This window comes from Natator depressus, chromosome 4 (genome assembly GCF_965152275.1).
Source record: "Natator depressus isolate rNatDep1 chromosome 4, rNatDep2.hap1, whole genome shotgun sequence".
NCBI classification, from domain to species: Eukaryota; Metazoa; Chordata; order Testudines; family Cheloniidae; genus Natator; species Natator depressus.
The window spans coordinates 126,708,778-126,780,696 of record NC_134237.1 but is presented as its reverse complement, the minus strand read 5'-3'; the positions used below and the strand labels follow the sequence as shown (position 1 = coordinate 126,780,696).

The following is a 71,919-nucleotide window of genomic DNA, read 5'->3' as shown; positions in this document are numbered from 1 at the left end:
GCCACTTCTATGATGAGCTACATGCCATTTTAGGGGGTTCAGCCACCACTACCCCAGCCATGTTGTTTGACTCCTTCAGTGGAGATGGAGGCAACATGGAAGCAGGTTTTGGGGATGAGGATGATAGGATATAGATATTCAGGCCTGTCTGTAAAGGCCAAACTCTAAGAATTTAGGTGTATTCTTATCACTTGACTAGTTATAGAGGTATAAAAGAAAGAATCAAAATCACTGTCTGCCAGTGTAAGGTCCTTCTTTTACTGTGACAGTCTGAGGCCCTGTTCTTAGACTAAGGCCTTTGGCTAAGCAACAGAGGCAGCCATAAGCTGGGAAGCGACCGGTCACCTCCTCACATTCCAAACTAGTCACATTGAAATAAGGTGCTATTGGGCTGTTAGGCATTATCAGGACAGGATTCTATTCCTATCGCCTCCAGAGAAAGGGAAGTGCCTAGAAAATGTAAAAGGAGACTTAGTTTGATAGCATCCTGTCTGGCAAGAACTCACTTATCAATAGCTGGGATGTGAAATCCTCACTTCTGTATTGTTTTGTCATTATAGTTCCTACTTCGCTATTGTTTGTCTGTATAATCTCTGTCTGGTTCTGTGATTGTTCCTGACTGCTGTATAATTAATTTTGCTGGGTGTAAACTAATTAAGGTGGTGGGATATAATTGGTTACATAAACATGTTAAAATATGTTAGGATTGGTTAGTTAAATTTCAGGAAAATGATTGGTTAAGATATAGCTAAGCAGAACTCAAGTTTTACTATATAGTCTGCAGTCAATCAGGGTGTGAGTGGGTGGGGGAAATGGGAACAGGGAATGGGGGTGGGGAAATTGGAATCATGTTTGGCTAAGGGCAGGAATGGAAACAGGGACACAAGTGTAAGGCTCTGTGGTGTCAGAGCTGGGAAGGGGGACACTAAGGAAGGAAACTGGAATGATGCTTGCTGGAAGTTCACCCCAATAAACATCAAATTGTTTGCACCTTTGGACTTCGGGTATTGTTGCTCTCTGTTCATGCGAGAAGGACCAGGGACGTCAGTGGGTGAAGGAATAAGCCCCCTAACAGAGGAAGATGATGATGATGAGGTTGTAGATAGCTCACAGCAAGCAAGCGGAGAAACCGGTTTTCCCGACAGCCAGGAACTGTTTCTCACCCTGGACCTGGAGCCAGTACCCCCCGAACCCACCCAAGGCTGCCTCCTGGACCCGCCAGGCAGAGAAGGGACCTCTGGTGAGTGTACCTTTTAAAATACTATACATGGTTTAAAAGCAAGCATGTTTAATGATTAATTTGCCCTGGCATTTGCGCCTATCCTGGATGTACTCCCAAAGCCTTTGCAAAAGGTTTCTGGGGAGGGCAGCCTTATTCCGTCCACCATGGTAAGACACTTTACCACGTCAGGTCAGTAGCATGTAGTCGGGAATCATTGCAGAACAAAGCACTGCAGCATATGTTTGCTGGCGTTCGAACAACATCCCTTCTTTATCTCTCTGTGTTATCCTCAGGAGAATGATATCATTCATGGTCACCTGGTTGAAATAGGGTGCTTTTCTTAAGGGGACATACAGAGGTGCCCGTTCCTGCTAGGCTGTTTGCCTGTACTTGAACAGAAATGTTCCCTGCTGTTAGCCATGGGGAGGGATGAGGGGCTAGCCACGTGGTGGGGGGAGCCAAAATGCGACCTTGGAACGAAAGCACATGTGCTATGTATGTAATGTTAACAGCAAGGTTTACCGTGAAAGAGTGTACCCATTGTTTTATAAAATGTGTCTTTTAAATACCACTGTCCCTTTTTTTTTTCTCCACCAGCTGCATGTATTTCAAGGAGCACAGGATCTTCTCCTTCCCAGAGGCTAGTGAAGATCAGAAGGTGAAAAAAACGCACTCACGATAAAATGTTCTCTGAGCTTATGCTGTCCTCCCACACTGACAGAGCACAGACGAATGAGTGGAGGCAGACAATGTCAGAGTGCAGGAAAGCACAAAATGAGCGGGAGGAGAGGTGGCGGGCTGAAGCGAGGGCTGAAGCTGAAAGGTGGCGGCAGCGTGATGAGAGGAGGTAGGATTCAATGCTGAGGCTGCTGGAGGATCAAACTAATATGCTCCAGCATATGGTTGAGCTGCAGGAAAGGCAGCAGGAGCACAGACAGTCATTACAGCCCCTGTGTAACCAACTTCCCTCCTCCTGAAGTTCCATAGCCTCCTCACCCAGACGCCCAAGAACGTGGGAGGGGGGGGCCTCCGGCCACCCAGCCACTCCACCCCAGAGGATTGCCCAAGTAACAGAAGGCTGGCATTCAATAAGTTTTAAAGTTTTAAACTTTTAAAGTGCTGTGTGGCCTTGTCCTTCCCTCCACCACCACCCCTCCTGGTGCTTCTCTCCTCCATCACCCCTCCTGGGCTACCTTGGTAGTTATCCCCCTGTTTGTGTGATGAATTAATAAAGAATGCATGAATGTGAAGCAACAATGACTTTACTGCCTCTGCAAGTGGTGATCGAAGGGAGGAGGGGAAGGTAGTTAGCTTACAGGGAAGTAGAGTGAACCAAGGGTCGGGAGGTTTCATCAAGGAAAAACAAAGAGAACTTTCACACCGTAGCCTGGCCAGTCATGAAACTGGTTGTCAAAGCTTCTCTGATGCGCACCGCGCCCTCCTGTGCTCTTCTAACCGCCCTGGTGTCTGGCTGCACGTAACCAGCGGCCAGGCAATTTGCGTCAACCTCCCACCCTGCCATAAATGTCTCCCCCTTACTCTCACAGATATTGTGGAGTGCACAGCAAGCAGTAATAACAGTGGGAATATTGGTTTCGCTGAGGTCTAACCGAGTCAGTAAACTGCGCCAGCGCACTTTTAAATGTCCAAATGCACATTCTACTACCATTTTGCACTTGCTCAGCCTGTAGTTGAACAGCTCCTGACTACTGTCCAGGGCGCCTGTGTATGGCTTCATGAGCCATGGCATTAAGGGGTAGGCTGGGTCCCCAAGGATAACTATAGGCATTTCAACATCCCCAACGGTTATTTTCTGGTCTGGGAATAAAGTCCCTTCCTGCAGCTTTTGAAACAGACCAGAGTTCCTGAAGATGCGAGCGTCATGTACCTTTTCCGGCCATCCCATGTTGATGTTGGTGAAACGTCCCTTGTGATCCACCAGTGCTTGCAGCACTATTGAAAAGTACCCTTTGCAGTTTACGTACTCGCCGGCTTGGTGCTCCGGTGCCAAGATAAGGATATGGGTTCCGTCTATGGCCCCACCACATTTAGGGAATCCCATTGCAGCAAAGCCATCCACTATGACCTGCACATTTCCCAGGGTCACTACCCTTGATATCAGCAGATCTTTGATTGCATTGGCTACTTGCATCACAGCAACCCCCACAGTAGATTTTCCCACTCCAAATTGATTCCCGACTGACCGGTAGCTGTCTGGCGTTGCAAGCTTCCAGAGGGCTATTGCCACTCGCTTGTGAACTGTGGGGGCTGCTCTCATCTTGGTATTCTTGTGCCTCAGGGCAGGGGAAAGCAAGTCACAAAGTTCCATGAAAGTGCCCTTACGAATGCGAAAGTTTCGCAGCCACTGGAAATCATCCCAGACCTGCAACACTATGCGGTTCCACCAGTCTGTGCTTGTTTCCCGAGCCCAGAATCGGCGTTCCACCACATGAACCTGCCCCATTAGCACCATGATGCCCACATTGCCAGGGTCCGTGCTTTGAGAGAAGTCTGTGTCCATGTCCTCATCACTCTCGTCACCGTGCTGACATCGCCTACTCGCCCGGTTTCGCTTTGCCAGGTTCTGGTGCTGCATATACTGCTGGATAACGCGTGTGGTGTTTAATGTGCTCCTAATTGCCAAAGTGATCTGAGCGGACTCCATGCTTGCTGTGGTATGGCGTCTGCACAGAAAAAAGGCGTGGAAGATTGTCTACCGTTGCTCTGACGGAGGGAGGGGCGACTGATGACATGGCTTACAGGGAATTAAAATCAACAAAGGGGGTGGCTTTGCTAGAAACAGACTGGCCCCCTGAAGAATAGAACTCAAAACCTCAAGGATAGAACTCAAAACTGTGTTTAGCAGGCCGTTGATTTCATGGAGGGAGGGAGGAGAAAATGAATACAAAACAAATCTGGTCTATTTCTTGTTTTGATCCACTTCATCTATCTTTATAAATCTTGCTGGCAGCAGACTGTGCAGTACAACCGCTAGCCATTGTCATCTCCTGGGTGCTCAGCAGAAGATGGTGTTAGGATATAGATATTCAGGCCTGTCTGTAAAGGCCTATACTCTAAGAATTTAGGTGTATTCTTATCACTTGGCTAGTTATAGAGGTACAAAAGAGAATCAAAATCACTGTCTGCCGGTGTAAGGGCCTTCTCTTACTGTGACAGTCTGAGGCCCTGTTCTTAGGGTAGAGCCTTTGGCTAAGCAACAGGGGCAGCCATAAGCTGGGAAGCAAACGGTCACATCCTCACATTCCAAACTAGTCACATTGAAAGAAGGTGCTATTGGGCTGTTAGGAATACAATCCTGTCCTGATAGTGTCTATCACCTCCAGAGAAAGGGAAGTGCCTAGAAAATGTAAAAGGAAACTTAGTTTGATAGCATCCTGTCTGGCAAGAACTCACTTATCAATAGCTGGGATGTGAAATCCTCACTTCTGTATTGTTTTGTCATTATAGTTCCCACTTTGCTATTGTTTGTCTGTATAATCTCTGTCTGGTTCTGTGATTGTTTCTGTCTGCTGTATAATTAATTTTGCTGGGTGTAATCTAATTAAGGTGGTGGGATATAACTGGGTACATAATCATGTTACAATATGTTAGGATTGGTTAGTTAAATTTCAGGAAAATGATTGGTTAAGGTATAGCTAAGCAGAACTCAAGTTTTACTATATAGTCTGCCGTCAATCAGGAAGTAAGGGTGTGGGGGTGGGCATGCGGGTGGGGGAAATGGGAACAGGGAATGGGGGTAAGGAAATTGGAATCATGTTTTGCTAAAAGGGGAAATGGGAACAGGGAATGGGGCTGGGGAAATTGGAATCATGTTTGGCTAAGGGCAGGAATGGGAACAGGGACCCAGGTGTAAGGCTCTGTGGTGTCAGAGCTGGGAAGGAGGATACTAAGGAAGGAAACTGGAATCATGCTTGCTGGAAGTTCACCCCAATAAACATCGAATTGTTTGCACCTTTGGACTTCGGGTATTGTTGCTCTCTGTTCATGCGAGAAGGACCAGGGAAGTGAGTGGGTGAAGGAATAAGCCCCCTAACAGACGGTGCAGTATGACTGCTGGCCATCGTCTTCTGCTGGCTGCAGACTAAAAGACAGTGCACTGCCGGTAGGACTGAATTGCCACAAAATGAAACTTAAAAGGGAAATGACTTGGCTGAATCACTCCTATGTTTGCCCAAGAGCCCCAACCTCATCGAGGTCGGTTAAAAGAGCACCCTGGACTACATCGACGACGGCTACCAGTCATACTGCACTGTCTGCTGCTAAAAGGCAATAAACTGCTGCTGTGTAGTAATGCAGTACCACGTCTGCCAGCACCCAGGAGACATACGGTGACGGTTAGCTGAGCGGGCTCCATGCTTACCGTGGTATGGCGTCTACACAGGTAACTCAAGAAAAAAGGCGCAAAACAATTGTCTGCCCTTGCTTTCACGGAGGGAGAGGGGGGAAGAGGGGCCTGACGATATGTACCCAGAACGACCCGCGACAATGTTTTAGCCCCATCAGGCACTGGGATTTCTATCCAGAATTCAAATGGGCGGCGGAGACTGTGGGAACAGTGGGATAGCTACTCATTGTGCAATGCTCTGGAAGTCGATGGTTGCCTCGGCACTGTGGACACAGTCCGCCGACTACATGCACTTAGAGCATTTGTGTGGGTACACACAATATCGACTGTAAAAAAACACTTTCTACAAAACTGACTTCTATAAATTCGACCTAATTTCATAGTGTAGACATACCTTAAGGTGCCACAAGTACTCCTGTTCTTTTTGTGGATACAGACTAACATGGCTTGTACTCTGAAACTAATCTAGTCCAGGGGTTCTCAAACTGTGGGTCAGGACCACAAAGTGGGTCACAACCCTATTTTAATGGGGTCACTAGGGCTGGTGTTAGACTTGCTGGGGCCCGGGGCTGAAGCCCGAGCCCTATCACCTGGGGCTGAAGCCAAGCTAAGGGCTTCAGCCCTGGGCTGCAGGGCTCAGGTTCTGGCTTCAACCCCCTGACTGGGGCGGAAGCCCTGGGATTCAGCTTTGTCTCCCCCAGCCTCTGCATGGGGTGGTGAGGCTTGAGCTTGAGGCTCCCCACCCAGGGTGGCGGTGCTCAGGCGTGCTGAGGCTTTGGTCCCGCCTCCTGGGGGTCATGTCGTAATTTTTGTTGTCAGAAGGAGGTCGCAGTGCAATGAAGTTTGAGAACCACTGATCTAGTCTGACCTCCTGCACATTGCAGACCACAGAACCTCACCCACCCACTCCTGTAATAGACCCCTAACCTCTGGCTGAGTTACTGAAGTCATCAAATCATGATTTAAAGACTTCAAGTTACAGAGAATCCACCATTTACACTGGTTTAAACCTGCAAGTGACCCAGGCCCCATGCTGCAGAAGAAGGCGAAACCCCCCACAGGGTCTCTGTCAGTCTGACCTGGGAGAAAATTCCTTACCAAGCCCATGTATTATCTGGTGGTCCGAATTTGGCCCACGGGCCTCCTATTGACTATCCCTGAGTTAGATCCACAGCATGTTGCCAAGACCCACCCAGCCAGACACCTAGGAAAGAATTTTCTGTAGTAACTCAGAGCCCTACCTATCTAGTGCCTCATCGTTAGCCATTGGAGATATTAGCTGCTAGAAGTCATAGATCGGCTACATGCCATTGTAGGCAGTCTCATCATGCCATCCCATCCATAAACTTATTAAGGTCAGTCTTGAAGCCAGTTACGTTTTTTTGCCCCCACTGCTCCCCTTGGAAAGCTGTTTCAGAACTTCACTCCTCTGATGGTTAGAAACCTTTGTCTAATTTCAAGCCTAAACTTGTTGATGGCCAGTTTATATTCATTTGTTCTTGTGTCCACTTTGGCACTCAACATAAATAATTCCTCTCCCTCTCTGGTATTTCTCCCTCTGATGTATTTAGAGACAGCAATCTTATCTCCCCTCAGCCTTCTTTTGGTTAGGCTAAACAAGCCAAGCTCTTTGAGAATCTTCTCTGAAGGTAGGTTTTCCATTTCTTGGGTCATCCTAGTAGCCCTTCTCTGCACCTGTTCCAGTTTGAATTCATCTTTCTTAACCATGAGAGACCAGAATTGCACACAGTATTCCAGAGGTGGTTTCACCAGTGCCTTGTATAATGGTGCTAACAGTTCCCTGTCTCTTGGAAACATGAACCAAATATAAACTAAAGACTCAAAAGCTGGAAAGGAAAAGAACAAAAAATGTATTATTTCTAAAAAATCTTATGATTTTTAAGCCAAGCTCATGTTCCCCTCCCCCGACCTGCCACGATTTTTGAACACTTGAAGCTGACAATACTGTGTGCGCAGACATAAATGACTGCTCAAGGTTCAAAGGCTACGGAGAATCAAGCTCTGCCTGTGCATCACAGTCCTCAGCTGGGAGAAGACAAGTAGTGTATTACCACCACTGAATGCTGAAGACCGGTCTACCCTTAAAAACGGACACGGGCATAGTTATATCAGCCAGGGAGTGTTGAAAAAATGGCACCCACCCAGTGATGAACTGCCAAAATCTTAACAATGGGTTCCCTCCTCACCCCACGACGGGGTCGTTGCCCGCCCCCCGGGACTCCTGCCACATCCAACCACCCCCGCGTTCCTTGATGCCCCTCCCCCAGGACCACTGCCCCATCCACCCCCCTCCCCTGTCCCCTGACTGCCCCCAGAACTGGGCAGGAGGGTCTTGCGGGCCACCGTAGTGGGTGCCCACCCCACCCCTAAGAGCCAGAGGCACCTGTGGGGCGGGGGGGGAGAAGAGGTGGGGAGTCCTGTTAGGGGGCTTATTTCTTCACCCACTTACTTCTCTGGTCCTTCTCGCATGAACAGAGAGCAACAATACCCAAAGTCCAAAGGTGCAAACAATTTGATGTTTATTGGGGTGAACTTCCAGCAAGCATGATTCCAGTTTCCTTCCTTAATATCCTCCTTCCCAGCTCTGACACCACAGAGCCTTACACCTGTGTCCTTGTTCCCATTCCTGCCCTTAGCCAAACATGATTCCAATTTCCTTACCCACATTTCCTGTTCCCTTCTCCCCCACCCATACACCCACCCCCACACCCACTCACTTCCTCGACTGCAGACTATATAGTAAAACTTGAGTTCCGCTTTGCTATACCTTAACCAATCATTTTCCTGAAATTTAACTAACCAATCCTAACATATTGTAACATGATTATGTACCCAATTATATCCCACCACCTTAATTAGTTTACACCCAGCAAAATTAATTATACAGCAGACAGGAACAATCACAGAACCAGACAGATTATACAGACAAACAATAGCAAAGTGGGAACTATAATGACAAAACAATACAGAAGTGAGGATTTCACATCCCAGTTATTGATAAGTGAGTTCTTGCCAGACAGGATGCTATCAAACTAAGTTTCCTTTTACATTTTCTAGGCACTTCCCTTTCTCCGGAGGTGATAGGACAGGATTGTATTCCTAACAGCCCATAGCACCTTATTTCAATGTGACTAGGTTGGAATGTGAGGATGTGACCCATTCGCTTCCCAGCTTATGACTGCCTCTGCTGCTTAGCCAAAGGCCTTAGCCTAAGCATGGGACCTCAAACGGTCACATTAAAAGAAGGCCCTTACACCGGCAGACAGTGATTTTGATTCTCTTTTGTACCTCTATAACTAGCCAAGTGATAAGAATACACCTAAATTCTTAGAGTATACGCCTTTACAGACAGGCCTGAATATCTATATCCTAACACTCCACCCCTTTTTTTCTTTTGGGATCCTCCTGCCCAGGTATCCCTGGAAAAGCATAGGACATATGGCGACACATTTCCTGACAGGGCCAGGCATCAAGGTGGAAGGGTCGATATTCCATTTGTCCCACTGCCCCTTGTGTAGTATAGTGCCCTGCACCTTCTCTCGTATGGGCATACCACACCTATTCCAATTAGTGTTCCAGACTTCCCATTATAGTGGGACCGAGAAGGTTGGGTCCGGGTTGTCTAGTACACTGCAGGGTTTGGAGGGCTTGTTACATTACTTATAGGTTATCTCCCTATGCAACGTAACACAAGTATAGTTAACAATACAAAATCCACAGCAACACCGAGTCCTGAACACTGCAGTATGGTCCAACATCCGAGACACCCCCAAAACAGTGCCTCTCCTCCTTCGACGGGGTCACGATCTTACGTGTCCAGTTGCTGGCAGTTGCAACAAGCTGCCCCTGCAGGTTTTGCTTGCTTTTGTCCATATCATAAGTCCACTGAATGTTCATAGAGAAATGGGATATTGTCCAAACCAGCTTGACCACTTGGTATGGAATCAGGCAGTAGGCCCTGGCTTATTTACAGCAATAAGATTCACAGATCCATTTGTGCACCAAAGTCCATATAGCAGCATGTAGATGTGTGTAGTTTGGTTATGGCCTGGTGTAGTTGTGCCCCCAGTAATATGTACATTCCCAGCAAAACACCTTATACACAGTACACCCAATTGTCCACCCCTTGCATAGGCCATTGATCCTGCTCCTTTATAGTTATAGGAGAGGGGCACATCCAAACCTCTTCTGCTGATTTACACTATTTTACACACCCCTCCATTGATTCCCAGTGAGCTCCTCCCCTTCTCATTATTTCCACAGGGCTTGTGGGGGCCACCTTAGCTGCCATTCCATTTCCAGGTACCACGGTAGCTATTACACAGGTGCTGGCCTCCTAGTGGAGCACTTTGCATTCCCATACACATCTTCCCCCCCCCAAGGTCAGCCTTTTGAAGCCATCCCCCACCCACATCATGAGGTTTTCTGTTCATTGAAACACAACAATGCTAGCAAGAGGACAAACACCACAGACAAACACAAAACGCAGATCCATGGTATTCTGGGTTATTTTTCCCGCTGGCGCCAGCTTGCTTGTAGAGTGTCTGAAAAACAAAAGAAACAATTTCCACCCCCATGGTGGGGACAGACTATTGCTTAATAATAATACCACTTTCTTTTACAAATTTCCTTGCTAATTGCAGGAAAAACAGAATTACCTCCAGGCTTTCCTTATTTTGTTCTATAGTCAAAAGTGAATTACCCCACTCACTGGTCATTTATGAAATTCATGAAGTGGTGTACCCCAGTTTCCCCTCTTGTTCAACAGACCAAAGTTTGCAATAGTTTCTCTGCTGTACCAAGCTCTAAGTTTATTCTCAGGTAATAGCAGAGACACAGCTTCAGATTTTAGCACTGTACACACACACCCCCCTTAAGGTTAACCTGTCTCTCTTATTTTCAGGCTTGACTTTTTTCACCTCCCTTTCCTGGAGGGCCATAATCTGAGTCTTCTAGTAGCTTGTTTGCTGATCAGATGTATTCATTATTTGCAGCTCCTTTGTGCCCATTGCATTTACACAGAGGCTTACTAGCTTGCGTCTGGATCCAAAGCTGTTAGCAGCTCAGACAGACACTGTCTTAAAAGGGAAACATTTTACTTCCACCAGAGTTCTGATTACTTTCCACTTTCATCTCCTGCTCCAAAACACACACAGATCTGAAAAAGAAAGCACAACCTATTGTGGCCCCTTTTGGAGCCCTAATAGGATTTTAATTAAGTACCATGTTTTATTTGCATTTCTTTTACCCCTTCTCCAATATACACTGCACACGTCCTGGGAAAATGCACATTCCTTCCGTATAGTTTAACCTCCATAACATTATATTAGCCATATTAATTTTACACAAGGTGTAACTGCCTCCCCCATGCCCACAGAGTTTTCATGCACACCCACCAAAGCAACAATCTGATCCCCCAGAGCCACCCCAAGGCTCAGTGTTCCCATCATTCCTCCCCTTTTCCTTTTACCACACAAAATTCTCTTTTGCCTAATATTTCTTGTACTGTGATTACTCTTTTTTACACAACTATACCCCAATTACACTTCCATCTTGTACAACTAGACACAACCAGGGGCAGCCAAGTTAAGTTCCAATAGAAACCCCTTCCATCCTTTAGTGATTTTGATTTCCCAAAAGTCAAATAATTTTGATCAGATTCTCTCTCTGCCTGCAGCAGTCCCTTATAGACCATTTCTGTGGGAAAAGGGCCCATTTTCCCTCAGAATAGCTGTAAAGGCTTCTGGGGACAGAAGCATAGTGGTGGTAGTAGCCACTTGACCTGACCCCCTTGGATAATTTAATTACCAAGCTTCCATCCAATGTGACTGCACAGACAGTTACATTTATAGAACTGGGTTTTATCATTAAACAAAAACTTCCTTCTTGACATCTCACATAAGTATCCAAAGTACCCTCCATTAAAACTTCAGAAAAACAAAAGAGTGTGGAAAGGCAGGTTGCACTTTGAAACCTTCTTCCACTACCCATATACCAAGGAGGGTGGGCTCCTCAGCCACCCCTCATACCTTTGGGTCCCCTAACACTTCCTCCATTTCCTTTTTAATCTCATCCCAGGTTGACCCCTACACCTGGTATGGGCCCTGGTTCTTCCTTATCCATTTATCCAAAAAATCCTTTACCCTGGCTTGCCAGAACCCGCAACTACCACCATGAGAGTTCAACGATACCCCCTCCAAGCAGCTGCGCGGACTGTTGGGGAGAAGGACTTACAGGCTGCCACTCACCTATCCAATGTGATGCACCCGAGTCACCAGCACCAAGAGGTTAGGGAGCTTATTCCTTCACCCACTTACTTCCCTGATCCTTCTCACATGAACAGAAAGCAACAATACCCGAAGTCCAAAGGTGCAATTTGATGTTTATTGGGGTGAACTTCCAGCAAGCATGATTCCAGTTTCCTTCCTTAGTATCCTCCTTCCCAGCTCTGACACCACAGAGCCTTACACCTGTGTCCTTCTTCCCATTCCAACCCTTAGCCAAACATGATTCCAATTTCCCCTTTTAGCAAAACATGATTCCAATTTCCTTACCCACATTCCCTGTTCCCATCTCCCCCACACCCACTCACTTCCTCATTGACTGCAGACTATATAGTAAAACTTGAGTTCTGCATAGCTATACCTTAACCAATCATTTTCCTGAAAATTAACTAACCAATCCTAACATATTGTAACATGATTATGTAACCAATTATATCCCACCACCTTAATTAGTTTACACCCAGCAAAATTAATTATACAGCAGACAGGAACAATCACAGAACCAGACAGAGATTATACAGACAAACAAGAGCAAAGTGAAGGAGTACTTGTGGCACCTTAGAGACTAACCAATTTATTTGAGCATGAGCTTTCGAGAGCTACAGCTCACTTCATCGGATGCATACTGTGGAAATTGCAGAATACATTATATACACACAGAGACCATGAAACAATACCTCCTCCCACCCCACTCTCCTGCTGGTAATAGCTTATCTAAAGTGATCATCAAGGTGGGCCATTTCCTGCACAAATCCAGGTTCTCTCACCCCCTCACCCCCCTCCAAAAACCACACACACAAACTCACTCTCCTGCTGGTAATAGCCTATCCAAAGTGACCACTCTCCTTACAACGTGCATGAAAATCAAGGTGGGACATTTCCTGCACAAATACAAATACAAAATGTCCCACCTTGATTTTCATGCACGTTGTAAGGAGAGTGGTCACTTTGGATAGGCTATTACCAGCAGGAGAGTGAGTTTGTGTGTGTGGTTTTTGGAGGGGGGTGAGGGGGTGAGAGAACCTGGATTTGTGCAGGAAATGGCCCACCTTGATTATCATACACATTGTGAAGAGAGCAGTCACTTTGGATGGGCTATTACCAGCAGGAGAGTGAGTTTGTGGCGGGGGGGCGGAGGGTGAGAAAACCTGGATTTGTGCTGGAAATGGCCCAACTTGATGATCACTTTAGATAAGCTATTACCAGCAGGAGAGTGGGGTGGGAGGAGGTATTGTTTCATGGTCTCTGTGTGTATATAATGTCTTCTGCAGTTTCCACAGTATGCATCCGATGAAGTGAGCTGTAGCTCACGAAAGCTCATGCTCAAATAAATTGGTTAGTCTCTAAGGTGCCACAAGTACTCCTTTTCTTTTTGCGAATACAGACTAACACGGCTGTTACTCTGAAAAGAGCAAAGTGGGAACTATAATGACAAAACAATACAGAAGTGAGGATTTCACATCCCAGCTATTAATAAGTGAGTTCTTGCCAGACAGGATGCTACCAAACTAAGTTTTCTTTTATATTTTCTAGGCACTTCCCTTTCTCTGAAGGTGACAGGCATTATTAGGACAGGATTGTATTCCTAACCGCCCAATAGCACCTTATTTCAATGTGACTAGGTTGGAATGTGAGGATGTGACCTGTTCGCTTCCCAGCTTATGGCTGCCTCTGCTGCTTAGCCAAAGGCAGCCTAAGCACAGGGCCTCAAACTGTCACAGTAAGAGAAGGCCCTTACACCGGCAGACAGTGATTTTGATTCTTTCTTTTGTACCTCTATAACTAGCCAAGTGATAAGAATACACCTAAATTCTTAGAGTATAGGCCTTTACAGACAGACCTGAATATCTATATCCTAACAAGTCCCGGCGGTGCTTACCTAGGGCAGCTCCCAGGAAGCATCTGGCAGGTCCCTCTGGCTCCAAGGGGCGGGGGAGTGTAGCTGGGGGGGAGCAGGGGGAGTGGCCGCTCCCCCCACTGATCACATCAAAAGTGGCGCCTTAGGCGCCGACTCCCTGGGTGCTCCGGGGCTGGAGCACCCACGGGGAAAATTGGTGGGTGCAGAGCCCCCACCGGGAGCTCCCCGCCCCACGCCCGGCCCCAGCTCACCTCCGTTCTGCCTCCTCCCCTGAAAGCACCGCCCCGCTCTGCTTCTCTGCCCCCCCCCCCCGAGAAGGGCGGAGAAGCGGAGCTCGGCCGCTTGTTCAGGGGAGGAGGCGGAGCGGAGGTGAGCTGGGGCTGGGGCGGGAAGCTGCCAGCACCCACCAAATTTTCCCCTTGGGTGCTCCAGGGCTGGAGCACCCGTGGAGTCGGCGCCTAAGGCAGAACCGGGCAGGAGGGTCTCGCGGGCCACCGTAGTGGGTGCCCACCCCACCCCTAAGAGCCAGAGGCACCTGCAGGGGGGCGAGGTGGGGAGTCCCGGAGGTGCTTACCTGGGGCAGCTCCCAGGAAGCATCTGGCAGGTCCCTCTGGCTCCTCGGGGCAGGGGAGCGTAGCTGGGGGGGAGCAGGGGGAGCAGCCGCTCCCCCCACTGATCACATCAAAAGTGGCACCTTAGGCGCTGACTCCGTGGGTGCTCCGGGGCTGGAGCACCCACGGGGAAAATTGGTGGGTGCAGAGCCCCCACCGGCAGCTCCCCGCCCCACGCCCGGCCCCAGCTCACCTTCGCTCTGCCCCCTCCCCTGAACGCACCGCCCCGCTCTGCTTCTCTGCGCCCCCACCCCCGAGAAGGGCGGAGAAGCGGAGCTCGGCCGCTTGTTCAGGGGAGGAGGCGGAGCGGAGGTGAGCTGGGGCCGGGGCGGGAAGCTGCCAGCACCCACCAAATTTTCCCCTTGGGTGTTCCAGGGCTGGAGCACCCGTGGAGTCGGCGCCTAAGGCAGAACTGGGCAGGAGGGTCTCGTGGGCCACCGTAGTGGGTGCCCACCCCACCCCTAAGAGCCAGAGGCACCTGCGGGGCGGGGCGAGGTGGGGAGTCCTGGCGGTGCTTACCTGGGGCAGCTCCCAGGAAGCATCTGGCAGGTCCCTCTGGCTCCTCGGGGCAGGGGAGCGTAGCTGGGGGGGAGCAGGGGGAGCAGCCGCTCCCCCCACTGATCACATCAAAAGCGGCGCCTTAGGCGCCGACTCCCTGGGTGCTCCGGGGCTGGAGCACCCACGGGGAAAATTGGTGGGTACAGAGCCCCCACTGGCAACTCCCCGCCCCGTGCCCGGCCCCAGCTCACCTCTGCTCCGCCTCCTCCCCTGAACTCACCACCCCGCTCTGCTTCTCTCCACCCCTCCCCTCCACCCCGCAGAAGGGTGGAGAAGCAGAGCTGGGCGGAGCGTTCAGGGGCGGAGGCGGAGGTGAGCTGGGGCCGGGCGCGGGGCAGGGAGCTGCCAGTGGGTGCTCTGCACCCACTAAATTTTCCCCTTGGGTGCTCCAGGGCTGGAGCACCCGTGGAGTCGGCGCCTAAGGCAGAACCGGGCAGGAGGGTCTCGCGGGCCACCGTAGTGGGTGCCCACCCCACCCCTAAGAGCCAGAGGCACCTGCGGGGGGGGGGCGAGGTGGGGAGTCCTGGCGGTGCTTACCTGGGGCAGCTCCCAGGAAGCATCTGGCAGGTCCCTCTGGCTCCTCGGGGCAGGGGAGCATAGCTGGGGGGGAGCAGGGGGAGCAGCCGCTCCCCCCACTGATCACATCAAAAGTGGCACCTTAGGCGCTGACTCCGTGGGTGCTCCGGGGCTGGAGCACCCACGGGGAAAATTGGTGGGTGCAGAGCCCCCACCGGCAGCTCCCCGTCCCACGCCCGGCCCCAGCTCACCTTCGCTCTGCCCCCTCCCCTGAACGCACCGCCCCGCTCTGCTTCTCTGCGCCCCCACCCCCGAGAAGGGCGGAGAAGCGGAGCTCGGCCGCGCGTTCGGGGGAGGAGGCGGAGGCGGAGCGGAGGTGAGCTGGGGCCGGGGGAGCTGCCGGTGGGTGCTCTGCAACCACCAAATTTTCCTTTTGGGTGCTCCAGGGCTGGAGCACCCGTGGAGTCGGCGCCTAGGCCGCGGAGCCTAGCGCAACGGCGGGCGGGGGCTGCCTGGCGCTTCGCTCCCATTCCCCCCCAGCCCCCCATGTGGAGGAGACGCCACGGGGTCGGCGCGGAGCCCAGCGCAGGTAGGGGCTGGGAAGGGGGCCCCGGGGGCGCAGCGGCGGGGCCTGCAGGGGCGGGATGAGCTGGAGGGGTGGGGGGTCGGGGGGTATATTGGTTGCCGGGGGGGGGCTATGGGGAGAGGTTTTTGTAGGGAATGCTGGCGGGGGGGATGTAAGGTGCTGGGGGGTTTGGTGGTGCGGGGGCTGTGGGGCATGGGTGGTGCGTCTGTGTTGTGGGGCTGTTGGGGGGTTGTATTGGTTGCCAGCGGGGGGCTATGGGGAGAGGTTTTTGTAGGGAATGCTATGGGGGGGTGTAAGGGGCTGGGGAGGTTTGGTGGTGCGGTGGCTGTGGGGCATGGGTGGTGGGGCTGTGTTGTGAGGCTGTTGGGGGGCTGGGAGGGTGTATTGGTTGCCGGGGGGGGCTATGGGGAGAGGTTTTTGTAGGGAATGCTGTGGGGGTGTGTGTGTAAGGAGCTGGGGGGGGGTTGGTGGTGCGGGGCTGTGGGGCATGGGTGGTGGGTCTGTGTTGTGGGGCTGTTGGGGGGTTGTATTGGTTGCCAGCGGGGGGCTATGGGGAGAGGTTTTTGTAGGGAATGCTATGGGGGGGGTGTAAGGTGCTGGGGGTGTAAGGGGCTGGGGGAGTTTGGTGGTGTGATGGCTGGGGGGCATGGGTGGTGGGTCTGTGTTGTGAGGCTGTTGGGGGGCTGGGAGGGTGTATTGGTTGCCGGGGGGGGGCTATGGGGAGAGGTTTTTGTAGGGAATGCTGGGGGGGGATGTAAGGTGCTGGGGGGTGTAAGGAGCTGGGGGGGTTTGGTGGTGCAGGGGCTGTGGGGCATGGGTGGTGGGTCTGTGTTGTGGGGCTGTTGGGGGGGTTGTATTGGTTGCCAGCGGGGGGCTATGGGGAGAGGTTTTTGTAGGGAATGCTATGGGGGGGGTGTAAGGTGCTGGGGGTGTAAGGGGCTGGGGGAGTTTGGTGGTGTGATGGCTGTGGGGCATGGGTGGTGGGGCTGTGTTGTGAGGCTGTTGGGGGGCTGGGAGGGTATATTGGTTGCCGGGGGGGGCTATGGGGAGAGGTTTTTGTAGGGAATGCTGTGGGGGGGGGTGTAAGGGGCTGGGGGGGTTTGGTGGTGCGAGGGCTGGGGGGCATGGGTGGTGGGTCTGTGTTGTGAGGCTGTTGGGGGGCTGGGAGGGTTTATTGGTTGCCAGCGGGGGGGCTATGGGGAGAGGTTTTTGTAGGGAATGCTATTGGGGGGGGTGTAAGGGGCTGGGGGGGTTGGTGGTGGGATGGTGTTTTGAGAGTATGTTGGGGGGCCTGTAGGTGGTTATGTGGGGGTTGGGTATTGGTTGTCTTAGGGTTATGGGGTGGTCTTGTAGGGGATATTTTGGGGTCTGAAGGGAGTTATGGGGGGTTGGTGGTGGTATTTTGAGGGTTCTGTAAGAGGTTACAGGAGAGCTGGGGAGGGAGTATTAGTTGTCTGTAGGAGGCTGTGGGCATGTTAGTTCTGGGGTGCTGGTAGGTTTGTACGGGCTGTTATGGGGGCTGGAGGGGGTTATTGGGCAGGTTTGGGTGCGAGGGCAGTGTTCAGAAACTTTGTAAGGGAATGTTATGGGCAGAGCTTGCCTAGTGATGGATTTTTCAGTTCTCTGGCAATTCTGAAAAAATTGTAAATCTTGTTTTGGGTTGAACTGAAAACAAATTGTTTAGAATTTTTTTAGCATATAAAAAACAGGAAACATTTCTAGTTGGGTCGAATGAAACATTTTTTTCAAGCCAACTCATTTTTTTGTTTTGATTTTAGGCATTTTGTTAAAAGGATGACTATTCACAAGACAGGAGAGGGGGAGATTGAGGTGGTGGTGGCTGGTGGTGCTCTCCTTATAAATTACTTGGGATGTGGGAGACCCAAGTTCTATTCTGCCTTCTCTCTGATGTGGAGAAGTGATTTGAATTTGGGTTGGCTACATTGTAGAGAGTGCCCTAACCACTGGGCTGGATGTTCTGGTGTGGCTCTCTCTCCTGTTAAAGCTGTTTCACTCAGTTTAAATAAACAGTCCTTAAATTAGGGATTGAACTAGGATCTCCCATATCCTGTGTGAGTGCCCTAGACCCCGGGCTATAGAGGCATTCTCATTCTCTTTCCCTGGTCCAATTGTTCACTGTCATTCATAATGACAGTGGGCCAGGGAAGTGGAATGACACTCTGGCTCCAGGGGAGTTAGGGCATTCACCCAGGATGTGGGAGACCCAAATTCAATCACTGCTCCAATGATTGATTATCTAGATTGAGACCCCCCCCCCGCCCCCCGCCCCCCGAATATCCAGCACAGTAGGTAGGGCACTCTGCTACAGTCCCAGGTGAGTACACTAACCATTGGACTAAACTTTATAAAAGAGGCAGCCCCCACCCCTTTCTTCAACTGTTTTGTGACTCCAACCTGCAGAAAATGACGTTTTGGTATGTCAAAACAGTTTTGACCAAACCAAAAAAAAAAAAGAAAATATTTGGTGAATTTGACACAAATTCACTAATCGTTTTGGGTCAGCTGAAATTTTTTCCCCCAGCTGCTCTAGTTACAGTTTTTGGGAAGGTTTTGGTGCTGTGAGGTGGTGGGAGAGTTTGTAGGGGATGTTACCGGATTTATATGGGGTTATGGAAGTGTTGTATGGGGTCTGTTGGGTTAGGGAAGGACTGTAGAGGGTTACTGAAGAAGTTTTGATGTTGGTGGCTAATAATGAAGGTTTGGAGATTTTGGAAATGGGGTAGTGTTGGGGTACTTGGTAAGGCGGGGAGAAGAGGAGCGTTCTTAGAAGGGATGGGTTGCGGGGGATTTGGTTTTTGAGAGGGCAGTTTGTGAGAAGTGGTTTATTTGGTTCAGAGGAAGGGAAAATCCTGTTTATGGGGTAAATTTACCTCTTTAAATGGATCAAGTTCTCGGCTGTATCGTCCCTGGTACCTGCTATATTCAATCACACAAGCTGGAACTAGCTGTGGGGTCTTCTAACCCCCATGTTTGCTATTATAAGTGACCAAGGTGCATAGCTGGAACATGTGCAGTTGAATGGGTGATGGCGCAGTAGGGGGCTGCCTTAGGTGGCCACAAAACCCCAAAGTACCAGTACTGTGGGCATATCATACTGAATAAGAGCTTCTCATTTAAATTGTGGAAGCTGCAGCAAGCTTGATTTGGGGTTCTATTGCCAGCCAGGAGTGAGTGGGTGGAACAAGTAGACTATATAATTGCCTCTGCTGCATGCTTGCCCATTAAAATAAATAAAATCCTATTCTGTTGCATCATTTCTCTCTCTGTCATGTGGTCTGATGCTCTAAATTGGGTTGAGGATCTACTAGATTCACAGCTGTCAAACTGAAAGAGATTAAATGGATTTCAAAATGAAAGAGAAATTTGCAAAACCTTTTTCCGTAAAAGATAGCAAAACTTTAAAAACTGCCTTTAATCTAGAGTGAGGAAGGCTTTCTCCAAATGATAGACATGCTAAGATTGTGGAGGTGAGTCTGTAACGGATGTGAGTCTTTCTCAGTACTATTTTTGAGATGAGAAATTTTTTTTAGCTTATGTTGTTTTGGGTTTCACAGTGAGCTGTAGCTCACGAAAGCTCATGCTCAAATAAACTGGTTAGTCTCTAAGGTGCCACAAGTACTCCTTTTCTTTTTTCTTTTTACGAATACAGACTAACACGGCTGTTACTCTGAAACATGTATATTTGCATTTGAGTGTATGGTTGGTGTGTATTTTTGCTGCTGTAATTTGAAGCAGTAAAGAGGCAAAGTGGAAAGAAATAGCTTCTTCTGCTATTAAAACACATTTCCCTGACTCTGCCCCTCTTTAATAGTCAGGGCCAGCCTTACAAAGCCTTGTGATGTGGGGAGCCACCCAGGGTGCTGTAGTCAGGGGAGTGCTGTCTGAGTGCTGCAAGCTGGTGGGCCTAGGCTGCTGGAGCAGGGTGAGTGTGGGTGAACCCGGGGCTGGAGCCCCTGGGCAGGCGGTGGGCAACGCTGCCCTGAGCTGCCAGCCTGGTGGGGAGGCACAGGCAGCAGGGCTCACCCCTGCAGAGCCAGTGGGCTAGCCCCTGGGTCCCCCCTTCCTGTGGGCATGGATGGTGTTCATGCACCCGCTCTCCTGCTAGGTGTTCAAGGGGTGCATAGCCAGGGGAGCCCCGGACTCCTTCCTGTTCAGCCGGCCGGGCTCTGCGGCCAGGAGCTGGCCCTTTTGCTTGGAGCCCCACGCTGCTGTTCTCAAACTCAAAGAAAGGGCGCCAAAATACAAGTTTGCCCCGGGGCCCCATTTTCCCTAAGGCTGGCCCTGTTAAAAGTACTCCAGAAAGATAGTAATTCTGCTTATCTTCTGCATTTTGCCATTCTAACTTATAATTGTAAAATGCTACTTTAGACCTCTAAATATGTGAGGGGAAAAATGTTTAAGAATTTCTTTTGGGAAAACAACCTTTTCCTTCCTGGATGATTATTTCTGTTGTTTGAACTCAGAAGTTGTAAGGGTGATCAAAATGTGTGTGTGCTTCTTTATTTTGCCACATTTAAAGAGATATTGTAAAGATTAGAAATCTATTTGTGTGTTGCAAATGGAAATTTAGGTTAATAAAAATGAACATTTAAAACATCTAATTTGCTTAACTATTCATTTGGGTTTTTAATTTATATTTCTCTCTGGACAGTGAACATAGACTATGACTTCAATTTCAGGCTCTTACATGCTGAGACTTAGTGTTTGGGTTGTAGATACTACAAGGGAATATTTTTGTTTAAAATGCTTTCTGTTGGACTTAAAAAAGAGAGATAATGGAAATGTTTCTCTTGGTCTTAGCTTTTGTAAAAACTTATTTTATGTACTGTGAGCTAAATTCTGATGATGACACTCTAAACTTAGACTAGCCCTGGACTTACGTCTCCAATTATACGTGGTGTCTTTGACATTGTTGAATAAATTTGGTTCACAAATAAACTATCCACAACAACATCCCCAATGTTAACTCAAGCACAGCATTCACACCAACCTAAGATGCTGTAAGACTCTTTAAGTAAAGTCTGTTGGTAAAATATTTATCTTAAGGAAGGTTGTGTCTCCCATGGGAGTTAGAAGAATTGAGTGTGGGTTTTGGTAGTGGTTGTAGGTTGGAAGTGAAAGCAGGTTTGTCTTGGCTTTTACGCTAGGAAATAACAGATGTCCGGAGAATATTGTTTAGATGAAAGTTGAGTTGAGGACACATGTTCAGTACTGTTTCAGCAATCAGAAATGGTACCGAACCTCTTCTACAATTTTGTGAAGCCCTTATTTCGTGTAATGTGATAGAAACGATTTTAAAAAAGCATTCCTTTTCTTAGGTGTCATCTATGCATGTTTTATTAAACAGATAAGGTGAGCGTCCCAACATGTGGTTCATGTGCACGGGTATCTGTAACCAGGCGTCCTAGGGTCTTGACTACACAGAAATAGTTTTTTGGTATAACCCAAGGTATGGTGGTGGTAATTAAAAAATACACTCATAATTTTACAAAATAGAACACATTATTTTTCTTCTTTTTTAACTTTATGCGAAAAGCCCTGCAGATTCAACACCTCCTGTTGCTTAAACTTCTACACCAGAATTTCATCATCCCTAATCATGAGCAAAGGTGGCGTTTCCATTTTCTAGAAAATTTTGACATCTTTTCTGCAAATTATTTTTTTTTATTGATTTGATTTTTTCCAAATACAACAAATACACCAACATACTATTTTCTTTTATAAAATGATTGTTTCTTGCCTCTGAAAAAGGAAGTGGACCAGTGCATTTGGAAAAGGGAGGACTTTACACTGAGTGTTCTCTTTCCTGTATTATTGACTTAGGCTCTGTGGTGTTATATTCATATGTTTCTTTTAATAAAGTCTGATAGTGGCATATAGAAAACTTTCTGGGAAATGGAGATGCTCATACACCAAAAAGAATGGGTAGTAAGTGAGAAATGGAGGAGGAAAAAAGAATCGTGCCTTCACCTCTCTGAGTAACTTCCAGGGTTGGGATTCCAACCAAGCTGCTGCCCTTGAACTGCATTGCTTCCCCTCCAACTTTCGTTCTGACTACTTGGCGTCTTGGAACTTTTCAAGACTTGTAGCCGCATATAATGAAAATAGGCTTGGCACAGTTTGATTTTTTGTTTTGTAATTTTAATTGATATTATCAATGTTTATTTTTAAGCATTTTTTATTTTTATCCGTTTAAATGTTCACAATTGTGCAAAATTATGGGTTTTAAGCATTTTCTTCAATTTTTATCAAATTAAATTTTCACAGTTGCGGAGAATTATGTGGGGTGTCAGACAATAGTTATTTAATGACTAGATGTTGAGATTCAGAAAGTTAGAGCTTTATAACTGTTAAATCAAAAATTGTCAACATCACATGTCAAAATATACAAAGTAACTATCTTTAAATCAAACTCTAGTTCTTCAGCAGCATTTTTCTTTCTTTGCCTATCTGTAAATCTGGATGATCATCTATGGAAATATTTTTAATTGGTTTGTGTGCGTACAGTGAAACCAACATTTACCAACTATTGGAAATAATTTCTTTAATAAGTTTATTAAGGTTTACCATGACTCAGTTTCCACACAAGCATTCATTTATTTGTCCAGAGGCCAGTTGGTGTTGGTTACATCCAAAATACAAATACAAGCATATATTCACTTCTATACCACTTTCTAGCAACAATACAGTTATAAACATTGGCCAGCTACTCATAACAGGATCAGGCCCAGGAGATGCCTTTCCATCATGGCATGACTCCAGAGGGGTAAGGAAAAGCTCTGTCAAAGAGACCCCTAGAAAACTTTGCTCCTTATACACTATAATAAACAAATGATGTCACTGCTTGTTATTGGACCTTTGCGGAAGCCAGATGAGGGAGTTTTAAGACTGAACACTGTACCTGATATCCAGTTAACCATGTTTTCTGTGTTTCCATTACCTCAGCTCAACCTTAAATAAGATAATGCTGGTATTTCAAAGATCACTACAAGTTTAACACAAACAACTCTTCTTTCTCATGATTTCATTATATGTGGTCACATGCTTTTGGTTTTATCGCCTATGCTAATATTCAAACTCAATTTAAAACCATAGTTTACGCAGTTCTAATGTGGGCCTATATTCCTACACTAACAGTTTCCAGTAAAAATCTAATTCTTCCAACCCTAATGTTAAAGAACAAAGAGATACCTACACTTAAAACAAAAATAGATCTGCAACTAGGATCCTTGATTTCAAAAGGCCAAACTTTAAAAAATTAAGGGAATTAGTTAGGGAAGTAGACTGGACCACAACTATCTGAAGCCTGCATCCCAAGCAAGGGGAAAAAAGTCATAGGGAAGAGTTGCAGGCCAAACTGGATGAGCGAGCATCTCAAAAGAGGTTATTAAGAGAAAGCAGAAAGCCTATAAGGAATGGAAGATGGGAAGGAAGGAAAGCTAGCTCTTGGAAATCAGAAAGAGTAGAGAAAAGTGAGAACTGCCAAAAGCCAAGCAGAGTTGGACCTTGCAAAGAAAATTAAAACAAATAGTTAAAGGTTCTATAGCCATTTAAATAAAAAGAAAACAAGGAAAGAAGAAGTGGGACCGCTAAGCACTGAGGATAGGGTGAGATTAAGGATAATCTAGGCATGACCGAACACCTAAATGAATACCTTGCCTCAATTTTTAATAAGGCTAGTGTAGAACTTAGGGGTAGCGACAGGGTGGCTATTGGAATGAAGATATGGAAGTAGAAATTACCACATCAGAGGTGGAAGTCAAACTCAAAATCTTAATGGGACTAAATTGGGGGCCCCAGATAATCTCCATCCAAGAATATTAGAGGAACTGGCACATGAAACTGCAAGCCCAATAGCAAGAATTTTTAAAGAATCTGTAAACTTGGCGGACATACCCTATGACAAGAGAATTGCTAATACAGTTCCTATTTTCAAGAAAGGGGAAAAAAGTGATCCAGGAAACTTCAGGCCTGCAAGTAATTTGTTCCAAGACCTCAGCTGTATGGAAGGTCTTGAAGCAAATTTTGAAAGAGAAAGTAGTTAAGGATATAGAGGTAAATGGGAATTTGGATGAAATACAACATAGTTTTACAATAGGTAGTGTGCACCAGATGAACATGATCTGCTTCTTTGAGAAGATAACTGATTTTTTTAGACAAAGGAAATGCAGTAGATCTCATGGACCTGGATTTCAGTAAGGCATTTGATACAGTTCCACATGGGAAATTTAGTTAAATTGGAGAAGATGGGGATTAATATGAGAATTGAAAGGTGGGTAAGGGACTGGATAAAGGGGAGACTACAGTGCGTCATGCTGAAAAGAGTTTAAGAAAGATTAAGTCAAACTGGATCAGGTGCAGAGAAGGGCTATTAGGATGATCTGATAAATGGAAAACCTACCTTATGAAAGGAGACGCCAAGAGCTTGGCTTGTTTAGCCTAACCAAAAGAAGGCTGAAGGGAGATATGATTGCTCTCTATAAATACATCAGAGGGATAAATACCAGAGAGGGAGAGGAGTTATTTAAGTTGGGTGCCAAAGTGGACAGAAGAACAAATGGATATAAACTGGCTATCGACAAGTTTAGGCTTGAAATAGACAAAGGTTTCTAACCATCAGAGGAGTGAAGTTCTGAAACAGACTTCCAAGGGGAGCAGTGGGGCAAAAAAACCTAACCGGCTTCAAGACCTATAGTTAAAGTTACCTACTTTTTCCAGTATAGACCTTGTTTTCAGTTGCTTATATGTTTGCCAAACTTAAACCATTGAGGATGAATTTTTTCATGCTGGATGTTTGCCTCAGGTGGATTTTTTTAAAAATAGTCAGTAAAAAAGGCTTTGCCATTGCTCAGAATGAGGTTAGGGGAAAATATGTTGTTTTTCCCTGTCAAGGCTCTTTCCCCACTCTGAACTCTAGGGTATAGATGTGGGGACCTGCATGAAAGACCCCCCTAAGCTTATTCTTACCAGCTTAGATTAAAAACTTTCCCAAGGTACAAACTTTGCCTTGTCCTTGAACCGTATGCTGCCACCACCAAGCATTTTAAACAAAGAACAGGGAAAGAGACCACTTGGAGACGTCTTCCCTCAAAATATCCCCCCAAGCCCTATACCCGCTTTCCTGGGGAAAGCTTGATAAGAATCCTCACCAATTGGTACAGGTGAACACAGACCCAAACCCCTGGATCTTAAGAACAGTGAAAAATCAATCAGGTTCTTAAAAGAAGAATTTAATTAAAGAAAAGGTAAAAGAATCACCTCTGTAAAATCAGGATGGTAAATGCCTTACAGGATAATCAGATTCACAACATAGAGAATCCCTCTAGGCAAAACCTTAAGTTACAAAAAGACACAAAAACAGGAGTATACATTCCAGTCAGCACAGCTATTTTACCAGCCATTAAACAAAAGGAAATCTAACGCATTTCTAGCTAGATTGCTTACTAACTTAAGGAGTTATGAAGAGCATTCCTGATCTGTTCCCGGCAAAAGCATCCCACAGAAAGACAGACCCTTTGTTCCCCCCACCCCCACCCCTCCAGCTTTGAAAGTATCTTGTCTCCTCATTGGTCATTTTGGGTCAGGTGCCAGCGAGGTTTTCTGAGCTTCTTAACCCTTTACAGGTGAAAGGGTTTTGCCTCTGGCCAGGAGGGATTTTATAGTTCTGTATACAGAAAGGTGGTTATCCTTCCCTTTATATTTACGACAGCATAAAGAAGAGTGCTCAAACTGGCTGGTATGCTTACAAAGCACATGAGGAAAGAGCTCTGAATCTGTTTACCTCCTCCCACAGCCATTTCAAACTGCATAAGTAAATTACACTTGTACAGTCAGTATAGTCAGCAGATATTTGAGGAGCAAAGTAAAAACATTTCTAGCTGAGGATGCTTCAATTTGCTGAGTACTCTTGTCTTCCCACTGAGTTATGTGAGAATATTTTTTGTTTAAATGTGAAATAGTTCCAAGAGCCATGTGTGAAGATATTTTGTGAGGAAGGATGGTCCAGTGGTTAGGACACTAGTCTATAATCTGGGAGGCATAGGTTCAATTTTCTGCTCTGCCACAGATTTTCTGTGTGACCTTGGGCAAGTCATTTACCTTCTCTGTGCCTCAGTTCTCCATCAGTAAAATGGGGATAATAGCACTCCCCCCAGCTCACTGTGGTAGTGTGAAGATTAATATATTAAATAATGTGAAGTGCTCTGGAGTCTGTTGATGAAAAATGCTGTATAAGACCATGGCATAATTATTATCATCATTTGTTATCATGGGCGGCAGGTATAATAGACCAGAGAAGGCTCTGCCTTTCCTGGCTGCAGCCGCTGCTGTGGGATGCTGGGCTGGGGCGTCTGTGGCAGAGCAGACTGGGGCTGCTTGGGTTGGTCGGCCGGCTTGAGCTGCCCCGGGGCTCCTGCGTTGGGGGTAGGTGGCTCGGGGTTCTGGCAGCCAGAGGCTTCTCTCTTCTTTTTAAGAGACTGATGATAGTAAGTACATTTCTTAAAATAAAACATCAATACCAGAATCAGAAACTGCACAAGATTCTGTAATAGAATTTTCATCCATGGAAAATCAGTTTGTAAAAACCCACAAATTAAGAAAGATTTATCTTGAAGACAGTTTTTAAATATTTTCAGTCTCTTAATACTCAAATTGGCTAAACAGGGGAGACTGAGCACTTCACCAGCATACAGATGTGTTGCAAAATGATACCTGCAGTGTGTAAATGCAGTTAAACAGCACAGCGTTTTTCACATCCAAGCGAAATAGCAGCAGAATCTTTCAGAAATAACGTAGAATAGGGAAAATTACACTTGTGTAGGAGACACAATTTATCTTTAAGAAACAGAAAATACTAAGCCACTCCAGAGGATGAGGTCAATTTTTATTAATAGTTTTTGAGGTCAGAAAGTACCATTATGACTATCTAGGCTGACTTTCTGCATCAATCCTGTAATTTTCTGGTTGAGCTAGAGTGTTCCTTAAAAAGGCATCCATTCTTGATTTTAAAGAGTTCAAGTGACTGAGTTGCTCCAGTGGTCTGTTATCCTCATTGTTAAAAATTTGCGCCTTGTTTCTAGTCTGAATTTGTCTGGCCTCAGCCTCCGGTTTTTGGATCTTATTATGCCCTTTTCTACTAGATTTAAGGAGCCCTTAACTATCACAAATATTCTCCCCATATAGGTTCCTATAGACTGTGATCAAGTTACCTGTTAAGCTGCTCTTGGATAAACTAAAATATTTATCTGTATTTTAGATAACACTGCTTTCTTATAAATCCATTGAAACCTACTCTTCGGTTTACCCTCCGTTTAGACGTTCTTTTCAAAACTTGGTCATTTAATACATCACACCTGCCCTGTCTCTACAGGGGCTCCCTACTTTAAATATTTTATTACTTTCTTGTATGTTGTCATAGATGTATGTAATGCTGAATAGAATTTAGAGATACAATAATTGCCTTGGATAGGAGATCGGGCTTGTATGTGTGTGTGTAATATATAAAGTGTACATGTAGACTATAGTCAGTTATTCTGTTCTGTGATAGCTTTATACAACTTCTGTGTAATGTAATTCATATAGTTCAAAATGTTGCATTTCCTATTATTTAAACTTGCATGAAATCTATGCTTTGTAAATAGTAACACTTGTATATTTTTAGAATTGCTTCCTAGCAATACAGTTGAGAGTTGATTGGGATGAATTCATACGTTCATTGCAACCCACTGGGATGAAGTGATTCTCAACAATACAGAAATTTAAAACTGCGATTCACCATTGACAACAGGGTAAACAAAACCACGATCTATTCCAGGAAACTTTCCACTTTAATTGCTCATAGTAATTGAATGCCTTCAGAAGCTTTTTGAATGCATAGCAACAGGATTCTTATTTAAAGTGGTGTGTTTTTCTTTACAGCAATGCTGAGTGATGAAGATAATTGTGTGAAGTTGAAAAGTGATCAACCAAAGCTGGTCACACATGAAGATGAAAAGACCAAGCTGGTTTTTAAAAGGTACTCTCAAGTAAGTGTGTCTCTGTCATGATAAATTAGATTTAAATTGCTGTTTAATCAAACATGCTGCAGGGTGTAAGCACTGAAGATACCTCAGTGATGTGTGGTATAAAAGCCTAGGGAATGGGATCATCACATCTGCCAAAGGGAGTTAAGCACCCAATCACATTGAGATCCAATGGAAGTTGGGTGCCTGTGTCATTTTTTTTCAAGATGCCATCCTCTGTCTCTCTTTGTATATATAATATACACAGCCCATTTCCCCACCTCCCAATAAGAATTTAGCAGCAAGCCCTGGAATATCAGTTTTATTTTGTGTCCAATAAATCATCTTGCCAAGACGCTTCCATAGTGTGGTACTTGATGAAAATAGAGTATAGTGGAAATGCATTGTAGATCACTGAATTTTCCCATTGTTCATTTACTTGCTAAACACAGTTGTTTTAAAAAATATTGCACCAAAAATGTTTGTCCCTTGTAGTTAGTTCTAATTTGATAATACTTCATAGCTAGTAGTATATTAGTATAAATGCTAAATTATATAAAAAAATAAAGATATATATTTGTATTAAGGCACATCATTACAGTGTGGGCCATTAAATCTTTGTGAAGTGTGGAGAATCTGCCAGTGTTGTTATGGTTTACTAGCGTGTGGATTAGCAAACTTCGCTTTTCACGTAGAACTTATTAAAATAGCTGTCTGGCTGGCATACACTGAACAGGTTTATGTCAAAGACAGTCAAATGGGAGCTGCTGGGTGCTCAGCATTCTAACAATCTAGGTATTTATTTAGGATGCCTAATATAGACTTCAGAGCTTAACTTTAGTCACTCATTTGTGAAAATCTTGGCTTTACTGTATATTTACTTCTGACATGCAGAAACCAAATATACAGTCATTAATTTATTAAAAATTATCTACGCTACTCTAAGTGACTGACAACTAATATTTATTTATTGTGTATAAAAATCCATAAATTGTAATGGTTGGCTTTTGTTCTATAGGAATAAATGAACAACTAAACCTCAAAAATCAATAACCAGATTTCCTAATAACAAGAAATTATTCAAATTAACTAACAAGAACGATATGCATTTGTAATGGTCAATTTAAAAATATTTTTATTCTTTATCGTATAAGTGTTTCTAAGATATCAATGACCAAATAGCATTTTTTGGTTTTGTGTTTTAACATGACAAATCAGGCTATTGACATTGCAACATTACTGTTATACAATAGTCTTTGTCAGAAAGTACTTAATTAACATTATTTATTCTGTTCTGGGTAAAAATATATTAAAAAATCATGAGTTCTTAGGAAAATGCACTTTTTATAGCTGAGTATTGGCAATGACTCCATCAGTCTAAAACACGTTGGCTGTGCCTTCTCAGAAGCAATAGCAGGTGAATTGAAACTTTTTAGCAGCAATGATGATATAAAATCAATTTTTTGTCTCCGTAGAACTTCTGTGGTGGGTTGTAAAATGCTGTGCAATTTTTGATTGACCTACATATGTCTAATTATAAAAAAACCCAAAAACCTCACGCAACACACTGCGTGTGCGTATAAGCAAAACTGACTAAATGTGTGACCTTGTTACTGTAGCCTTTGTTTTTCTCATCCCTTCTTCTCTATTGTGTATTACTCTGTCTTGGCAGAATCTTGATTGTAAGCACTTTAATGAAGGGACATTGCTTGCTGCTTTGTATTTTTGTGTATTTTTTTTTTAATTGTAAAGCATCTAGCACACTCCAGGATTCTGTAGCTTTAAAATAAAAGACAAATGCAACACATACACTTATGGTACATTTGAATAAGCTGAATTTCCAAAAAAAGGATGCTGTTAAGTAGCGTAAAAGTGCTGGATGGTGCATCCACCTTGGAGGCTTAGTTCTCCATTAGCTCCATTTCATGTGAACTAACGCTTAAGTCAAGGTTGTTCTTTGAGTAATGGTCCCTATCTGGATTCCAGATGCAGGTGCACATGCGTGCCATGTGCTGGTGCCGGAACTGATCAGAGTAGTGTCCATTGACCCACACGTGCTTTGTGTGTCAACTGTGTGGTATGTCTGAGGCGGTAAGAGGCTGTGTGGGTCGACGCCACTACAGTTCCCTCTTACTGCCGGATGGCCAGAGTTGGAACCCCTGCCAAGAGAACTGCTCTTTGTTTCTGCTGTATATGGTGGTTGTCCGTGAGTTTTTAGTAGTTAGTTAATTTTCCTTGGACTTCTCCCCTTCAGGGGTTTCTTTCTCCCTGGCCTGGGGACTATGCCCCAACAAACCGGCTTCAAGAACTGTGACTTGTGCCCTCGCTACTTTTTCAGTGAGAGGCGAGCACATTCGTTGCCTTTACTGCCTTGTACTGTTTCTCGTTGCCCGGACTCGAGCAGCTTGTGAACCTTACCTCCGCAAATATCTGATGGAGGAGCAATGCGCCCACGTGCATAACTGGACACGGCTCCACCAGATCTGCTGGAACAGTGCCCGACACCGGTGGTGAGCGCTTCACTGGGCCCCTCCCGTGCAGCACTGCCGCACCCGCCGAAACCCCACTGCATTTACAAGAAGCATGAGCATAAGAGCGGTTACCCGACGGGGACAGCTTCTAAATGCAGTGTTACCTCCCCGAGCCGTGCTAGGTCGGGCAAGAAGTCGTGTGCAGCTGTGGATGCTCTTGCTCCTAAGAAGGCTTGTATGGAGCACTGCTCCAAAAGCTGTCGTACGCCACTGGCACTGTCTTCTGCTTCGGCATCTGGGCCACCTCCTTCGCCCTCGGTGCGGTGGACACCGCCAGGACCTTCTGGCCTGTCCCACCCAGTCCTGCGCACTCTGGCATGCTTCTCACCCCTGATGCCGTCAGATGAGCTCATGCTGCCTTTCGTTGGCTCTGCGCCGCGCTCTGGACCCCTGCCTGTTCCGAGACTCCTCTCTCCAGCGGACGAGCCCCTCCTGCTCCAACCTGAGCCCTCTCCACCTCACGGCCTGGTATTTGGATGGGACTCGCATGTAGACCAGGCTTGTTCTGACCCCATCCAAGACATCCTCACTCATAGCAGATGCCAATCCACTTGAAATGGCTAAGTGACACCGCTTCAGCTCATGGGCACACTGCCATCACATCTCTCCAGGCTCTGTCTCCATTCCTGTTCTTCTGGACTACCTCTGTCATCTCTGCCAGTCAGGCTTTGCTCACTTCTCTGTCTGCATCCACCTGGAGGCACTCAGTGCCTTTCTTCCTCCTGTGGATGGCTTCTCCGTTTTCACCAATCCGATAACCTCCCGCTTCCTCTGCAGCCTTCTCAATGCTTTTCCCCTAGTACGAAGGCCTATCCGCTCTTGGGTTCAGAATCTGGTTCTCTCTGAGCTCACCAAGCCACCCTTTGAACCCCTTGTCACTTGCTCTTTCTCCCATCTTTCCATGAAGGTGATCTTCTTAGTGGCTATCACCTCTGCATGATGCGTCAGCAAACTGGCCGCCATGATGGCGGATCTGCCATTTACCATCTTCCACAAAGACAGGGTCTCCTTACGTTTTTACCCTGAGTTCCTGCCCACGGTGACTTCCTCCTTCCACCTCAACCAGAGTACACATCTTCTGGTCTTCTACCCTAAGCCATGCGCCTCCCCCATGGAGTGCATATTCCACTCCCTTGATGTCTGCCAAGCATTAGCCTTTTATCTCCACCACACCCGTGACTTCCGAGTGGCCCACTGGCTCCTCATCGCCATCACAGAGTGCTGTCGGAGTTGCACCCTTTCTTCCCAATGCCTCTCCAAATGGATCTCCCGTTGCATCATAACCACTCCACATGGGCGTGTGCAACCCTGTTGGCTTTCCTTGCGGATGTTCCGTGGCAATAGATATGTCAGGCAGCTCCTTGGTCCTCTGTCCACACCTTTTCCTCTCACTATGCCATTGCCCCCTCAACGATGACGGATGCAGCAGCTGGTCATGCTGTCCTGCAGACTTGGTCTTCTCAAGAGCCCTCATGCCTGCTTCCCTACTGACCGCTGCTCGCTACTCTCCTGCGTTTGGAATCCTGACATAGGGACCATCACTCGAAGAAGAAAAGGTTATTTACTGTAACTGGAGGTTCTTCAAGATGTGTGGTCCCTATCTGGATTCCAATCCCGCCCTTCTTCTCCTATGCTCCGGGCTCCATTTGCTTCCTGGTCCGAGGGAACTGGAGGGGTGTCAGCCTCTTAAACCCTTGGAGGCACCACATGGTTGAGGCATGTGCAGGTCAACAGAGACTACTATGAACAGTTCTGGCTCCAGCGCATGGCGTGCATGCGCACCTGTGTTTGGAATCCAGGTAGGGACCACACATCTCGAAGAACCTCTTAAGTAACCTTCTCTCATTCTTTAATCCCATGCTTTGTGAGGGTAGAGGCCGGACAATCACATGCCATCATATGTTCGCAGCACAAAAGACATCTGTTCTTTATAGTTTATTTTAATCCCTTTCGGAACAAGGGAATAAATATTAATAAACATTGTCTATTAACATTCTTAGGGAGTAGTTCCCATTAGGGGAACTAACACTGGGGACAGGGGGGAGCATAAAGTCATAACTGTTTAATAGTAACAATTTATAATTACTCTCTCCGACGTCCCAAATTAAAGGTACAGTTTTGGCTTGTGTCTGTGGGGAAGGGATGGTAGTGGAACAAGAGGACAGAAACTATTGTTTAAAATACTTTCAAATAAATATTTAAAGTGTACTATAGCTAGGGCCCTACCAAATTCATGGCCATGAAAAATGCGTCCGAGACCGTGAAATCTGGTCTCCCACGTGAAATCTAGTCTTTAGTGTGCTTTTACCTTGTACTATATGGATTTCACAGGGAAGATCAGCATTTCTCAAATTGAGGGGCCTGACCCACAAGGGAGTTGCAGGGAGTGTCAAGATTATTTTAGGGGGGTCATCAAAAATATTGCCACCCTTACTTCTGCACTGTCTTCAGATCTGGGCAGCAGGAGAGCGGTGGCTGTTAGCCAGGCAGCCAGCTCTGAAGGTGGCACCCTGCCAGCAGCAGCACAGAAGTAAGGGTAGCAGTACCGCAACCCCCCTACAATAATCTTGCAAGCCCCCCACAACTCCTTTATGGGTCAGGACCCCTAAAGTTACAACCCTGTGAAATTTCAGATTTTAATAGCTGAAATCATGAAATTGACGATTTTTTTAAATCTTATGACTGTGAATTTGGCAGGGCCCTAACTATAACGCTCCATCTAAGGTAACAGCGCTCAGCTGACTGGTAGTTCTTATTCCTTATATTGTTCAGATAGTAGTTCCCAGTAATAATACTCAGCATCCACATAGCCCATTACCATGCTCAAACCACTGAGGAAAATCTGGATTAAAATGATTCTAGGAATGCTGGCTTTTTAACATAGGGCGGAAAGTTGGGTGTCTGGGTGTCTTTTTAAATTTATAAATCCTGCATTCTGGCCTTCCAAATAACCTAAAATAGATCTGGTGGCACCTAGGTGGTGGTTTGAACACCCAGGTGTGGGATTTTAGCCTCTGAAGTTTTCAGATTGGGTTTTCAGCACCAAAAAGATTTTAAGTATTTTTGACACTGAAAACCCAGTTTGCAACTGCACTCTTCACATGAGTAGTGTTTGTTTTGGCCATTTTTAAGAATGAAGCAAAACTATTCTTTTTAAAGAAAACAAAAAGTACTTTAGTGTTGTCCCAAAATTTACAGAGAGCAGCCTGTTGATATAGTCCAATTTGATGCAGGACACATCAGGTCATTTAGTTTAAAGTAACCGCTACCAGTGCAGAACCACGCTACAAAGCCAAAGCATCCTTGAGCACCAGTCTCCATATTACAGTATTTATCCAAGTTAGTGCAAAAAGCTTTGAAGGGGCGAGGAAGAATGTGGCTTACAGCATTAGGACTGTGCAGTGTCTCAGTATGGGTTGCACTTAAGCATGCTTTTTTACAGTTTTTTTTATTTTTTTGAACTTGCTCACATTTTATCAGCTTCACAAAGGAGTAGTTCAGAAATAACTCCACTGTTGGCAGTGGCCTACTGCTCTAAAAGTAATCACTGGCTCTTGTTCGTTTTAGACCTGTTATACTGCTTGCAGTCGTGGTGTACTTCCTTTATATCCTCAAGTTACGTTTTGGCCCTGAAGAATGTGACATGAAGAAAATGCACTATGTGGACCCTGAACGTGTAAAGGTTCGCTAGTCTTTATCTGTATCTAGCAAATGTTACTGATGTATTGTGTAGAGTTGGAAAATTCACTGCAGGACCTGAAGTGATGGAGTTGCAGGCTGAAGTCCTGCAATGAAGGCAGATGAATTTACCTTTCTATATGCTCCATTACCTGCATTGAGAGGCTGTTTTCAATTCTTATGCTTATGTAGGCAGTGAGACTTACACAGAGAAAATTATAGAGTTTTAGGAATAAAATTAACGAGGAAGAAAACAATGGTTTATGAAAGAGTAACGTTTGTCATCACAGATATGATACATAGTTTGAAAAAGTATGTGGAAGGTTGCAAGAAAAGAAGAGGACTTAGATATGTATATAGAATTCTGTGGCCTGATTATCTTGCCAGTTGCATTCACAGAATGCCTTTGACCTTGCTGCAAGTTGCAGAATGGATGGGATGATTAGTCAGACTTAAAAACCAGCTTCTGTAGTGCCACACTGGAGAGTGTGAAGACTTGGGAGTTGTTCTAAAAACTGAAACATTGTGCTTGCTATTACACTGTAACACAAAGGTGCTGACTCTCACCCTGCATTGGGAAGAAGGAAGAATTTGGTATTCTGAACATCTGATTAGAAGTCTAAAACACCCTGCGCCTGTTTAAAATTTTTTGGTACCTGTAGGGTCTGTTCTGCACATCTGTGGAGTTCTTCTAATTGCAATTTTAAAAAACCTCCCCTTTTTCCATTCTCCTTTGTTCCCCTTTTTCTGTAATCTTAACATCAGGCTTGCATTTTTGACTCTCCCACATATATCACACAAACATCTCTTTGTTTTCTACTTGCCTCTGTTCCTCCCCCTTTCCATTTTGTTCTTGTTTTTATGATAAATCTTCTCATTTGTTGAGCAATGATAAAATGGCATCTTTGCCTTTGAACGGTATTAAAGCTTCCTCCTTGTACCAGACCCCAATTTGCAGGTTCTACTCTCTAAAAATGTGCAGGAGGATCTTGTTTCAAAGAGACAGATTATCATTTATTTGGCAGGGGAAGATTCAGCTGAAAGCTGGTACTGTAGGTTTTTATATAGGTACTTCATCTTCATTTTAAGGAGAACTTTAGACCCTCCACTTCCAGGTGAACATTTTAAGCGTGGTTATAGTGGGATTTTTTAAATGACCATAAACATCTAGATTAAAATCAGTTCACAAGTCAAAATGCTGCAAGTCCTGTCTTGGATGTGACGGAGTTTTTCTTTCCAGCTTACGTGTCTCTGGTAGTACAGTTTCTGCAATCAAAATTTAGCTGACAAATTTGTTACTGATGGATAAGGCAGAGCAAAAACCATCTTCCTTTCCCATAGCTCTATTGGCCATGAACAAAAATAACCAGTCATTGCTTGAAAATGTTTAGGAAGCAGACAAGCTTTGTAAAAAGGTACCATTTTACATAGTAATTTTTCTGACTGCACCTGCACTCTAACTTACTGCTAAAGAAATCTTCCACCTGAAAGAGGTAAGTTATACTCTGAAACCTGCACTCTTGATAACCCCACAACCAGGAAGCTCCTTGTTTTAACTGACTAGTTTTAAATTTCCCACAGTTGGCGGTTCAGTTTGGTTTGTCTTTCTAAAACCTACATCTGCTAATTTACGGATGTCTATTGACCTCGTGGGAGGTTGCTTCAGACAGGATATGCTATATTTATAATACTGAAATGTACTAGCTTGTATGACTTAAATTTTATATACCGTCTTGTTTCAGAGAGCACAAAAATATGCCAAACTCATACAGCAAGGAGAATGTCGACCTTCTTTTGTGAAGAAGGAGATGGACAGATTATTTGCTGAGAAATACAGCGTGAACATATTTCCCTTTGTAAGAGAAGATATAAACAGACATGAAGCTGTGTTTAAATACAAACCCCCGTTTGGATTTCACAAGAACTCTGATAAACTTCAGAACCTCTTAAAACTCTTACCTGAGTATGACTTGCCCGAGAACTTGAAGTCAAAACACTGTAAGCGTTGTGTTGTTGTTGGAAGTGGTGGAATACTTCGTGGATTGGAGCTAGGCCATGTGCTGAATGAGTTTGATATTGTTATAAGGTGCATATTTCTCTTCTGTCTAAAGTTACAAAGTAATTTAACATTTGTGTTGTTTTCAAACAGCCTCTCTTTTTGAGAGGGGAAAGGGGAGTCTCAGACTCCATTTATTACTTAGTTTATGAAACTGAAAGTATTTTAGTAATATTACTTGTCTTTACAATATTCAAAATATGGTGAATCAGATAAACTTACTCAAATTCAGACTGCAGGGACCAGGAATATATCATTATTTCAGTGTGCTCTAGACCAGTGGTTTTCAACCTTTTTTGGACCAGGACCCATTTGTAAACATTGATGGCCAGTCTCAATCCAGTAAATAGAAAGTAGAAAATGCACGTATTTTGGCCCCAAAATACTTATTACCCACTATATGTAACAACAACACCAATAATAACAATAATAGTAATAAAAAGTTAAAGCAGCTCAATATCCAGAAAGTTAAACGCAGAAATCAACATTAACAGGAACACATTAACAGTATAATAAATTCTAGGTTCCACTTAATGAGAAACCTGAGCTTGCTTCTCTTTGACAAGTTTATCAAAGTTTGGTGTAATTTTAGTCAGCACAATCTGAAGGTTGTGTTCAACATCCAGTCTATTCCTGCTTTTATTCTTCAGTTGAGTCAAGGCAGAGAATCCAGCTTTGCACAAGTATGCTGTACTGAAAGGCAAAAGGACTGGCAAGCAGGACATTCTCCAACAGCAGCACTGCACCAAAACTGGGGAATGCTCATTTCAGTATATTTTCTCTATAGATTGCGAATGCAAGATAACTTGACCAGCTGAGATTCTTCCTCCTTAGGTAGATTCATGTTTTCCAACACAACTCCAAACGGATCCTGTATCCATTCTTTGCCCTTAGGTTGTTTGTCTGGAAAGTAATTGCAGAATCTTGTGTGCAATTTAGTTAAATGACTGCTGATCGTTTTCTTCAGTACTTCCTGGCTAGTGGAATCTTTCAAATTTTTTGTTTCTGAATATGCGTTACGAAACATGTCCATCCTATCATTTGAAACATGTTTGTTCACAGAGAGGGTTTTTTTTAAGCTCAGCAATTTTGTCAGTTAGCTGCAAGCGATTGTGCCCTCTGCCCTGTAAAGACAGATTCATATAATTCAGATGATTAAATATATGTGCCAGATATGCAGCACAAACAAACCATGTGTTGCTACTGAAGCGTTCTGCCAGGTGAGACTTTTTTTCTTCAAGAAAAACTGCCAACTCATTTTTAAATTTGAGACACTTTGCCATGGGACAGCCAGCAAACTTCAGCATGGTAAAGCAGATGTACATGAGTACTGCCCATTTTCTGACAGAAAACTTGAAAGCATCATGACTTCTTGGTATTTTGTTTGATGTAATTGACTATTTTGACAGCATTTTTAAGAGTTTCTTGAAGCTCAGGTGCCTTGTCTTTAGCTGCTAATGCCTCCCTGTGCAGGAAACAATAGTTCCATGTTGCATTGGGTGCTTTCAAAGGGATTCTTTGAGCAACTACTGAATGTTTCTCTCTCATCATATGTGACACCAACACTTCGACCAGCTTAATCCCACCAACTCCAAGTAATTATCCAGTGCAAGAAATATATCAGCAGTAGTAATAGAAATAGGCAAATCCACACTAAACAAGTACTGTTCTTGCAAATCACTTTTCTGTGCATGCCTCACATAAACCAGCAATATAGTGTGGTTTGATACATCAGTTGATTCATCTAGTCGTAAAGCAAAACAGTTGCTTACTGAAAGATGATCAGTTGTTTGCAGTTTGGTGTGTTCTGAGCTATATCACAGATTCTTCTCCATATTGTATTGTTGGAGAAAGAGATTGCTTTTAATTTTTTTGCCACTGACTCGCCCAACAATTTAGTGCATGTGTCAATAGCAGAAGGTAAACTTAACTCCTCAGCGACAGTGTGAGCTTTTTTGCAATGCGGTGTGCAACAAGGGTAAGAGGCATGCAGTGTTTGCTCACGGACAGTAAATACATGTTCAGATGCTTTTTTTGACATTTCCAAATCTGCTTTTTCGTTTAAAAAAATGAAGAGGCTTGTCTTTATAGCTAGCGTGCTTTGTCTCCAAATGTCTATATAAATTTGATGGTTTTAGGCTTTAATTTGCTAACAGTTCACTGCAGATGACACACAGTGGCCTGTGTTCACCATTTCGGTCCTCGGTAAATGAAAACCCAAACTTTAAGTAAGCAGGGTTATACCTATGATTACTTTTTTTCCCAGGTTGTGATGAATTCCTACTATCATTGGTACCTGCAGTTGCAACAGGACAGTTTAAAAATTTATCCATTTCACTAACTAAAGACCCATTTTGTGATTAAAACACACTCTTCACTTGAAACTCTACACAGCACTCTTTTCCCATAACTCTTCCCGCCTTGCATTCGATTGGCTAATCGGTAAGGCTAGGTCACGGAGGTCACTGATTCCGTGATTTTATGTGACTTCCATGACTTCAGCCCTTGGTGGCGGGGCTCAGGGCTGGGGTGGCTGTGAACCTTCTGTACATTCATGTGACCCACTTTTAGGTAGTGACCTGTGGGTTGAGAAACTGCTCTAGACACCAGATACCACACAACATGGATAATAAAAGTAGTGAGTTGGAAATTGTGCTTTGTCCGTGACTGCAGTAATGTTCACATGAAGTTGGTACCATATAAATTCCTAAAGTAAATAGATGTCTGATCATTCTAATGTAGGCTCTTGAAATAACCTGTTCCACCTTCCGGTTACCAGGGGGAGTTGATCAGTTATCTTGCATTTCTAGTATTAAGTGTTTCATGTGAAAGGGTAAGTGGATCTGCTAGTGTTAGAAAGCATTCTGTTTCAGAGTTGTGATACATAGCTTTATTTTCAATGCACCTGCCTTGTTGACACACTCTGGAAGACACATAACAGAAGCATAATAAACAGTCAATAAAAATGAAATAAACCACTGTCTTCTTTAAATGAAAACCAATTCTGAGGTTCCTATTAAAAAAAAAGAAAAAGAAAAAGGGTTTGGGAGTGATGACATGAGCAAAGAATAATATGGGCTCGCTAGAGGTCATATTAAATACTCATTGAAATTAAAAGATGACAAGTGCAATGTAAAATATAGACTGCTTGCTCATTTTAGTGACAAAAGTAAGTCTTGACTGCTTTTTACCCTTGTTAGCCCTGCAGAGATACTACTTTTCTTGTCACCAATAGAATTGTGAGACACTAAAAATTATGGACTGAATAGAGACACTGGATTTATGGCTTATTACAGCCATCTATAACCCACTAAAAGCCCCTCTTCTCAGCTGCTTTCCCTGCCTTTCCCTCTCTCTGACTGGAAAGATGTTAACGGGCCACTTTGCCTTGAATAGTCCCTTGAAATATGTGTTAACTTCTTTTGCTAAACAATCCGTTCCATCATGCATTTAGCAGTAACACTTTGAGGTTAAGGTTTTATCTAACACTGCACTTTCGTTCAGAGGTGTGAAAAACACCCCCCCCCCCCCCCGAATGACAAAAGTGTTACTGACGAAAAGTGCTCTCTCCTTCCTCTTGTTGGGAGTGGATTTATTTTGTCAGCGGGAGAGCTCTCTCCTGCCGACATAGAGTGGCTACACTTCGCACCTTTTAGTGGTCTGGCTGTAGCTGCACAGCTGTGTCACTAGAAGGCACGTGGTATAGACATAGCCTTAGGCTATGCTATAGAGTTAGGTCAACATACGGCAGCTTAAGTTAAAGTAACTATAGAAATGTCTACACTTCAGTTTCGCTCCTGTCACTGTAACTGCCCTGCTACGCTGACTTAACTCCACCTCCAGAGTGGCATAGAGTCAGGGTGAATGTAGTTAGGTCGAAGCAGTGTCAGTGTAGACACTTTGCATATGTTGACTGTTCCTGGCTTTCAGGAGCCATCCCACAATGTCCCACACTGACAGTACAATCGATACAAGCAGTCCTCGTGAGGAGGCACACTGCTGACACAAGGAGCAAAGTATAGATATGCACAAGCAGTGTAATTATTATGGCAGCTGTATGCCAACGTAAGCTAGGTCAATTTAATTTTGTAGTGTACACCTGGCCTGAGTTAATTTCCCAGACCTGAAGAAGAGCTCTGTTTAAGCTTGAAAACTTCTCTCTCACCAACAGAAGCTGGTCCAATAAACAATAATACCTCATCCACCTTGTCTCCTAAATTCCAGTCAGTTAGAATTGTGCAAACCCATTGAGGACATTGGGATTCCTGAGATGTCATTGAAGGGGTAATTTTGACTTGAAGAGCCTTTTATTACAGGTGGTGATATGCAGTAAGCTTGCTGTTTGCCCCTCAGAGCCCTAGTTGAGCTATAGGGCAACAAGAAACACGAACACTGCAATAGTATTTGTACAGTTGCTTTTCAGAGCGAGGCCACCCATTGAGGTTTGTTCTTGTTACCAGGGGAGTAATTTATTGATATATTATGCTCAAATAAAATTTGGTGAGCCAACTAAAACTTGTTACTTAGGTATTTAAAGTCACTTGTGTGGTATTTTAATGACATCAGATACCATGTTTACTTAATGTGTTTTATTTCACTTTTTTAGATTAAATGATGCACCAATTCAGGGCTACACAGATCATGTTGGTAACAAAACTACCATAAGGATGACCTATCCAGAGGGAGCCCCACTTTCTGAAAATGAATATAACCCACAGAGCTTGTTTGTTGTTGTCTTATTTAAAAGTGTCGATTTCAGTTGGCTTCAAGCAATGGTAAAAAATGAAGCATTGGTAGGTATAAACAGTTGACTTATCACATGCATATCTTGGTTTTCTGATGCACAGAAAACTGACTTTCCAGTCCAGTCACTATTTTACTGTATTGAATCCTTCACAAGCAGTCAGGGTGGATTGTTTTAAATCAGCAAGCAGGAAACTTTGATTTAAATATTCAGTTTTAATCCTGTTTTGCATTTGTACTTCTGAATGATTTTTCAAAAGAAAGGTTGATTCTCATTGGTTGGTACAACGTGGTACTACTTTTTGCTAACCAGGAGGGTACACAATATTTAATGGCACAGAGAGTACACTTATAAAGTTTGCGGATGATACCAAACTGGGAGGGTTGCGAGTGCTTTGGAGGATAGGATTAAAATTCAAAATGATCTGGACAAACTGGAGAAATGGTCAGAGGTAAATAGGATGAAATTCAATAAGGACAAATGCAAAGTACTCCACTTAAGAAGGAACAATCAGTTGCACATATACAAAATGGAAAATGATGGCCTAGGAAGGAGTATTGCAGAAAGGGATTGGGGGATCATAATAGATCACAAGCTAAATATGAGTCCACAGTGGAACACTGTTGCAAAAAAAGCAATAATTCTGGGATGTATTAGCAGGCGTGTTGTAAGCAAGATACGAGAAATAATTCTTCCCCTCTACTCCACGCTGAGCTGAGTAGGTCTTAGCTGGAGTATTGTGTCCAGTTCTGGGCATCACATTTCAGGAAGGATGTGGACAAATTGGAGGAAGTCTAGAGGAGAGCAACAAAACTGATTAAAGGTCTAGAAAACATGACCTATGAGGGAAGATTGAAGAAATGGAGTTTGTTTAGTCTGGAAAAGAGAAGACTGAGGGGGGGATATGATAACAGTTTTCAAGTACGTAAAAGGTTGTTATAAGGAGGAGGATGAAAAATTGTTCTCCTTAACCTCTGAGGATAGGACAAGAAGCAATGGGCTTAAATTGCAGCAAGGGTAGTTTAGTTCGGACATTAGGAAAACCTTCCAAACTGTTGGTGGTTAAACACTGGAATAAATTGCCCAGGGAAGTTGTGGAATCTCCATCATTGGAGATTTTTAAGAGCAGGTTAGACAAACACCTATCAAGGATGGGCTAGACAATACTTAGTTCTGCCGTGAGGGCAGGGGATTGGACTAGATGACCTCTCAAGATCCTTTCCAGTCCTATGTTTCTGAGACTTACATGCATTTATGCAGTATGTGGCTTAACATTGATTTAGTCAGATTCTTAATTTTTATATTTTTGTTAGAAAATGCTGAATGACACATTTATATACTAGATTGATTTTTATTTTTTTTAGCAGTGACTTGTCTAGCTACATTACATAGGAGATAGTATAGCTTAGTGGCTAGAGAACTGAACTGGGACTTAGGAGATGTGGGTTTAATTCCTGGCTCTTCCACTGGCCTGTGTGCCCTTGGGCAGGTCACTTCTCCATGTCCCTTAATTTTCTCATTTATAAAATAGGGATACTGATACTGTGACCTCTTTTGTAAAGTGTTTTGAGATATAAAAGATGAGAAGTGCTATATAAGGACTAAGTGATTGTCATATTATTATTGGTATTATTTGGATGGAAATTAGAATCTAATTAAAAATGCACAAAAAATAACATTTTAAAATTGTTTTTTGTTAAAACTACCTTAAATATGCTGGATACATAAGAAAAAAAGTATATCAACATTTTTTGCATTTAAAACCAATTGATTTATTAAACAACGACAGCATTATCTGTAGTTAATTGAAGTGATTTCTTTCTGGTTATCCTGTCCATCAAGATTTTATAATGGTAGCTCTCGTCCTGTCCCCTCGTGTTTATTGATAGATTAAAAGAGGGAAACGAGTTTTCTACTTTTTAAGCTTCCAGCTGGTTTCACAACTTTGAATGAGTTAATCATTGCACTGAACTACTTGAATAAACTGAAATGAAGAAAATATTTTCTTTGCAGCTGCAGAAGGGGCTAGGTCTGTCAAAAGCTGGGTAACACTTCAACAAACCCGGGTTCTAGGTGCATAGCCAATGACTTCAATTAGTTCAGTAGTTTAGCTTTTCTGGCAATAAACATATTCTGTTTGAATATTATTTTGATATTTAAATTGTAATATATTTTAATTTAGGCCTTAACATAGCATAATTTCAAATTTAATTTTAAATATATCTTTTAAAAAAAAGTTGAATTAAAATCAAATTTTGTGTGTGTTTTTTATCCACCTTGCAAGCAATCTGTTTGTTGCAGTACTTCTAGTTATTGTTCATGTCAGTACATAGATGTAATACTCAAAAAGAAAAGGAGTACTTGTGGCACCTTAGAGACTAACCAATTTATTTGAGCATAAGCTTTCGTGAGCTACAGCTCACTTCATCGGATGCATACTGTGGAAAGTACACGAGATCTTTTTATACACACAAAGCGTGAAAAAATGGGTGTTTACCACTTCAAAAGGTTTTCTCTCCCCCCACCCTACTCTCCTGCTGGTAATACTTTAGATAAGCTATTACCAGCAGGAGAGTAGGGTGGGGGGAGAGAAAACCTTTTGTAGTGGTAAACACCCATTTTTTCACGCTTTGTGTGTATAAAAAGATCTCGTGTACTTTCCACAGTATGCATCCGATGAAGTGAGCTGTAGCTCACGAAAGCTTATGCTCAAATAAATTGGTTAGTCTCTAAGGTGCCACAAGTACTCCTTTTCTTTTTGCGAATACAGACTAACACGGCTGTTACTCCGAAACCTGTCAAGATGTAATACTGTATGCTCACACTGGTGCCTTTCATCCAAGTATCTTGATCCTTTACACACAGTAAGCATCAAAATGCCTTATGTGCTCAGTAAAGTATAATTCATTTTGAATTTGGGTTAAGTGACTTGGTTAAGGTTGCAGAGCCAGGAACAGAAACCAGATGTTCGGACTGCCAGTCCCCTTCCTTACTCGCTAAACCACATCATGCACATTTAGGGGTGTTTGTGTTATGTGTAATAGATGTAAGGTATTACTGGTGTTGGTTACTGCCCTTCAAATTCTGTATGAAGATTCATACGTTGCTTAATGTATGTTTAAAGAAATAGATCTATATGCAAGAGACACCTGAAGTATTGTATTTTATTGATTAGAGTGTTTATGCAAACATGAAATTCCATAAATTATTCATTAGCAATATATTTGATAGAAAATCTGTCAAGATATTTAGCAGTTTGTGCACATAATATTATAGATAATGCAAAGGAAGGTTAAATTCTATGGTTTTGCAACCTGGACGGGTTTATGGAATGCTTTTAGACTTGCAGAATTGACCACGACTACCAATTACTTTGCACATGCATTTAGGTAGAACATACTGTTTTATTACAGTGCTCGGCATTGTATGTTCTGCTTTTTAAAAAAAATGCTTTAAATATAATACAAGTGACATTAATGAAGAAATTATCCTTAAATTATTGTTTGAATTTAAATAATGGTAATAATTCTAACAATCAATAATCATTCAGTGTGATAACAGGAAAACGTATTACATTTGTGGAACTTTGAGGAACTATCACTGTGTGATCCATTGGGCCCAAGCAATGTGTAATTTTATAGAACACCAGCACATCTTTCAGAAAAAATGGCACAATTTCACATAGCAGCATTATGTTAACAACTATCGAATGCACCCTCTGATCTGAACTGGATATCTGACTGACTCTGGTGGCTCTAATGTCATTTTATGTGCTTAAAGCTGCGTATAGTATATTCTAATAATGAAAAGTCCCTGTATTTTTGTAATATCAGAAGAGTAGTCACATTACAAAAATAGATATAACAAATGTTTTTCATAGGGATTTGTTGGGAAAGAATGTGCCAATGTACAGAAAAGGTACCCTCTTCTTGAATCACTTTTCTCATTTGCTCACCATGACACAATGTATGGAGAGAAACATAAAATGAGCCTGATTCTGATCTTTCACCAGTTTAGCACCAGTGCATCTCTATTGACTTCTTTAACATTCTGATGTATTCTGGCATGAGATCAGCATCGGGAATGCTAAGTCTCTTTGCTCTTCTCTCCTGTCATCCTACTACACTTGTCTTTATATGTACACTGTCTGCTAGAAATACAGTTAGTTTGAAAATGTGAGTAAAATAGTTTCAGGTAGGATGACCAGATGTCCTGATTTTATAGGGACAGTCCTGATTTTTGGGTCTTTTTCTTTTATAGGCTCCTATTACCCCCCACCCCATCCCGATTTTTCACACTTGCTGTCTGGTCACCCTGGTTTCAGGTCCTACACCTGTTTGCAAGTCACTCAGCCAACTGTTGTGGAATTTTGTTCATGTTTTTCCTCTCTTTTCAAATGCTTTCTCTAGCGTGTTGCTGTCGGAAAGCCCAAATAGAGGCAATAGAGATGGGTGAGTGACTGTCCACAGAAATGCAGTCACACGTTCAAAGTAAATGACCTAAACAGATAAAGAATTGCTCGCGCTCGCGCTCTCTCTCTCAACTTAAGTATTATTTGTTTAAAAGAATTCAGGCGTTTGGGAATTATACATCAATGTCCTAGTAAGTCTTTTTCATAAATCATCTGTGATGAGATGTGGACAATCTTATGTTTTAATAGTATTGAGTTACATGCTATGCCCCAGTACCAATTTGTCATGTCAAAGTATTTGTTTCCCTAGTTTTAACTGATTTTTTTTTCCTCTTTAGCCACTATGGGTGCGACTATTTTTTTGGAAGCAGGTGGCTGAGAAAATTCCTGTAACACCAAAACAGTTTCGCATTTTAAATCCGATCATCGTTAAAGAGACTGCCTTGGATATACTACAGTATCCTGAGCCTCGATCTAAATTTTGGGGCTGGGATAAGGTAAGATACCTTTTTTGGAGGGGGGGAGGTGCTGTATAGATACATTTAGCTCCTTAGAAATCTAATATGACAAGATCAAATAAAAAAGAGTTTGGCCTTTTCATTCAGTGTAGTCTCTTTGTGCAATTTCTCAGTCATTGTAAAACATCGAAGTCTTCTCTTCTCAAACACTATTTGTATTTTCTTTAACATTCTCTGTTAAATATTTGTAGAGTAGTGGGGTTCAGCGTTCTCGTTAATTATAGAAAAAGTAAAAATCTAGTTTTAAAGTTAGAGGTTAGGCTTGTTTATGTTCATGTAAGGTGACCTGCTTGTGATTTTTTTTTTTTTTTTAAATAAATACCCCAAAGTTTTAAAAAGAAAGTACTTCTGTGAAATGCATTAAGGATGCAGGTCTTCTCAATACCATGTACAAGTGGTAGGCCATGCACTGCATTTAAGCATTCAGAACTTAAGGCTTTTTGAATCATTTGTGTGTCCCTTTTTTGCTGAGGAGGATTTTGCCTACGAATATGTTTACACTACACTGTAAAAATAGGTGAGTTCTTCACTTGGGGTAGCTCACTTGGGTGAAAATAGCAGTTATTACAGCAATCAGTGTGTAAGCTCCTGGAGGATAGTAGGTTAATAAGAATGGATTTATCAAGAATACATCATGCCAAACCCCAATCTAATATCCTTTCTTGGCAGGATAACTGGCTTTGTGGATGTGGGAGAAGTTGTAGATGTGAGATACCTTGATTTTTGTCAAGGCTTTTGACACATGACATTTTCATAAGCAAACTAGGAAAATGTGGGCTAGATGAAATTACTATAGGATGGGTGCACAGCTCGTTGAAAGACTGTACTCAGAGTAGCTATCAATGATCAGCTGTAAAGCTGGAGTGGGAGCTATAGACATAAGAACGGCCATACTGGGTCAGACCAAAGGTCCATCTAGCCCAATATCCTGTTTTCCGACAGTGGCCAATGCCAGGTACCCCAGAGGGAACGAACAGAGCAGGTTATCATCAAGTGATCCATCCCTTGTTGCCCATTCCCAGCTTCTGGCAAACAGAAGCTAGGGACACCATTCCTGCCTATTCTGGCTAATAGCCATTGATGGACCCTATCCTCCATGAATTTATCTAGTTCTTTTTTGAACCCTGTTATAGTCTTGGCCTTCACAACATCCTCTGGCAAAGAGTTCCACAGGTTGACTGTGCGTTGTGTGAAGAAATACTTCCTTTTCTTTTTTTTTTGTTTTGTTTTAAACCTGCTGCCTATTAATTTCATTTGGTGACCCCTACTTCATAGACTAATAGAATATCAGGGTTGGAAGGGACCGCAGGAGGTCATCTAGTCCAACCCCCTGCTCAAAGCAGGACCAATCCCCAACTAAATCATCCCAGCCAGGGCTTTGTCAAGCCTGACCTTAAAAACTTCTAAGGAAGGAGATTCCACCACCTGTCTAGGTAACGCATTCCAGTGCTTCACCACCCTCCTAGTGAAAAAGGTTTTCCTAATACCCAACCTAAACCTCCCCCACTGCAACTTGAGACCATTACTCCTCGTTCTGTCACCTGCTACCACTGAGAACAGTCTAGATCCATCCTCTTTGGAACCCCCTTTCAGGTAGTTGAAAGCAGCTATCAAATCCCCCCTCACTCTTCTCTTCCTCAGGCTAAACAATCCCAGTTCCCTCAGCCTCTCCTCATAAGTCTTGTGTTCCAGTCCCCTAATCATTTTTGTTGCCCTCCGCTGGACTCTTTCCAATTTTTCCACATCCTTCTTGTAGTGTGGGGCCCAAAGCTGGACACAGTACTTCAGATGAGGCCTCACCAATGTCGAATAGAGGGGAGCGATCACGTCCCTTGATCTGCTGGCAATGCCTCTGCTTACACATCCCAATATGCCATTGGCCTTCTTGGCAACAAGGGCACACTGTTGACTCATATCCAGCTTCTCGTCCACTGTAGCCCCTAGGTCCTTTTCTGCAGAACTGCTGCCCAGCCATTCGGTCCCTACTCTGTAGCGGTGCATGGGATTCTTCCGTCTTAAGTCTAGGACTCTGCACTTGTCTTTGTTGAACCTCATCAGATTTCTTTTGGCCCAATCCTCTAATTTGTCTAGGTCCCTCTGTATCCTATCCCTACCCTCCAGCGTATCTACCTCTCCTCCCAGTTTAGTGTCATCTGCAGACTTGCTGAGGGTGCAGTCCACGCCATCCTCCAGATCATTAATGAAGATATTGAACAAAACCGGCCCCAGGACTGACCCTTGGGGCACTCCACTTGATACCGGCTGCCAAATAGACATGGAGCCATTGATCACTACCCGTTGAGCCCGACAATCTAGCCAGCTTTCTATCCACTTCTTGTGTTATGAGGAGTAAATAACACTTCCTTATTTACTTTCTCCACAGCAGTCATGATTTTATAGACCTCAATCATATCCACCCTTAGTCATCTCTTTTCCAAGCTGAAAAGTCCCAGTCTTATTAATCTCTCCTCATATGGAAGCCGTTCCATACCTCTAATCATTTTTGTTGCCTTTTTCACTTCCAGTATATCTTTTTGAAATGAGGCGACCACATCTGTACACAGTATTCAATATTTATATAGAGGCAATATAATATTTTCTGTCTTATTATCTATCCCTTTCCTAATGATGTCCAACATTCTGTTTGCTTTTTTGATTGTTGCTGCACATAGAGTGGATGTTTTCAGAGAACTATCCACAATGACTCCAAGATCTCTTTCTTGAGTGATAACAGCTAATTTAGACCCCATCATTTTATATAGTTGGGATTATGCTTTCCAATGTGCATTACTTTGCGTTTATCAACTTTGAATTTCATCTGCCATTTTGTTGCCCAGTCACCTAGTTTTGAGAGATCCTTTTGTAGCTCTTCATAGTCTGCCTGGGACTTAACTATCTTGAGTAGTTTTGTATCACCTGCAAATTTTGCCACCTCCCATTTACCCCTTTTTCCAAATCACTTATGAATATGTTGAATAGGACTGGGCCCGGTACAGACCCTTGGGGGACACCACTATTTCCTGCTCTCCATTCTGAAAACTGACCATTTATTCCTACCCTTTGTTTCTTATCTTTTAACCAGTTACCAGTCAATGAGAGGACCTTCACTCTTAACCCTTGACAGCTTACTTTGCTTAAGAGCCTTTGGTGAGGGACCTTGTCAAAGACTCTCTGAAAATCTAAGTACACTGAAAATCTAATTCACTTGATCCCCTTGTCCACATGCTTGTTGACCCCCTTCAAAGAATTCTAGTAGATTGGTGAGGCATGATTTCCCTTTCCAAAGCCATGTTGATTCTTCCCCAACAAATTATGTTCATCTGTTTGTCTGACAATTTTGTTCTTTACTCTAGTTTCAACCAGTTTGCCCGGTACTGAAGTCAGGCTTACCGGCCTGTAATTGACAGGATCACCTCTGGAGTCCTTTTTAAAAATTGGCGTCACATTAGCTATCTTCCAGTCATTTGGTACAGAAGCTGATTTAAATGATAGGTTACAGATGACAGTTAGTAGTTCTGCAGTTTCACATTTGAGTTCCTTCAGAAGTCTTGGGTGAATACCATCTGGTCCTGATGACTTATTACTGTTTAGTTTATTAATTTCTTCCAAAACCTCCTCTAATGACACCTCAGTCTGAGACAGTTCCTCAGATTTGTCACCTAAAAAGAATGGCTCAGGTTTGGGAATCTCCGTTACAATCTCAGCCATGAAGACTGAAGCAAAGAATTCATTTAGTTTCTCCGCAATGGCCTTATCGTCCTTGAGTGCTCCTTCAACATCTCGATCATCCAGTGGCCCCACTGGTTGTTTAGCAGGTTTCCTGCTTCTGATGTACTTAAAAATTTTTTTGCTAATACTTTTTGAGTCGTTGGCTAGCTGTTCTTCAAATTCTTTTTTGGCCTTCCTAAATATATTTTTTATACTTCATTTGCTAGAGTTTATGCTCCTTTCTATTTTCCTCACTAGGATTTAACTTCCACTTTTTAAAGGATACCTTTTTGCCTCTCACTGCTTTTTACTTTGTTGTTTAGCCACGGTGGTACTTTTTTGGTTCTCTTACTATATTTTTTAATTTTGGCTATACATTTAAGCTGTGAATTCATGCTTCATTCATTAACTTCTGTTTCCTTTCATTGTTGATGCAGACAGGACCTAGTACTGTTCAATATTTTCACTGATGACTTGGATAATGGGGTGGAGAATGTGCTTCTAAAATTTGTGGGTGACACCAAGATGGGAAGAGGTTGCTAGCACTTTAGAGGACAGGATTAGAATTCAGAAAGACCTTGACAAATTGGAAAAGTGGTCTCAGATCAATAAGATGAGATTCAATAAAGACAAGTGCAAATTACTACTCCTAGGATGCAAAAAAAAAAAAAAAAAAAAATCTAATGCACAACTACAAAATGGGGAATAACTGGGTAGGTGGTAGAACTGCATAAAAAGATCTGAGGATTATAGTACAGTAGTTCTCAAATTGAGTATGACTCAACAGTCTGCAAATGTGATGCAGTGCTAGAAAGGCTAATATCGTTCTGGGATGTCTTATATATGGATTGTAGTATGTCAGGTAATTGTCCCACTCTATTTAGCATTGGTGAGTACTCAACTCGAGTACTATGTTCAGTTCTGATCACTGCACTGTAAGAAAGAGGTGGACAAATGGGTGAGAGTTCAGAATGGAGCAACAAAAATGATACAAAGTTTGGAAAATCTGATCTATGAGGAAAGGTTAAAAAGGGGGGGGGGGCATATATAGTCTTGAGAAAAGAAGTCTTCAAACATGTTGTAAAGAGCTATTTTAAAGAGGACCGTGATCCGTTGTTTTCCATGTCCATACAAAAAGTAGTTGACTTAAGCGGCAGCAAGGAAGATTTAGGTTAGATGTTAGAAAAAAATTTCTAACTATAAGGATAAATAAGTAGTGGAAGAGGCTTCCAAGGATGGTTTTGGTATCCCTGTCATTGGAGGTTTTTAAGAATAGGTTAGACAAACACAGCAGGGATGGTCTAACTATACTTGGTCTTGCCTCAGTGCAGGGTGGTGGTCTACGTGACCTCTAGAGGTCCCTTCCACCCCTAGTTTCTAAGACTCTGTGAAAACTGATCAAGGAGAGAGATGTTGTATTGTAAATGTTTATTTTTCTTTTTAGAATGTTCCCACTATTGGGGTCACTGCAGTTGTTCTGGCCACACATTTATGTGATGAAGTGAGTTTAGCAGGATTTGGATATGACCTCCATCAACCCAACACACCTTTGCACTACTATGACAATCTCTGCATGGCTGCAATGGAAGGACAAACTATGCATAATGTGACAACTGAAACAAAATTCCTACAAAAACTGATCAAAGAAGGGATTGTGAAAGACCTCAGTGGAGGAATAGAGTGTGAATTCTGCAAAAAACCAAGCTAATGACTGGAACTGAGAGCACAGAATGGATTAGAGGTTCCTGCAGCCTTGCTAGCAATGGCCCTTTCAGTGCTCTCATCCCACAAAGACTTTGAAGAATCTCTGTTCTTTGTATTTCTGTTGCTTTTTAATGTCAAGTTGAATTCGTTGTATTTTTTAATTTATTTTGAGTCCAGGTTTTTACCTTGCACACTTTTGTGGGTAATTATCAATACAGTTTTGAGTTTAGAGAGATTCATTTAAAATATGTCATGTTTTAAGCTGTCTGAAGGAAAACAGAAAATTTAAGGGTTTTATATGTGAAGGGCACTCACGAACCTAGGTGTGTTTTGTCTAATCTGGGGAGAGGAGAATTGTTCCCACTGAAGTGATGTTGCCTTTGTGGGTCCATTTGTCAGTACATGAATCTTCTGTGCATACAAAGAAAAGAAAAGGTGTGTGTTTTCTAAGTGAATTTGCTTTGTTGCTTGCAGGTTCACTATTCTTTGTGGTAGATCATCCACTTGTGTAACCTTCAACAAATATTTAAACTACTCCCTTTCTGTGCTGATACTTATTTTGGGGGTGGGGGGCAGGGAGCAGGAAAGGGCAAAACTGATGTGGCAGTGGAGCTGAACAGTAAGTTCATTCATGCCACATCTAGTCATGCCTGGTATTTAAATCATTGATGGATGTGAGTGCTTTAGGATTAGAATGCTGGCTACTTAACCACTTGACACATTTGGACCTGACCATGTTATAACCAGATTTAGGCTACAGTAGATATCTACCTGAGCCTAAACCCTTCTCTTTCCCATTCCTGGCTCCCAAACACCTGGTTATAATATGGTTGGGTCACAAAGTTTAAACATCACTGTTACAGGAACAGCATCAACACGAATTCCAGTCCTTTTTGGGGAGGGAGGTAAAAAGTAGGGTTTGGGGGTACACCTGCCCTTTTGCTATTTTATAAAAATGTTTTACTCCTTGCTGCTGTGTGAAAAACCCACAAAGGAAATGGAAACTTACTATGTAGTAGTCAGTGAAACTGACTACAAACAAATTGAAAGAATGGAAGTATTTGATTTAATCTCCTTAGTGGTACAATAGGTATTAACTTGCAACAGTATTATGTAAAATAAAAATTCAGACTCAAATATAGTTTAAGTTGATAGTGGCCCTTTTATGTTGTGAATATGGTGTATGCTTCTTAATTGGGAGGGAGAGAGTGGAATTGTTTGCTTTGCAGACCACCAAATAAACTGGCAATTCTGTGTGCACAAATAACTTACAAAGAAGAAATTGCCTTCGAGGAAGTAGTATGATCTACTAGCACTGTACAATGTCTGCTAAGTGCAGATTGCTTTTAGAAATTTCTGTATAAATGTACTTTCTAATGATCGGAAATCAATGCAATTGAAAGAAAGCGGGACTGCATTTTTGTGAGCAAGTCTAAACTGTTTTGCAAATAACAGTTGTGGTTATTGGACTACTTGCTTTTGCAAATAACACAGTTGTGGTTATTGGACTGCTTGCTTTTGAGTGCTGTCTGTTACTCAGAGCGAGTGAAAAATATTTTATTTGAACATGAAATCTTATCAGAAAGTTAATAGAAGTGAACAGGTGAAACATAATTATATGAATTACAGGAATCACTTTTGACTTTCCAGATGATAAACCTTCCTATTAGTTCCTTATCATATGGTAAGATACACTAGGCATATTTTTAAAATTAGCATCAGGTTAAATTGCATCAAGAAAGTAGGATGTGGGAATGGAATATAGTATTCATACTTGCCGTGAAGAGTAGGTCTAATGGATGATCGTGTATGAACGCAGAAGTTGCACTGGCTATGGTTGTAGAGAGACAATAAAACAATGCCAGTTTACAAAGTGTAACACAAGATAGTGGCTATGAGCCTCATCTTTCCTAAGCACCTACGCATCCCCTAAAGTGAATGATTAGAAATCACACTCTGTGTGTTCAGGGCTCCATTTGTGCAACAGCAATAATATTAACCTAACTTCCTCCTTGTAACAAACTAATTTTTGTAACAGCAATAAATTTCTAGTCCATGTTTTGTATGCTTTTAAGTATAGATAAAACTGTTTACTTGAAAATTACTGATATGTAAAGAGTTTTTACAGATAGTGTTTTGTTTAATATAACAGGTTGATTATTATCCCCTTATAGTTAAGATGAAAGCAAGCTACCTTAACTCCATTCAATATTACTGAAATATGAAAGGGTTTGGGAAAATTCAAAATGTGCATATGGACAGTAATACACTGAAGTCTTTCAAAGTGCTGTTACCCAAAAGTTTTGTTGTACATTAACTGTTAGTTCACCATGACTTCACACTGTTATGACTTAAGAATTTGAAAATGTGAACTTAATAGAATGAAAGTATTATTAAAGCAATCAATAGTGTCCTTTGAGGTTTTCCATTTATCATCAGCTCTACAGATGCTTTAATGTGGGCTTAAACTATAGTCCAGCCAACTTTGTCAGCTGTGATCAAACTTTTTTCTCTGTAGTAGTAAATATTATGTAGAATACTCCTATGTGGACTTGACCATTCCTGAAACAGCAATGGAATTCAGGCTGTGAAAAGCAATAAACAGATGGAACGACTTTCTATTTATGTAGTTTCACAGGTCACAACATATTCTGTCTTTTTCATTAAGAATTATATATAGCTAAAGAGTTCACTGATCCAGTTTAATAGTCGACATGAGATCCCAGGCAATCTAGAAAGAGGAGACCTTATGGAATAGTGCCTCATTTCTTTTCACTTACGCCTGATTAAGATTAATTTCATGAGAGTTATTCTTGGATCTCCCTGGTGTACGTGAGAATTGGTCCCCTACTCACAGCCAATGTGCTCTCCAGGTTCTTGAGGCTAATGTAGATGAGAATATATTTGTCTTCATTGGAGCACTTTCCTTAGTGTTCTAAATGTGTTTACATGTGTTTCACGTGTATTGAAATTTAAAGAATTTGTGAGTGAAGATAAAGTAACCTCACATTAGAATTTACCTTTTATAATAGCATTATAGGTGGGAGGAGGCACAGATGCATATTCAGAATCAGTGCAGTCTGTGTGCTTTTTTCATTGTAACTGGATATGTCTTTACTTTGGTGTCTAGAACTTTGTTAATTTTTCATCTTTGAATGGTGGTGGGTTGTTACCTTGCAGCATCTGTCATCTGAAAAAGGCAAAACATGATATACATGATGATCTGTTCAATCTTAAAGTATTTAGACCCATAATCTACTCTAAACTACTTTTTTAAAGAGGGCACTAGCTTGTCCATTTAAAAATATATTTTATTAAAAAAATCTTTAATTCTAAGTTTAGTTCATATTTGGGGGGTTATTTAGCAGATAGCAAAAGAGACAAACCTAGGAGCAGCTCAATTATTTTGGCTTGCAAGAGGTTGCCCATTCCAATTTGCTTTCACAGATTTTCACAATTTTGTGTATGCAGAGTATGGATCTCATTGCTGTGTGTATGTACAGGAGTCATGCATGTAACCTGATTGGCTTGCCTCCAGATGAAAGCAATGTCAGCTTGGGATTTTTGTATGGTAGTGCAACTTATGATTAGTTTGTACAGTGCTATGAACATGTAAAATGCTAATGTATGTAAAATACAGGCCAATGGAGTAAATACAGAGTGAGAATACTCTACAAAGCATTTAGTCTCCATGAAAGATCTGTAACCCAATGGTATTCAAATGGGATTGTGACCCACTCTTGAGGTACTTGGAGATGTATATAGACTGAATGTAGACCAACCTCATCTGCCAGTGGGTGCCGGGTGGTAACTTAGACTTTAGTGCGACAGCCTGGTCTTGAATAAGAGGTAACCAACTGACATAGAAAGGAGATACCTGCACAGAAAAGAAGCATGAGGTGGCTTTTGTCACCAGGCCTTGTGTCTTTCAGCCAGGTGAGGCAGGGAGGTTGCTTGAAACCTATGCTTCTTTCAGAGGTGACAACAGAGACCACACAGAGGTGGTCAGGTAGCATCCTTTCTCTCTCCCACCAGCAGCAGGGATTTTTGCATGCACCTCTGGTTCCATAAGCAGTGGGATCTCTTCCTTAAGGCTGACTTTCCAGAACCTTACCCTTTTGCTCTCCTTTTACCAGAGAGTGACTCTCACTATCTTGGAGAGCATAAGCCTTGTTTTCTGTGTAACTAAGGCTGTGCCTACGCTATGAAGTTTGGTTGGCACAAATAACATCTGTGAACAGCCACCAGAGTTCGTATGTGCACACTTGGCTGTTGGCTGTGCATACGTACCGGGAGTGTTTGTGTTGATGTAAAGTTAGGAGCAACACAGGTAGCCCAGTGTGCCTCATGCCACTGTCTGGCAAAATACCTTTTGTGATATTTTTGAGTGCTTTGTGGAATAGCCATGACTTGTCTCAGGATTTCTTAGAGATAGGGGTCAAGTTCACACCATGCCACTTTCTTCATCCCATAATACTTTCCACATCTCATAATTTTCGCATTGTTTTTTGAAAACTCCCTCAGTTCCATGCAGTGCTTTGCCATCATTTCTCTGACAGAAGCTTGGACCCTCTTGAGCTCAACAGAATTCTCACGTGCTGACTGAATGCTGATGTGTATATAGTGGTGGTGGGGGAATGCCAGGTTGCTGCTGACATTGATGGAGCAGCACCACACGTAGCCAGACAAGCCAAAGAAGGGAAATTGAGCACTCAGAGAAAGGAAAAGCGAATGCTGACTCTACCTTTGTTTGATTACCTCTGGCTGAGCACAGGACTGTTCTGATGTGGGTTGTGTAACTGGATTGCCATACAACCCTTTTTAGAACTTGTTCCCTAACCTGTTGTTTTCTAACACTGTACCGCTAAAGCAAAGAAGAGTCAATACCTTGGTCTTAACTTGCAGGTGGGCCAGGTGCCATTTTTAAATGGGAAACAAAGGTGGCTTGGTGGTGGGGAGGGAGGTGAGGTTTGAGGGAGAGGAAAAGCAAAAAACACATTTCAAGGAATAATGCATGTATGCACTTACCCAAGCTCCCTCACCCTTCACGACAGGCTCATCTCTGCTTTTTTAGAAGGGGAGCAATTTTAGCCTATTTCTTTACTGCATTATACTCCAGATGGAGGATCAAATTCAGCCCTGTTCTAATTTCCTGGACTGTAATGGAGATAAACCCGTGGTATAACAGGTCTGTAGCATTGATGCATTTTTCCAAAGCCCAGGGCTGTTATGTTTCTTGCAGGCATGCTCAAAAGACATAGGACTGGAAGAGCGCTGCAAGGGTCATCATCCATTGCCCTGCTACCACAGGTAACCCCATTTTATAATTGTGTTCCAGACTTCCACTCCTGATGGCTAAAAACCTAATTTCCAGCCTAAATTTAATAATTGTTACTTTATATCCATTGTGCCAACATTGCCCTTTAGCTTAAATAGCTTTTCTCCCTTGCTGCTGTTTACCTCCGATCTATTTACAGAGCGTACTCATATCCCCTGTTAGCCTATGTTTTTTGCTAGTCTGAACAAGCCAAGTTTTTAGTCTCCACTGATAGATATATTCTCCTTTATCTTGATCTTCCTAGTAGCACTTTCTTCACCTGTTCCGGTGTGAATTCATCATTCTTCAATGTGGGTGACCAGCATTGTAAATAGTATTCCAGATGAGGTCTTACCCGTGCTTTGTACAATGTCAAAGGGGAGAAAATCAAGTGGTCAAGAAAACAAACTTGAAGAAACTCTGGAGAGTTCACACTCTGTGTAACTGGGAAGACCGTGGTTTTTCTCGCAGCTGAGACCCAGTCTGAGTGGAGGATGTGCTTCACAACTGCAGGATTTATTGGGAATCAAAAGTGAGTTCAAAGTACCACCTACTACCTGCACTGAATACTGCTGTTAAGAATTTTGTAATGTGGGCAGGGCTAATACCAATTACTCCATATAATGTAACTTGCCATTGTTATTTAAGTAGGGCTGGGGGCAAGAGAGGAAGTGGGCTACAGATCGGCATTGCAAAAACAGGATCAACAAATTCTTTCCTCACTTGCATAAAAGGCATGTGGCTATTACCTGCTGCTTTGGCCACTGTGCCCTGAAAAGTTCTATGAATGAACTGTTTGTACTTGTGCATTGCACTAGGAGACTCAAAGTGGAGAAAATGCAGTGCCAAGACTATGACATTGTTTGGATTCATAGAGTTTAAGACCAGAAGGGACTATTTTGTAATCTCGTCTGATCTTCTGCGTGTTATAGGCCATTAAATTTCAACCAGTCACCCCTGTAACTGAACGCAGTAACTTGTTTGACTAAAGGATATCTTCAGAAAGGCATCCAGTCTTGATGTGCAGACATTGAGATGGAGAATCTACCACTTTCCTTGGCAATTTTGTTCCAATTGCTAATCATGGTAGTTTAGAAATTTGTGCTTAATTCCTTATTTGAATATGTCTGGCTTCAGCGTCCAGCCATTGGTTCTTGTTATGCCTTTTGTCTGGTAGATTAAAGAGCACTTCAGCACCTGGTATTTTCTCTGTGTGAAGGTACCTATATACTGTAATCAAGTCACCTCTGTCTTTTTGATCAACTAAAGAGATTGAGCTTTTTAAGTCTGTCACTGTAAGACATTTTCTCCAGCACTTGAATCATTTTTGTGGCTCTTTTCTGCACCCTTTCCAATTTTTCAGTATTCTTTTTAAAACAACACCAGAACTTCATGCAGTATTCAAGGATTGGTCTCACTGATAGCATATAAAATCCCCTCCTTATTCCTGCTCGCTACTTCCCTGTTTATACATTGTTTATGCTACAGCATTGCACTGGGAACTCATGTCCAGTTGCTTCTCCACTGTGACCCCCTATATCCTTTTCAGAGTCATGGCTTTGAAGGCTGCAGTTCCCTGTTCTGTAGATAGGTCCTGCATTCCTTGTTCCTAGATGTTTCATTTGCATTTGGCTGTATCAAAACCAACTTTCTTTGAATGGACCAAGCTTACTATGCGATCAAGATTGCTATGCATGACTGCCCTGCCCTCATCATTTACCATTCCAGAAATCTTGGTCATCCCCAAATACTATCAACGGTGATTTTATATTTACTTCCAGATCATTGATGAAAATGTTTAATAGTGTCAAGCCTAGTATCAATGCCTTTGGAATTCCATTAGAAACGTCCTCCTTCAATGAAGATTCCTCGTTGACAACTACTTTTTGAGATCTATCAGTGAGCCAGCTCTTAATCATGCTCATATTGCTCATATTGAATGTTATCAGGCCATGTGAAGGCCAAAAAAGTATAACAAGGTTCAAAAAAGATTTAGATAAGTCCCTGGAGGATAGGTCCATCAATGGCTATTAGCCAAGATGGTCAGGGCTTCAAGCCCATGCTCTGGGTATGCCTAAACTTCTGACTGCCAGAAACTGGGACTGAACAAGAAGGGATGGATCACTTGAAAATTGGCCTGTTCTGCTCATTCCCTCTGAAGCATCAGGCACTGGCCACTGTTGGAAGACAGCATATTGAGCTAGATGAACCATTAGTCTGACCCAGCATGGCCATTCTTATATTCTTTAAATCATTGGTCCCTAGGCAATCAACATCTTCATGTGCAGTGACTAATTCATAAGGTCCAAAATAGTTTCATCATCTTGGTTGCAATACCATTTGTGTTAGAAAATTATCTATAATTTTTTAGAAACTTTAATGAACATGTCCACCATATATGCATAATATCTCCTCTTTCACTACAATTTCTCCAAAACTTATTCCCATTCAATCCATCCATCCATACTAAATACGAGGTGCCACAGAAACAGTATCTTAAAGAAATTTTCTTTTATTGTACTAGAGATTGAGGTTTCTGGTCCTCTTTTTCCAGATCAAAGTCTATTCCTCTGTAGTAATTTGTCTATCCAAATTCCTTTACACCTATCACATATGTGTACCACTTTATTAGAAAAGTATCTGCAAAGATTGTTTCCTAATTGACAAGAAGCCATCACTTCGATAAAAGTTAGCTTTCTGAATAAAAAACTTTCCTAGAAAAGTTGAGAAACCTAGTGCCTAACTTGAAGGTACTGGTACCATGGGAGAGTGGGCCCATTGAAATTAGTTTTGATTTTTAAAATAAGTTAGAAAAGTTTCTTTGGTGAACAGTTGGCCAGCCATATGTATTCCGTGGCTATCCCAGTCTTTAAAAACTCTCTGATTTGTGACTTGGGTATTATTTGTAATGGGTGTCACTGATGAAGGAAAAGAACTAAAGAGCTGCTTTCCCCTGTCCTCCTCCCCAAGTAGTTCTATCCTGTAGCCTTTGCTAAGTGATGTGTGTAAATTTCCGGAGGGCATGTTTTTTAGTAGTCCGTGGTAACCTAGTAATTGTGACGGTTTGGGGCCCTTTTGGGTGTCACCTGATGTGCTGAGATACCATCGAGTCGGCCTGTTATGCCAGACTGGGTCCTCTTAACCTGGCCTTGCTGGGTTAGGCTCACAAGCCTCTTCCAGTCAAGCACACAGGCAGGGCCACACCCAGCTGCACAGAGAGACAGAGATCCACTCAGGAAAGATTCAGCCTTAGGGGCTTGCCCCAACACTCTGGTGCCCACTCCCTCTAGAGGGGTACAAACCCAAAGGTTTTATGAAATTCGCCCCCTCCCTCAACATGGAGGGAGATATGCACAACTTCTCTTACCCCCCAGTTAGAAATTACAGAAAGTGGGTTTAATTAATAAACAAAACAAATGGTATTAACTACAAAAGGTTAATTTTAGGTTAATATAAGAGATTCTTGCTTCCAGGTCTTTTTCAGTGTCTCTTAGGGTGGGGAGGCTGAAGAGCACCTTGATGATGTCACTCCCCTGCCTTATATAGCTCTTGTGTAAGGCGGGAACCCTTTGTCTCCTCATGGAAAACCACTGGCATTCCAAAAGGGGATGAAGGGTATCCAGTACCAGGTGACTCTGATCCTGGTCTCTGCATGGCTGTGGCAGCCATTGCTCCAGTACCAGGTGACTCAGACCCCTGTCTTTGCATGGCTGTGGCAGCCATTGCTCGTAGGCTGTCTCCAGCAGCCTCAGGAAGACTAAGCTCTTTCACAATCCATTGTCTCTGCTAATGGCCCATTAGTCCTGTCTAGCTTTTCCATTGTTGTACCTGAAGGGCTGGCTGGGGTTGACACCCAAAGTAACACATTTGAAATACGGACACATAGTTATTTTTCCTAACTTCAGATACAGAAATGATACAGGCATACAAATTGGATAATCACATTGAGTAAATCATAACCTTTCCAATGATACTTTTACAAGACCCATTTTGCATAAAGTACATCTCAGTTATGTCATATTGATGTCATAAGCATATTTTCATAAAGAATATGGAGTGAAACGTCACAGTAATATTTACATTGCAACAGTTTTCTTGTTCAATAATGACTCAGTATTTGGCGAGATTAGAGCACCCCCACTCTGCCAGCGGGCTTGCTAGTACCATATAGTATTTGGAAAAGCTAGACTACCCAGGTTTAATGCACTCTTATTCCATATAAATTTCAACAACATTCTCTGTATTCCTGCTAGAGTTTTATGTGGGATAATTAGAGGAATATTTTAAAACAAAAAAAATGTCCTTGGTAAAATGTTAATTTGATTGTGGCTGTTCTTCCGTACCAAGAAATTGCATACTTCCCTCAGCACTCCGAATCTTGTTTTGTTTGCTGAAGTAGTGGTTTAATATTTAAATCATACAACTTTTCTAGGTTGTTTTGAGACCTGAATTGGCTGCCCATTAGTAACTAAATGTTTTCTATAAGTATGACTTCTCAGAGTCTGGTAAATGTATAGCTACCATTTTAGTTTTGGCATAATTTATTTTAAAGCCAGATGCTTTTGTGAAATAATGGATTTCTTTAGATACTAATTTCAGGGAAATATTCAGATTAGCTAAAAATATTACATAATGTACATTATTACATAAAGCTATTTTTAATGTATTCCTGCAACTTTTATTCCTGCGATGCTGTGCTGTGAAGATCATATCCACAGTTCCATGACTTGTTCAGAAACCACTCTGTGACTCCAGTAAAATTTCTTCTGACAGGGGTTGAAGGTGGGTTGCAAGGATCCGCACCAGAACTTTGCCTGCAATGGCTAGGAGGGAGATACCACGATAATTTCCACAATCCACTTTATCCCCTTTCTTGGGTGACAATCAGGGCATCCCTCAATTCACTGGGTATCTCCTCCTTTATCCAGCTTTTAAAGATAAGCAGGTAAAGCTGCTGAATTAGCTCTGGTCCACTGTCTTTAAAGATTTCAGTGGGGATCCCATCTAGACCTGCTGCCTTGTTGTTCTTCATCTGCTCGGTGGCATTGTGTACCTCATACAAATTGGAGGGTCTCCGAGCTCGTCCCTAAATGGTTGTTGAGGGATTTGCTCAAGGACTTCATCTGCAACCACAGAATTATGGTTAAGGAGACCTTCAAAATGTTCTTTCCAGCGACAATTGATAGCTTTGTTGTCCTTCAGAAGTGTAGTTCCGTCCTTAGAGTGAAGAGGATTCATACCATGACAAATTGGCCCATAAATAGCCTTGGTGGCACTAAAGAAACCACATGTATTGTGGATGTCCACGAGATGTTGGAGTTCTTGCACTTTCTCAGTCCTCCATTTGTTCTTGAGTTCTCTGGCTTTACGTTGGACTTCTGCCCTCACCTTGGCATGGGCTTCTCTCTTTATATGACAATTTATGTTGTTCTGCCAAGCACGGAATGCCATTCTCTTCTCGCTGGTGAGTTGCTCAATTTCAGCATCATTCTTGTCAAATCAGTCCTGATGTTTTCTGGTTTGGTAGCTGTCATAAATATAAAGGGAAGGGTAAACCCCTTTAAAATCCCTCCTGGCCAGAGGAAATCTCCTCTCACCTGTAAAGGGTTAAGAAGCTAAAGGTAACCTCGCTGGCACCTGACCAAAATGACCAATGAGGAGACAAGATACTTTCAAAAGCTGGGAGGAGGGAGAGAAACAAAGGGTATATGTGGTCTGTCTATATTTTGTCTTTGCCGGGGATAGACCAGGAATGAAGCCTTAGAACTTTTAGTAAGTAATCTAGCTAGGTACATGTTAGATTATGATTTCTTTAAATGGCTGAGAAAAGAATTGTGCTGAATAGAATAACTATTTCTGTCTGTGTATCTTTTTTGTAACTTAAGGTTTTTTGCCTAGAGGGGTTCTCTATGTTTTGAATCTAATTACCCTGTAAGGTATTTACCATCCTGATTTTACAGGGGGGATTTTTTTTTTATTTCTATTTACTTCTATTTCTATTAAAAGTCTTTTTGTAAGAAAACTGAATGCTTTTTCATTGTTCTCAGATCCAAGGGTTTGGGTCTGTGGTCACCTATGCAAATTGGTGAGGCTTTTTATCCAACATTTCCCTGGAAAGGGGGGGGTGCAAGTGTTGGGAGGATTGTTCATTGTTCTTAAGATCCAAGGGTCTGGGTCTGTAGTCACCTAGGCAAATTGGTGAGGCTTTTTACCAAACCTTGTCCAGGAAGTGGGGTGCAAGGTTTTGGGAAGTATTTTGGGGGGAAAGACGTGTCACTCATTCGCTCATTTTCAACAGGCTGGGGAGGGGCCCTTTTCAACAAGGTGTTCCGGTTGAAAACTGGACACCTGGCAACCCCAGGTGCCTAAATACCTTTGAAAATTTGGCTGTTAGTCTCTCTATGCCTCAGTGCCCCATCTGTACAATGGGGATAACAGCACTGCTCTACCTCACTGAGGGGCTGTGAGGAGAAATAGGTTGGACCTTGTGAGAGGATCAGCTACCATGGTGATGGGGCCACAAGAGTACCACAGGTAGAGTGGGATCTTCTCTATACCACGGCTAGCCCTTCCCTTGGTTTTGTCCCTTCTTTTCACCTTTACCCCCAAATCTCCCTGTTTTCGGAATGTAACCTTGGCTCAGAGGTCTGAGCTGTATTTTTTCTGAGTCCCCTGTGTTCTCTCTAAAACAACCCTTGCTTCCTCCCTCCCAGGAATCTTTGTTTTACAGGCTAGACTTCCAGATCCAATGCAGTGCAACCCTTTCTTATCTTAATCACCCTGCCTTTGTTTGTAAACAAAATACTGACTCCCTGCCCCAGGGGCACCTGTCCTCTTCAGAACTTACATTTCACACTAATGCTGTAGTTAAGACCTTCATTTGGGAGCTTGCACACCTCCTGTGTGAAACTCAGGGGGAGGCTTCTGCCCTCCCTAAATGGCACCCTTGGGAACTGAGGCACAGGGTACAGTAAGTGACTTACTCAAGGTTACACGGAAGTCTGTGGCTAAGCAAGGAATTGAACCCAGGTCCCTTGAGTCCTATTTTAGTGTGCTATCCACCAGCCCATTCTCCCTACTCTACTTTGAGAATATAAATATTCGCAATGTTAATCCAATGTTGCTCACAAAAATATGTACATGAATTCAACATACTGGGCAAAACAGGAAGGCCAATGCAGTGCAGCAAGTGACTAGACGAGGTATTCATGAGACTTTTGAGTCTGAAACATAGGTTTTTAGGCTTTCATTGGATGAACTGCTGCTGAAATTGATGCAAACTGCCAAGGATGCACTCAGAAAGAACACAGGATGCAGTCAAAGAACTGGACCTATAGGAGTAAGTAATATTTCCATTAGGATTATTTACATAATATACAGAAACAAAGGGCCACATTTTCTGGATAAAACTGAAAACTCAGTGTGCCTGCAGGGGCGGGGGGAGAGATACCAGCGAAAGGAGGACACTCAGGCCTAAGAATAGTAAACTATGCTTTATTGAAGGAAGGAAGAACTTACGCTCCGATCTGCGCGGGGAGCCCCTAGGATGCGCGGAGGGGCTGCAGGGGACTCTGGCCGTTCGGGACAGCTGACCAGGCAGGACTCCGCCGGGGGTGGGGGAGTCCTCTGCAGCGCTATATTCTCTATGCTTATCTTGGGGTTACATGGGGTCAACAGCTGGTTACAATCTTATATATATGATTTATGCTTATTACATAAACTGACTTGTTTACAGGCAAAAATATGCTGAGCTATGCTACAATATCTTTTGGCAGGGTCTGTCGGACAAAGTTAATTGAAACTGCCTGCATCCTCCGCTTACATCCAGTCACATACTCAGTCCACCACTTAGCTCCTCACCAATCTTTCGCAACCTTGCCCCTACACTCAGATTAAACCTCCCTGTTTTATAGCACAGCAACTCTTTTTCTCTCTCCATATCTGTGATTATTGAACAATTTTTGTTGGCAATAGAGCAGAAATTCAATTCTTGTTCACTTGAAGGTGGGGAAAATTTAGGGTTTTGACAGCATGGGTTTTTACCACATTCTCCCCCTTCCCCCATTTTCACCTTTCCATCTTTCACCATGCTCACTCGCTCCTCTTTTTAAGAGACTGGTGATCATAAACACATTTCTTATTGTAACCCATCAGTTCTAGAATCCATGCAGGGGATGCGGTAATGGAAAATTTTCCGTAAACTTGTCAAAGCCCACAAATGAAGGAAGATTATTCTTCAAGACAGCTCAAATATTTGTATCAAGTATCAGGGGGTTGCCATGTTAGTCTGTATCCACAAAAACAACAAGGAGTCCAGTGGCACCTTAAAGACTAACAGATTTATTTGGACATAAGCTTTCGTGAGTAAAAAACCCACTTCTTCAGATGCATGCAAATATTTTCAATCTCTAATACACAAATGGTCTAAATAGGGGAGACTGATCCCTTCACCATTAGACAAGCCTGCTGCAAAATGATTCCTGCAGTACATAAGTGCAAGCAGAGAGTATATAGCGCTTTTCACAAGCGCTTCTATCATACAGACAACAGTAAAGCCTTTAAGAAATGCTGGAGAATGGGAAAGCTTACACTCGTAAAGAGGCACAATTTATCTTTGGGTATGTCTACCTAGCAGCTGGGAGAGTGCTTCCAAGAACAGGAGAGATAGAAATACACTAGCTCTGCTTGTTGGATCATATGAAAGAAGTTCTGTATTATCCTCTGTTTAAAAACTCTTTTTGGAACTTGGTCATTTTAAATTTCGTGTCAGTCCAGTCTTTATGGATGCTTTCTACTTGATAGATTTATTTATTATTTCCTTATATGTTGCCATAGATATATGTGATACTGAAGAGAGATGAAAGATTTCAATGATTTGGAAAGTTAACGATGTAATGTTGGGATAGACACCGGGGCACCTATAAAACAAGTTTATATAGTATATATCTAGCTGTGTGTACACTATAATCAGTTATTGTGTTCTGTGACACAAAACACAACTGAATAAAGGCAATTCATATACTTCAGAATATTGCATCTCATGATTCAACTTCATGTGAGAGTTTAAGTCTGGAAGATACCCTGGTATAAAAACAAGGGGTAGGATCTTCACAGGGGCCAAAGGGAGTTAGACTGCCCAACTCCCATTGAGATTTAATGGGAGTTGTATGACTGAATTACTTAGGTCCTTTGAAGATCCCAGTCTATCCCTCATATAATATCACCTGTTTCCCTCTCAAAATGAGATCTTGTCAGCAAGTTCTGGAATGTCACAACTTTGTTTTGTGTCCAGGTAATAATGCCAAGTTTTCTGATGAGTCTGATACTTGATGGTACTTCTGTACAGTTGCTACTCAGTCACCCTTAGCTCCATTTTGTGTGAGCTAACACTTTAAATCAAGGACATGCTTGAGTCCACCCTTGTGAGTTGAGAGGCCAGTCGCATGCCATCACACACTGGCAGCACAAAAGACACCTGGTCTATACGGTTCCTTTTAATCTCTTTCAGGAACAAAGGAATAAATGATAATAAACACTGTCTATAATATCCATAGAGAGAAGTTCCTGTGGTGGGAGCTAGCATTAGGGTTAGAGGGGCTATGGGCTGGTTTTTAAAAGGTTTAAGATAATTATTTGTAGTAACTGTTCAATAGTAACTAGAAATTGTTACTCTTTCCCACATCCCGCATTAAAGGTACTGCTTTAGCTGGTGTCTGTGAGGAATGGAGGATAGAGGAACAAGAAGACAAAATACTGTTTAAAATACTTTCAAATGAATATAGGACAGTTGCATTATTTAAAATTATTTACAGTATAATATGCCACTCCACCTAAGTAAGGTAACAGTGCTCAGCTGACTGGTATCTCTTATCAGTTATGATATTCAGATAGTAGTTTCCAGTAATAGCACCCAACATTCACATAGCCCTTTACCATGCTCAAACCATGGAGGAAACATTGATTAAAATGATTCTACGAATGCTGGCTCTTTAATATGTGGCAGAAAGTTGGGTGTCTGGGTGGGTGTTTTTTTTAAATTTGGGATTATAAATCCTGCATTCTGGCCTTCAAGTAACCTAAAATAGATTTCAGGGCACCTAGCAGAGGTTTGAACAGCCAGTTATGGGATTTTAGGTGCTAAAGTTTGCAAATGGGACCCTCAGCACCAAAAAATACTTTACAAATATTTTTAAACATGCTCTTTACATGAATAATGTTTGTTTCGGCCAGTTTTAAGAGTGAAGTAAAACTGTTCGTTTTAAAGAAATCAAAAAGGCACGTTAGTAGAATCCATAAGTTTACAGAGAGCAGTGATGTTTGATCCTGGGCACATCAAGGCCATGTAGTTTAAAATAACTGATACCAGCACAGAACCTGCTATGAAGCCAAAGCCTCTTTGAGCACCAGTCTCCATATTACAGCATTGAACCACTTTAGTACTACATTGCAAATAGCTTTAATGCGGGGGCGATGAGGCTCACAACAGTAGGACTGTGCAGTTGCTCACTTTGGGTTGCATATAAAGCATTTATTAAACTAGGTCATTTCTTGTCAGCTCCGTGAAGGAATAGTTCAGAAATAACTCATCTGGTGGCTGTGGCTGGCTGCTTTAAAGATCATCGATGGCTCTTGTTCATTGTAGATATCTTTTCTTGTTTGCGGTTGGAGTGTGCATCCTTTATACCCAAAGTTAAGTTTTGGCCCTGAATAATGTGATGCAAAGAAAATGTCTACATGGGCCCTGAACAGATAAAGCATTGCTGTTCTTTACCTGTAGCTAACAAATATTACTGATATATTAAGTGGAGAGTTGGAAAAGTCACTGTAGATTTTGTAGTGAGGGAGGTGCACGACGTGCAACCAGATGATGTTTGCATTGTTACGTGCTCTGTTTTATACTGAGAGCTTGAGGTTTTTGCTTCCTGTTTTTTGTGGATCTAAAGAAACTCTAGAGTTTTAGGGGTAAAATGCAGAAGGATGTAAATAATGGTTTGCGAAAGGTAACATTTGCAAACTCAGACATGATACTTGGCTTGAAAAAGGAGCAGTGTTAGAAGCAGCCAAAGCAGAGATTGTTGGAGGATTTCTACAGTTTTAATTGGACTTTTGTAGCCCTGTGCTGATTGGTTATTTGCTCTAAACCACCCCACCATCCCTCGCACTCTCTTCACCTCACTGTCACTCCACACCTGTCCCCCCTATGCTGTTCTCCCCTGCCCTGCCCCCAGTGTCCTTTCCCTTCAATGTCCCTTCTCCTGTCACTTTTCTTTCCATTTGGCTGATCTTCTCCTAACTGACCCTGCCAGTCAAAGCAAAATGGTCACACTAATATGGCTACAATCCCATTGTTTACTCTGTTTGCATGTTATCAACCTTTTCCTAACCCTTGTGTCTGTCTTGTCTATTTAGCTCTTGAGGGGAGGGACTGTCTGCTACTCTGTATTTGTCCAGCACCTAGCACAGTGGGGCCCCATTCTTGGTTGGTCCTGAGGCACTACCTTAACAAACATGATTGATAATTATGGGATTGCCCATTTGTACAATACAGCAAGTAAGTTGAGCAGGATATGGGCTTCCTCAGTGAAACAGCACATCAGAAACCAAATGGATGGAAATCGGATGAGAGATGTATAGAAGGAGGGAGAACCGGCAGATAATACCATAGATGCCGGCTTCCTCCTGGCCCCGGGGGTGCTCATTCCCCCCAATCCACCCCATACCCCGCTCCCACCCCATGCCTTCTCTCAAGCCCCCTCCCCTGGCTTCCCTCTTCCGGCCCAGTTCCAGCCCCTCCCCTGAGCATGCCCCCCCCCAGCACTTCCTGCATGCTGAGGAACAGCTGATGGCAGCAGGTGGGAGGCACTGGGAGGGTAGGAGTTGATTGGTGGGGCTGCCAGCGGGCAGGAGGTGAGAGGGAGAAGGAAGGTGTCTGCCAGTGGGTGCTAAGCACCCACTAATTTTTTTCCATGGTTGTTCCAGGGCTGGAGCACCCACGGAGTCAGCGCCTATGGATAATACTTAGTCCTGCCCCAGTGCAGGGGACTGGACTAGATGACCTATCAAGGCCCCTTCCAGTCCTACATTTCTATGATAGCTAAGAGCAGAGGTGGGTATTAGTTTTCACTGGGAGGCTATGTATTGGCTATGAGTTGACCAGCCTCAAAGAGAGGCTCCTTCAGTGCCATCTGGGAGACGGCTAAGTTTTTAAAGTTGTTCTAAAAACTAAAACATGGTGCTTCCAATTAGAGAGTAACACAGAGATGCTGGCTCTCACCCTGGGAAAGAAAGAAGAGCGCAATTTTATGCAAAAGCATCTGTGCTTGCTTAGAATTTGTGGTGCTTGTAGAGCAGTGGTTCTCATTGTGTAACCTGGGTTGCAGGGGCCAGGTGGCAGGGCAGCGGCAGCCCGGAGCTGACCCTGGACCCAACCCCCGTGGCGCGGAGCCAGCTGGCTGCTGGCCCAGGACTCCTGCCCTGCAGCTGCTGCGGCCCAGACCCTGGAGCTTGTGGGGCCACCGGCTGCTCTGGACCCTGGGACCCCTGCCACGTGGGGTGGGCCGGCTGCCCCAGACCCCACGTGGTGGGCTGGCTGCTTGTCCCGGTCCACCGCCACATGGCTGCCCTAGCCCCCGGAGCTCACAGGGCCAGGCAGCTTTCCTGGACCCTGCGGGGCCCGCTGGCTGTCCTGACCCCAGACCTCTGCCCTGGTCCCCCACTGCATGGACCCCAGAGCTCACGGGGCCAGGCACCTGCCCTGGCCCCCCCGACCCCACAGTGCTGGGCAATGGGGCAGCCCGGACCCCTCAGCACCAGGCAGCCAGGGAACCTGGGACTCCGGCATGGGCTGACACACTGTACCTCAGAATAACACCCTGTACCCCATGTTCACCACTTTTATGTGGTTATGAAATATATTTTGTACAATGCATGCCTTGTGAGGTATCATTTGAAAACTCATGAGCTACTGAACATCATTATCTTGTTAATGCGCGTCTCATCATTGTCTATGGAGTTATGAGATTTTGCTATATGTTTACTACTCAAGCACGTTGTGAGTCTGGGGAACAGCCACAGACTAGTTCCTCAGAAATAACAAAGGCCTTGCATGTCATCCCAAATGTCATATACACAGAAGGTGCTAGCAAGAAATTTACAATTCACCCGAGAGATGCTTCCAATCTCATGTACACAGGAGACTGCTTTGTCTATACCCCAGCAGGAGGGTGTTCCTGAAGGAGGGGAAGAGAGTATAAAATAAGAAACAATGGCTCCTTAAGCCCCTCCCCCCACTCCCCATCTTGACACCTGGAAGCAAGAGCATTTGGAAGACAAAGAGTAGCACCATTGAACTGCGGTAAGAGATGGTCCTAACTGCAAGGCTTTCTGGTCAGTATGAACTGTGAACTGCCCACAGCATCTGGTGGGGTGAGAAACAAAGTTTATTTAGCTTGGCAAAGTTTAGCATTTAGACTGTGATTTTATCATTTTATTTCTTTTTGTAACCAGTTCTAATCTTTTATGCCTGTATCACTTTATAATCACTTAAAATCTATCTTTCAATAGTTAATAAGCTTGTTTTATTCTTTTATGTAAACCAGTGTGTTTTGATTGACCTGTTTGGGGAAATCTCTGCTCAGGTTAACGAGGGCTGGTGCATATTCATTTTCTTTGATAAAATGACAGACTTATGAGCTTGCACTGTCCAAGGGGGTCTTGAGCAATGTAAGATGCACAGTTCTGAGGTGCAAGGCTGGGGCATTTGTGGGTGTCTCCCCATGTATAGTTCATGAGTGGCCGGGAGAGTATTCATATAACTTTGTTGGGTGCTAATTGCTGTGAAAGCAAAGCCTCGAGGGGCTGCCTTTCACTAGCAGAGCCAGGTGAGAGGTATCCTGAGCTACAGAGTGAAGGAGGCACAGCGGTTGCACAGCCCAGATTGTACCCCGGTGATGTCACACCTTCTCTTTCTCCATTATCCTTTGTTGCTCTTCTCTGATAACTTTTTTTCACATCAGACTTGCATTTTTGACTCTCTCATATACTGCACAAATGTCTGTTTGTTTTCTAGTCTCCTCTGTTCCACTCCTCTTCTCCACCACCCTCCCCTTCTACTTTGTTCTTATTTTTATGAGCAGGGAACCGCCCTGTAAATCTCCTAATTTTTGAACAGTGATAAAATGGCACCTTTGCCATTGCACTATACCAAATCTTCATTCTTCCCCCAGCCCTTAGTTTGCAGGTAGCATTCTCTAAAAATGTGCGGGAGGAGCTTCTTTCCATGAGACAGATGGAAGTTGGTCCAATAAACTATATTACCTCACCCACCTTCTGGCTCTAGTACCCTGGGACCAACGCGGCTACCACACTGCAAGCAGTGAGACAAATTAGCATTTAGTTGGCAAAGGCAGATGTGGCTAAAAGCTAGTATGGCAGGGTTTTATACTAGTAGGATGTCTTCATTTTAAGGAGAGTTTGAGACTCCGGGCCAAACACCTTTTTAAAATATGGTTATAATGGGGCTTTTCATGACCGTGTAAACATAATGGTTCCAGATTAAGTTTAGTTCAAAGATAAAATGTTGTAAATCCTGTCTCGGCACTGGTGGCCAGGCTGTGTCTTTCCGGCTCCTGCATCGCTGGCAGTAGTAGGTTTCTGCAATCGGAATTTAGGTGACGAGTTTGTTACGGATGTGTGGAGTGGAGCAAAATGTCCCATCCTTGTACTGGTTGGGCGCAGACAGCTTGCTTTTTAAAATAAAAGAACCATTCTCTCACAGACTGTAGCGAGCACCCTCTTCTAGCTACCCACAAGGGCTGCTGTCAGGGGAATCCACGCCGCAGGACCAGATTGACCCCCGAGGTATCCCAGTTACATAAACACACCTCTCTGCCAGAACTTCACCAAAAAAGAATGTAGCTTCTGGTTTACAGTGTTACACTCTCAGGGGCACTCAGTAACTGGACAGCAGTCAACACACACACACTTTGCACAGTCTAACACCTTTATGCTCTGTTATACTTAACCATGTAAAGCATGGGAGAGTACAGATCATATATGGGCTGGGGTCCATGTCTCTTGGGTTGTCCAGAGTCCTTGAGGCCATCTGGGTTCAGGAATGTGGGCAGGGTCCCACCCCCCTCCATGAGGCTTCCACATGCTAGGTGACCTCTCTCTCCTAGAGCCCCTTACCCTGCTTCTGTGATCTTGCTT

General features: G+C 43.3%; 1 protein-coding gene and 1 long non-coding RNA gene across 9 annotated transcripts in view; both read left to right on the top strand.

Moving 5' to 3' along the window:
* LOC141986000 (uncharacterized) overlaps positions 1 to 2,356 on the top strand; it is a 23,710-nt gene extending 21,354 nt beyond the window's left edge. Inside the window, exons 3-4 of one of the 3 annotated variants that reach the window (XR_012639095.1) lie at positions 1,034 to 1,240; positions 1,820 to 2,356. This is a non-coding gene — a long non-coding RNA (uncharacterized LOC141986000). The remainder of the gene's footprint in view (positions 1 to 1,033; positions 1,241 to 1,819) is intronic. The other 2 variants (XR_012639097.1, XR_012639096.1) reach the window with 2 other exon arrangements.
* A 13,355-nt stretch (positions 2,357 to 15,711) lies between these two features.
* On the top strand, positions 15,712 to 55,034 carry ST3GAL5 (ST3 beta-galactoside alpha-2,3-sialyltransferase 5). Of its 6 annotated transcripts, none has more exons than XM_074951871.1 (7): positions 15,712 to 16,025; positions 27,960 to 28,056; positions 34,141 to 34,255; positions 35,994 to 36,337; positions 40,914 to 41,100; positions 45,801 to 45,959; positions 51,133 to 55,034. In XM_074951871.1, exons 1-7 carry the CDS (start codon positions 15,983 to 15,985, stop codon positions 51,394 to 51,396), a joined length of 1,209 nt encoding a protein of 402 aa, XP_074807972.1. In that variant the 5' UTR covers positions 15,712 to 15,982; the 3' UTR covers positions 51,397 to 55,034. The 6 variants fall into 6 exon arrangements, with proteins under 6 accessions (XP_074807972.1, XP_074807969.1, XP_074807970.1 ...); XM_074951868.1 differs by having other exon boundaries at positions 15,714 to 16,025; positions 27,960 to 28,066; XM_074951869.1 differs by having other exon boundaries at positions 15,759 to 15,812; positions 27,960 to 28,066.
* Positions 55,035 to 71,919: the final 16,885 nt, after the last annotated feature.

What these genes read in the sequence shown, in the direction of transcription:
- ST3GAL5 (XM_074951871.1), top strand. Translation starts at nt 15,983, where the DNA reads ATGTGGAGGAGACGCCACGGGGTCGGCGCGGAGCCCAGCGCAG. An exon ending in CGGCGCGGAGCCCAGCGCAG is followed by an intron (nt 16,026 to 27,959) that starts GTAGGGGCTGGG and finishes TTTTCTTTACAG; the next exon opens with CAATGCTGAGTGATGAAGAT. An exon ending in ACCAAGCTGGTTTTTAAAAG is followed by an intron (nt 28,057 to 34,140) that starts GTACTCTCAAGT and finishes TGTTCGTTTTAG; the next exon opens with ACCTGTTATACTGCTTGCAG.